The sequence below is a fragment of the Rhinolophus hipposideros genome (assembly GCF_964194185.1).
Source record: "Rhinolophus hipposideros genome assembly, chromosome: 1".
Lineage (NCBI taxonomy): Eukaryota > Metazoa > Chordata > Mammalia > Chiroptera > Rhinolophidae > Rhinolophus > Rhinolophus hipposideros.
In genome coordinates this window covers 105825215-105884328 of record NC_138047.1, presented here as the reverse complement: position 1 = coordinate 105884328, position 59114 = coordinate 105825215, and the positions used below count along the sequence as shown (strand labels likewise).

Genomic DNA, 59114 nt, shown 5'->3' with positions numbered 1-59114 from the left:
ACCTCGCCTAGAGATTTTCTGGTTATGTAGAACAAATAATGCTTTAATAGGCTGCCTGTTGGGGGTTGCATTGTGCCCCTCCCTCCCCCAGAGATGTGGTGAAGCCCTAACTGCTGGTACCTGCGAATGTGGCCATTTGGAAATGAGATCTTTGCAGATGGCTTGCTATGCAAGTTAAGACGCAGCCGTCCTGGAGTAGGGTGGGCCCCTAATCCAATCACTGGTGTTCTTAGAAGCAGAGACACAGAGGGAAGGTGGCCATGTGACCACAGAGCCAGAGACTGGAGTGGTGCAGCTGCAAGTCAGGAAGGCCAGGGCTTGCCAGCAGCACCCAGGAGCTGGAAGAGGCAGGCAGGACCTTCCCCTAAACCTTCTGAGGGAGCATGTCCCTGCCGACACCTTGATATCCAACTTCCAGGGCTTCAGAACCGTGAGGAGTCCATTGCTATTGTTCTAAGTCTCATTTGATGAGACTTTGTTATGGCCGCCCTGGGAAACTAATCCACTGCCCAGATCTTTTATTCTGAGACACACAGGGATTCTATAACCACCACCAAAGGTAACGAGGGACAAAGTCTAATTGCCACTTGGGTCCTACTGCCTGTCAGGGTAACCGTGCCTGTGTTATCTGTAGCATTTAAGCACTGCCAGTTGGTCTCTGTCCCTCTGGAATCCCATTATCCTCAATTGGGGAGCCCATGTTTGGGGGATAGCCTGTCTCACCATCATCCACATGGCAATGAATTGTCACTGGAAAGCAGCTGCCTGGGCTTGGTGTTTCTAGCCCCTGACACAGATGAGCCATGGAACCAGCTCTCACAGGGTAACGTCCTCCTACGGAGGTGACAGCAGCGGGCCTGGATGCCATCGGAGCCCACCATTTCTGATCCCCACATGTCTGAGCACCACTCAGCTGGGGTCAGTCAGAAGAAACTGAGGGTCCTGTGTGGCTCATACCTTTGAAAATAATCTCATCAGTGGAAAGCAGAAAGCAGCATGGGTAAATCTCTCAATCAGTTGTAGCATTGTCTTGAGTAGAAAATAAAGGGCTCAGACTTCGGTCTCTCTCTTTCGTGTCTACAAACTTACATTTCATTGCCTGTTGAACAGAATTGAGGTAGCCCAGAGAAGCGAGGGCCACCTGATTTTCAGATGGGGATTCGGTGTTATTTATCTTTGTTCTCTGAATGAATAAAGGTCGTGCCAGCTGATAAATTTCAAAGTGTGTGCCTTCGCACAATAGCTTATTTCTCACTCTTGTAAGACCCAGCTTCAGCAGGGAGAATCTGCTTCCCCACTCGCCAGGGGGACTTGGGCTGCCAGCCTCTGCCCTTTTCAGCACAAAGCTGCCAAGGTTGGTGTCCACATCCAGCTGCTAGGAGGGTAGGAGAGAAAATGGAGGACCACGCAGGAGGTTTTTATGGGCTGGGCCAGGGCATGCACACATCCCTTTGTGTGCACTGCACTGACCAGAACTTAGTCACCTGGCCCCAGGTGGCTGCAAGGAGCCCTGGAATTAGAGTCCCTGGGCAGCCTTGCCCCCTAGGGCTACTTGCTCTGTCTCCCCTCCTGGGCCATGAGCTCCTGGAAGGCAGGGCTGAGTGTCACATTGATGCTCTCCAGCTTCCCAGTGAGGTTTCAATAAATACTTGCCTACTGATTCATACCCGAATCCCCAGTGCCTAGAACAGAGCCTGGAAAATGATTCAGAGTGAAGTAAATAAATGTTGACCACATGAATGAATGAATTGAAAAAAATGAAGGCAAGGCAAGGTCCCAGGTGGACACCTTCCTGGCCCACAACACTCCCCCACCCCCCACAGCCAGGAGCCTCTGGCAGTCGGAACCAGCTGTGTAATTTGCTGGATCCACTGCAAAATGAAAATGTGGGTCCCCTGTTCAAAAATTAAGACTTTCCGGAGAGCTACAGCAGAGCGAAAGCCAAGGCAGGGAGCGTGTCTCCTGTGTGCTGGGCCAGACGTGACTGAACAGGTGGCTGGGGCCTGCCTGCCCTCTGCGAGGCTCCTTCCCCAGCAGCTCCTTCCCAGCCCCCTGCTTCAGCCCTTCTCTCAGCCTCACCCACCGGCTGGGACCTCCTCTTAGCCCCACCTGAGCGAGGTTAGCAGTCAAGGTGAGCTCCCGGAGCGCTGGGGGTCTGAGGGAGGCGCTTGGGCGCCAGCCTTCCCAGGGAGGACCCTGCCACTCCCACCCCTGCTCCCAGCGGTCCGGAAGCACCTCCCCACTCCCCTGGAGGAGGGAGAGAGATGCTCTCTTTCCTTGGAAAGTGGCTCCTGTCTTAGCATCTGGGCGTCTCCCAAAAGACACACAGGTACACCAGATGAACAAACAGACACAAAAAAATTTGCCCTCCTCCTATTCAGAGATCTAGGGACAAGCTCGGAGGCCTAAAGACAGCTGGCCAGACAGGGAGACGCGCAGAGAGAAAACAAATCTCAAACATACAGAGGCGAGGACAGACAGACAGACAACGCACACAGACACTTTCAGGCCCACCTGGTCCTCCGCGGTCCGCGACGCTCGCGCTCAGCGACAGCCAGAGGCCGGGGCGTCGGGCCAGGCCGCAGCCACGCCCCCAGCGCCCCGTCCCCCGGGCGGGCTCAGGGCAACGCCGGGTCCCCCACGCCCACACCAGGAGCGCGGGAGGCACCTGTCGCCAGCCAGGGTTTCCGGGGCTCCCGGGCCGGCGCCCCGGGACGGGAGCGGGAGCACGTGAGGGCGTCGGGGCAGCGCTGGCTCGGATCCCAGGCGTCAGGGGCGGGGAGCGGCCCGCGTGGGCCGCGGAGAGGGCGGGAGGGCTGTCCCCCGGCATTGTGGAGCGAAGGGAAGTGGGCAGTGAGCATAGGGAGCTCAGGGAAGCCGGGGTCAGCCCGGGTCAGCCGGGTCGGGGACGGTGGCAAGTGCACGGGTGGGAACCCCGACCGAGCGCGGAGGGGCAGAAGCCGGGAGAGCAGGCATCGGCGGGCGATCGGGCGAGGCAGGCTGCTTGGCAGAGGGTGTCAGGCCAGGGGCAGTCAGGGGCAGCAGGGGGGCCAGGACGAAGCCACCCCCGGGGGCACCAGCCTCGGTGCGCGTCACTCCATGATGCCCGAAGGCCAGCGGGCGCCTGGCTCCCCCCGGGCGGCCCCGAGCGCCCCGCACGCAGGGTCACCTGAGCCCACGGCCTGCCCGCCGCCCCAGCCCCCGACGCCCGGGTCCCCGGAGCCCCCCGCGCCCTGGCGGGGCTCCGCCCGCGCCAGTGTCCCGCAGAAGCTGGCGGAGGCGCTGAGCAGCCAGTACGGGCTGAACGTGTTCGTGGCGGGGCTGCTGCTCCTGCTGGCCTGGGCCGTGCACGCCTCGGGCGTGGGCAAGAGCGACCTGCTCTGCTTCCTCACGGCGCTCATGCTGCTGCAGCTGCTCTGGATGCTGTGGTACGTGGGCCGCAGCGCCGCGCACCGCCGCCTCATCCGCCCCAAGGACACGCAGGCCGGCGCGCGCTGGCTCCGCGGTGAGTCCCCCGCAGGCCCGGCGAGGGCGCCGCGAGCCCACCGTGCCCGCCGGCGCCCCCTGCGGCAGCTCCGTGCCCTCGTCCTCCTCTAACTCCTTCCCTTTCCTCTGTCTTGTCTCCGTCTTCCTGCACAGCTTTGTGACTTTTCCCTCCTGCCCTTCGCTCTTCCTCTTTCCTTGGTAAGCCCGAATTATCGCAGTCGTCTCCTCTCTCTACCGTCAGGCTCTGGCCTTGCGTTCCGTCGTTAGAGCTACAGTTACACAAACCCGTCTGAGTCTTTCCTTGGCTCAAAGCCCTGCCAGTGTTTCACTGACCCCCTGTTGGGGGGCCACCCTCCGTATCCTCCCCCTCCCCCGCAATCAAGGCCTTCTAAGTTCTAGCCTCAGGTGGCCTTTTCAGTGTCATCCCCTCAGTGTGCACTCTAGTCTCAACGGCTTTTAGTTCCCATAACAATATGTCACGTTCCTATAACTTTGCACATTCTGTTCCCTCCTCCTGGAATGCTTCTCACCTGCCCTGCTTTCCAAGACACGGCACAGCTCTCCACCCCCCCCCCCAAACACCCCCCCTCCCAGTGATGGTTTTCTGACCTACCCTCCACCTTTGAGGTTCTGACCACACTCCTCCACCCCTCACTATCCATTCTTGGAGAGACACTCTTCTTGTTGACACGTCTGTCCCCTCTATCACCCTGGGGGAGCTCTGTGACGCTCATCTCTTAGTCCTAGAGCCACCCAAGGGCCTGGCCTAGGGTAGGTGCTAAGAAAATGCAGTTGGGATGAACGAAGTAACGAATGAGCAGGTAAGTGTTCTGGAAGTGAGGGGTAGAAGTACTTGTTAGGTACGCACAACATACTGATTGAAACATTGTCAAGATAGGAACCCTCACCTCTTCAAGGAGCTTCCACTTTTGAAAGGGAGATAGATTTGATGCAAGTCAAAGGCAGGGGACGGTTGGGAGTCTGACTGTGAAGGCCACATCTGAGAAACCTTCCCGGGAGAGGCCAGGTACAGACACATTACACAACCCATTGGACTCTCAGGTTAGACCTGAGTGTAAATCTCACTTAGAGTGTGGCTTTCACTTTCCTGGCATGGCCTTGAGAAAACTCCTTAATCTCCCCCCGACACACACCCCTCAGGTTCAGCATGTGCAGAATGGGAATCACATACTTGGTAGGACCAGTGACTGCTGGGTACGGGTTGGGAGCCCAATACACATTTGTTCTCCTCCCCACCCACATTCCCTTAAAATATCTGTCCTCAGTGCCGCCTTCACTCACCTGGCAGGAATTACTGTTCATTCCCAGGGGTTGCCATGGCTCTGTGCATGGAGCGCTTTTGGTCCTTGTCAATTTCCGCCTTGTATCATAACTAGTTGGATAGGAGCCTTGTCATCCAGATGAGATTTTAGGTGTCTCAGGCTCAGGGACTTTGTCATTTTGCCTTTGGAAAAACTGGACACAACTCCAGGGTGAGCCAAATTCCTGTTCTGAAAATGGTTGTGTTGGGGGGGGGTCCCTGGTTTTGTGACTGTCAGTGAACGGCAGTGATCTAGTAGCACGTCAAATACATGGGAATGAAATGTTCTTTTGAGCATATTTGTTGATACAGGCTAAAGAACATTACACACACAGGCTTTTGACCTATGTTTTCCATAGTGGAAACATCCCTGCTTTCTTCCTCCTCCAATTCCTTCCTCCTCTACCCTTCTGTTCCTTCCTCTTCCCTTCTTCCTCCCCCTTCTTCCATTCCTTCCTTTCTCCTTCACCCTTTCCCATTCATGGCTTCCCTCTTTTGTCCTTTCTTTTTCCCTTCTCCCCCTCTCCCTCCATTCCTATTTTTTCTCTCTTCTTCTATCCTTGCTCCCTTCCTTCCTTTCTCCCTCTTCCCCCTGTTTTTCCTGTCTCTGTCTCTGTCTCTGTCTCTGTCTCTCTCTCGCTCTCGCTCTCTCGCTCTCTCGCTCTCTCGCTTTCCAGGAAGACTCCAAGCATTGGGGCCTGAGCAAGTGGGTGAAGGGTGGTGTCATTTCTGCGGACTGGGAATTTGGGGAGGAGCAGAAGTGGGGAGGCAGAATCACGGTGTCCCCTGTGGACGTGTCACACTAAGATGTCTGCTAGACACCAAGTAGTGATAAGAATACATAAAGCAATATACAGAGAGCACAGAGTAGATGTTTAATAAATGGTGGCTGTTTAGACTCTTAGCCATTGCCCTACAATAACATAACCATTCAAATGAGGCATGTGGATAATGGAAATGGTGCTGGCGGTGGAAGTCTTGGCTTGATGTCTCAGCTCTTTCACCCCCACCTTTCTGAATCCTGATTTCATCATCAGTAAAATAAGAATCCTGACTACCTCTCAGGGAGGAGCTTTCGAGTAAACACTGCTTGCAAAGCACTGTCCATCCCTGTAAATGAGCTATGGCTCATCAGAGAATCAAGAGGCAAAGGATCCCAAAAGAATGTTGGGAGGGAACGGTGCCAAGGGAAGTACCTGAAGCCCCAGTAGGACCTGAGGTTTTCCCTGGAGTCATAGCTGGAAAGACAGGTTTGACTTAACTCTTCCCTGGCTTCTGTGATAATCTTAGAAGTCTGGGGCTTTGAGAAAGAGCCAACCTGTGGAATTCTGGGCATCGAGATTTTCCAGAGGAAGTTTCTGGGTCTTGGTATGGTCCAGGAGGTTTTCTCTGAGCAGGAACCATTGTGTTCCACCTACTGGGTGTGAGAAAGTGAAGATTTCTGTGGACTGAGCACAAAAAGGCAGGAGGCTTTGGCTAGAAGTAAATGATAAAGATTTATGCAAGGGTCTTAGAGTTTGCAGACTTGGAACACAGCTAGGTAAAACCCCAGAAGTGTCCCAAAGAAGAAAGACAAGTTAGGAGTTTTTATAGTAAAAAGTACATTCTTGAGAATTATCAGCCCTGCATTTTTAGCCCCTGGATTGCTCCAGGATGGTTATCAGTCAGATGTCAGGTGGTCTGGATGATGGATGCCAGGAGGGCTGGAGGATGGGCACCAGAAGGGCTAGTCACGTCCTCAGTCCTTTCGGGGGTAGTCAGAGGGCAGGCTGCAGGTGTGTGGTGTGTCTTGGCATTGACACACAACAGACTGGTGTGTACCTAAGTAGTGATGCAGGACTAGGAAGTTCAAAAGTTTAGGTTCTCAGGCTAGTTAAGACAAGAAAAAGAATTGTTTCCTCATGCCTCAACCTTCCTAATGCTGATAATTTAGCAACTTGATTAAAATGACTCGATATTTTCCCCATTTTCACTCTTTCCTTACTTCCTTTGGAACAAAAAATATTGACCTATTTAGAAATATTCGGTAGAAATGATGGATCGTTAATCCAGCTCCTCTATTTGCTAAGAGATTGATGTCTTCTGGAAGAAATGAGAGCAGCCTGGATGTCTTGTGCCAGCCCAGCATGTGCAGCGACAAGAAAATCCAGCAAAGAGCTGTTTCACCTTGTTAATGACCAAGGTCCTATTTCTCTTCTGTTTCCAGTCTCTTAAAAGACTGCAGTGGTAAAGGTCATTTGTTTTTTCTTGTTTCTGTCCTGTCTCAAGTCCAGAGAAGTATTATTAACACAAAATTATGGGAATGACGACAATAAGAATAATAGCTACATTTATTGAGTGCATTCCGACCGCCGGCTCATTAGAAGCCTTGGCCTAGTTATTTGTCATAGTGATTCTTTTTCTCTCTGTGTGTGAATAATCACCCCCACATTTACTCCTTTTATGAGATCAACTTTTTAACATAGTGCTTTTTCTTAAAGTGAGGCACACCCACGTATAGGACACGTTGCGTCTCTGTCCAGCCTCCCTTCCCCCCCACCCCGGGAATGGGCTGCTGAGAGCCCTGTGCTCATTGTCCCCTGAGAGACACGGGGCAAATGTACACTGCTCATGTAAGATCAGCCCAGGGTGGTGGCTGGACGAGCTGTAGAGACAAAGGTCGGGGACACAATGATGGGTTTTGGAAACAGGCTGTCCCCATGCGTGAGACAGTGAAGGATGCTGGAAGACATGGGTGTGAAGAGGGGCAGGGAGTCATGGGGCATGGCGGCTGAGACAGAGGGTGGGGAGGAGAGGGACAAGGCTCAAAGACGTGCCAGGGAGCCTGCCGTCTGGCAGTGCGGCCAGGACTCACAGCAAACTACAAGGGTGATTGACGGGATTGCAAAACTGGGTGTGCAATCATGCAGTCTGGTGCCACAGAGGAAAGAGCAGTCAGGGTGGGTCCCTGTGGGATTCCAGCCCACCCTGCTGACTTTCCAAGCAGATGCAGCAAGTTCATGAACACTGGCCTGGGGTCCACTTTGTTCTCCCTCCTCAGAGTGCATGCGCACTTCATTCGACAGCCTCTCTCTTCTGCAGGCCCAGCCTCTCCCAGACACTCCTGTTTCCTTGGGCTTCTGTCCCTGCTTGGACGTAGCAAGCCCACGTCAGTGTATCCCAGCAATTCTTTTAAAAAATAGCTTCATTGCCACATAGTCTGTATGCTCATTTAAAGTGCACAATCAATGGCTTTTAGTGTATTCACAAATATGTGTAACCACCACACCAATCGATTTTAGAACATTTTTTATCATCTCAAAAAGAAACCCTGCACCCTTTTGCTATCACCCCCTATTCCTCTTATTCCCCCTAGCCCTAGGCAACCGCTAATCTACTTTTGGTCTCTAGAGTTGCCCAGTCTGGACATTTCCTGTAAATGGAATCATAGAATTGTCATTTTTGTGACTCGCTTCTTTCACTTAGTGTACGGTTTTCAACAGCACAGCAATTTCCTGATGCGAGTGTTATCACCCCTATTTACCAGACCAGGAAGCTGAAAGGGCTTCTGGGGGAGAATTGAGCACCCCGATTCCTGACAATATTCGAACAGAGTGAGAAGGAGAAGAGGCATAAGCTCCTTGCTTCCGGACAGATGGCATGATATTAACAGGTGACAGAGAAGGCAAAAGCCCTCACTTCCATTTTGCTTCTGTCGTCTCCATCGAGCAGAAGGATCTTTGGAACTTGCAGAGAGCAACAGAGAAGGGAGCCAAGCTCAACTTTGGTGGTGGCTGGGCAGAGCCCTTGGTCTGATTTGATTTAACTGCCTGCCTGTATCAGGCACTGGCTGGGCTCTGGGGATGGCAGGATGATCAGGCACGGCCCTGCACAGAAGGGTGCAGGGGAGGGTGAAGATGGCACAGGCAATGAGGGGCAGCAGAGCCCCGTGGCTGAGAGGACGGGCCCCAGACAAAGCGTGTAAGACCCATGGCTTCCTACTCCAAGATTCTCCCACTTCCTGTCTATTCCAGAGAGATGAGACATTTAGAATATGTTCACGTTCCTCTTTTTGCTCTTCTTGTCCTCTAGTACCCGTGTCTTTACCGGGAGACCTTTGAAAGGTTTTTCATCTCTGCTTCCCACCCAGTCTGATTCCAACTTTATTCTGTGTGATACATCTTTTTGGAGCATTTCATTACACATTTCCAGGCAGTTTATCTTCATCCATTTGGATTTAACATCTCTTATTTTTTTCCTTCTATTACTCTTATTTATCTATCTACCAGACTATTCACCCGTCTTTCCATCCCTTCCCACTTCCTTCCTTTTCTCCTTCCTTCCATTATATATCCATCTATATCTCCAATCTTTTGCCAAGTTTTTTGCACACTATTGTTCCCTCTTTTCTTCATCATCCTAATTATGAGGACTGGTCGTTGGGTTAAAGTCTTTTATCAGACGAGTATTGTGGGTGATGTTTTTCCCCCATCCTCTGTTCTCTGTCCACCTGTCACCTTCTCAGACAGTCCCTTTCTGACCATCTGCCATCAACCTCAATCCTCTCCTCTGCTTTACTTTTCTTCATGCATTTCCTGACATTTCTTCTGCGTTAATTTATTTGTTTATTTTCTGTCCTCTCCGCCAGAATGTTAAATCACCGAGGGCAGATACTGTCTTTTATTGACTTTTTTACATCCCAATGCTGTTACAATGCCTGGACCACAGCTGGTGTTCTATAAATAGTTGTTGAACAAACTATGTTTTTTCACATCTTCAAATATCTTTCTGTCTTTGGCCCTGACAAGCGAGCGGCATCTTGGCTGGGAATAGGGTTCCTGAGGAGCAGTCCATCCCTTGCCATGGACCCTAGCTACTCCTCCACCGGCTTCTGGTTTCCCAGGCTGCAGATGAAAAGTCTGGGACCAGCTCATTCATCTATATTTTGTGCACACCCCAATTTACGCAATATTATACCTCTGTATATTTGTTTCTCCAGCAATCTTGTTTGTTTACCGGGCAAAATGCTTCATGCATAGTAGGAGTCCCCAAAATATTTGTTGTACAAATATACAGATCAGTGAATCCATGGTTGGTGGATAGATGAAGGAAGAAGGGACTTCAAGAGGGTGCGAAGGTACATGATGTCTTTACCACAACTCTTGGAATGCCAGTGACAGAGATGTAGACCCATGGTTCTCAAGGTGGGATCTCAGGCCAGCAGAAGGGCGTCAGCCCCACCTGGGAACTTAATTGAGATGCAAACTTTGGGGCTCCACCCCAGACCTCGGGAATCAGAAACTCGGGGGGTGGAGGCCAGCAGACCGTTTTAACAAGCCCTCTGTGTGATTCTGATCAAGTTTGAGAAGCAGCTGTGGAGCAATCTCATTTTATAGATGGAAAAACTGAGGCTGGGAGTAGGAAAGCAACTGGTTCGAACTCACCTTTTTCGTTAGTGGCACAGCCAGGACGCATGCGCAGGTCCCCATAGCCCCAGCCTGCGCTCCTGCCACCCCAACCACCTGCCTCTCCTCGTCTTGCTCTTTATGTTTATAATCAAAGCAAACCATGCATTTGTGCAACTATTTCAAAGCACTGGATTGAATCTCCGCTCTTACAAAGTTTCTGGTTTCACCGGGGTTTTTCCAGGATTAAAAGAAAAAAAATGTGACTTAGAGTTGTTTCTATAAGGCTTTGGGCAATGGACAGGAGCCAGGCGATTGCATTACCTTGCACGGGAGGCCTCCCAGGCTGGGCTGTAACGTTATAGCTCACGGGGAAGGCCAGTGCGCTCTCTCACGCCACAATGCGTGTCACACACGATCCAGTTTCCTCCCCATCGATCGTGGGAGAGAACGTGTGAGTGGCGGTCAGCGTTGTCCCACAAGAGGGATTAAGAACTTTGACGTTGATCAAGTCCCCAGGATGACTAGGTTTTTCTTGCTAATTTCTTCATTTGTCACAGGTTTCTTTGTGATGTAGTTTGTATATTCCTTTCCAGTCTTTTTTGCTCATATGCATATTTTTTGTTTGTTTTAATTTTTCTGTTACGATATGCTGGATAACCATCCAAAAAATCTCCTCGGTTCACATCCTGTACCATAGGCCTACTCCATGTCATTGCTATAAATGATCATTTTTAAAAGATAATTTCTCGTTTAGAAAAGTTCCAGATTTACAGAAGAGATTGAAGGATAGCACAGTGAGTTCCTGTATACCTGTATACCCCTTGCCTTTATTCTTTAGAGAATCGGATTTTAGGATTAGAGAACTGAGATTTTCGAGCAGAACACCGACACTCTTCGATGGACCATTTCTTTGGAAAAGCTTCTAGAAGCTTTCTGTTGATTTCACCAACCTTTGTTGACAGTATATCATTTGTCAGACCTTGGGGTGGGTACAGTGAAGAACAGGACACAATGGTGTCTTCTAGTTTCAGCTTATCTGGCCCATAAGTAGAACTTGTTATATATAATATATATATATATATATATTATTTTTAATTGTAGTACTAGATGCATACCATAAAATTGGCCCACTGAATCATTTTTAAGTGTACAGTCCAATTGTGTTAAGTACATTCACACTGTGCAATTAATCTCCACAACTCTTTCATCTCGCAAAACTAAAACCCTGTACCCATTAAACAACTCCTTAACCCTCTCACGCCAGCCCCAACCACCATTCTACTTTCTTTTCTTTTGTTTTTTAATTAAAGTTTATTGGGGTCACAACTGTTAGTAAAGTTACATAGATTTCAGGTGTACAATTCTGTATTACATGATCTGTAAATCATATTGTGTGTTTTATAGAGTCAGTTCTCCTTCCATCACCATATATTTGACCCCCTTCACCCTCATCTACCACCCCCTCCCCCCTTACCCTCTGGTAACCACTAAACTATTGTCTGTGTCTATGAGTTTTTGTTTCTCATTTGTTTGTCTTGTTCCTTTGTTGTTTTTGGTTTATATACCACATATCAATGAAATCATATGGTTCTCTGCTTTTTCTGTCTGACTTATTTCGCTTAGCCATTCTACTTTCTGACTCTACGAATTTAAGTATTCTAAGGAACCTCATAAAAGTGGAATCATAGATATTTGTCTTTTGTGACTGGCTTATTTCACTTGGCATAATGTCCTCAAGCTTCATCCATATTGTAGCAGGTGTCAGGATTTCCTTCCTTTTTAAGGGACTGTATGGATGGACCACATTGTGTTATCCATTCATCTGCTGGTGGACACTCGGGTTGCTTCTACATTTGGCTACTGTGAATAATGCTGGCATGAACATGGGTGTACAAATATTCCTTTGTGTCCTTGCTTTCGATCCTTTTGGGTATATACCCAGAAGTGGGATTGCTGAATTCCCCAGAAATACTATTTTTACTTTATTTTTTTTCGAGAAACTGACGTACTGTTTTCCACAGTGGCTGCACCATTTTACATTCACATAAAAGTGCACTACACTCCGTTTTTCCACATCCTTGCCAACATTTGTTATTTTCTCTCTTCTATCCATTTTCCTCTCTCTTCTCTCTCTCTCTCTCTCTCTCTTTCTCATAGCAGCCACCCTAATGGATGTGAGTGGTTTTCATTTACATTTCTCCACTGATTAGTGATGTTCAGCATCTTTTCATGTGTTAATTAGCCACTTGTATATCTTCTTTGGGAAAATGTCTATTTGAGTCCTTTGCTCGGTTTTTAATTGGGTTGTATTTTTTTTTTGTTGCTGTATTTTTTGTTGTTGTTGTTGTTGCTGATTCTAATGCCATATCAGATACATGATTTGGAAATATTTGGTAGTGTCCTCTGATGTACGTTGTTTTTAATTTTGATGTACTGCAATTTATCTTTTTAACCTTTGTTCCCCATGCTTTTGGTGTTATATCCAACAAATCATTGCCAATCCAACATTGTAAAGAATTTTCCCTACACTTTCTTCTACGAGTTTTATAGTTTTAGGTTTTACATTTGTCTTTGATTCATTTTGAGTTAATCTTTGTATATAGGGTATAAGGTAAAGGTGCAGCTTCGTTCTTTTGCACGTGCATACCCAGTTTCCCTACCATCGTTTGTTGAAATGACTGTCCTTTCTCCATGGAATTGTCTTGTCAAAAATCATTTGACCACGTATGTGAGGATTTAATATAATTTATTTTCAAGTGCTCTCAGTGAATCTTAACACTTATATGTGTGTTTCTACCCCCCCTGCCCCTCCCAATTCAGGCAGTATCACATTGTTTGCAGTCATTACTATCATCCTGGGATGTCTCAAAATTGGGTACTTCATTGGATTTTCTGAATGTTTGTCAGCCGCTGAAGGAGTGTTCCCTGTCACACATGCAGTACATACTCTGCTGCAGGTAAACCATTTGATGTTTATTTATGTTGCTTTGCTTCCTGTTAAGTGTATGCCAGGGTGTATAAAATGGGATATGTGGGGACAGTATGAGGTGAGCCTGAGTCCATCTCTGAGGCTCTGTCCTTCAGCTGCCTCCATGTAAAATTGGACTCTGTGTCCCCTTGGCCATCTTTGTAGGAATCTTATGAGACAGACCTTGTAATGACAAAGAGTCAGGAAATTTTGCCACGCCAACATCCACCAGAAATGGCTGGAGGGGATTTAACATAACAGTTTTAGTGAGATATAATGCACATACCATACAACTCTCCCATTTAAAGTGTACAAGTCAGTGATGTTGTGTATTCATAGGGTTGTGCAAACATCGCCACAATCCATTCTAGAACATTTTCATATCCCCCAAAAGAAACCCTGTGCCATTACAGCCACACCTCTGGGTCATCGAAACACTTGTTTGTTTGCTTACTTCTGGATTAAAATCTTTTAGAAACATATGAGAAACTCTTTCTCAGCATTGGTCCACTTGGTGTGGCTAAGCAGTAAGGATTTCATGTCTATAGTTTAAATATATAGCTTAGAATCGGAAAAATCTTGTGTTGGAAAAGAATCTTAGATGGGCCTCCAGCGTGTCTTCCATCCTTAGCAGAAACCCCTGGCAACAACCATCAGAGCTGGGGTCCCTGTTAATCTAACACCAAAAGTGAAAATTAACATTTCTGTAGAACCTCAGAACATGCAAAGTGCTTTTCATTCCTCACTTCGCGGGACGCTCCCAAGGACTCCACGAGGCCGGGTGTTGGATTGTCACGCTCATTCCCAAGGAAGAGCCTGGACAGCAGAGAGGGCCAGTGCCACACCCAAAGTCACGGCTGAGACGTGATGATTCTTCTCCACACAAGTCACCCTGGAAGACCATGAACTTGATCCAGTGACACTGTCATTGCTCCAAGTATTTCTGGATTCCCAGTTTAAGAACGTCCTTCAGGACCAAAACTCCACCTCCAGGATACCAAGGACACCATTTTCAGACTCCATCTTTCACCCGAAGTGGTCTCCAGATTGCGTCCCCCGGCAACTTTAGGATGCTTCTTGAGATCAAACGCATCTGCACAGGTGAAGCTCCGAGAGGATGTGTCAGATGAGCTCACACCAATTGGGCTCTGTGGTAGCGTGGTGGAACGGGTCAGTAGCTGTCTGGGGACTAGTTTGAAAGGGTCACCTCACATTTGAGAGTTGTTATGGGCTGAATTGTGTATTTCCTAAATTCCTATGTAGAAATCCTAACCTCTAGGACCTCAGATGGTCTATGGAGAGAGAGTCTTTATAGAGATAATTAAGGCTGAATGAGGCCATGGCAGTGGGAGGGGGAAAGGGGGCTAATCCAATAGGACTGATGTCCTTATGAGAAGAGGAGATTAGGACACAGAAACACAGAGGGACGACCATGTGAGGACACTGCAGGAAGATGGTCATTTATAAGCCAAGGAGACCGGCTTCAGAAGCAATGAACCTGCTGACACCTTGATCTCAGACTTCTGGCCTCTAGAACTGTGAGAAAATAACCTTCTGTTGTTTTAAGCCACTCAGTCTATGATACTGTCTTATGGAGCCACCAGCAAACTAATACAAGAGATACCTGATTGTTTATTCCAGGGGAGTCAAATCCCATGGCGATACCAGTGATGATGTGAAAAGCCTTGGTGAGACCAGAAAGAACTAGCTCCTTCTTTCCTTCCTTCCTTCCTTCCTTCCTTCCTTCCTTCCTTCCTTCCTTCCTTCCTTCCTTCCTTCCTTTCTTCCTTCCTTCCTTCCTTCCCCTGCCTTCCAGACTGGGCAAACACTGTTCTCAGTACTGGGAATACAGGGTGAAAGCTGCAGTCTGTGTGCTATGGTGGTGTCAGTCACATGGGGAGACATTTACCAAAGAATGGGCGATGACAACACTAGGGCACGATGCTTTGACCAAACTTACCCAGTGACAAGAAACACCAGCTGCCTCTCGCCAGCTTTGGGGTGAGGGGTGTTTTCTGCCCGGGAAGAGCCCCAGAGTTGTCAGTGAAAGAGGGATGTAGTGTGTTAGAGACCATTGAACAAAGACGTCCTGGGGATGTGTGGCCTTTCCACGTGACAGGGAATAAAACGTGTGGGGCTTTGCGGGGAGGAGAGCTGTGGTGTGGGACAGACTAGAGCCATGGTTTAGTGTAGGGGTTGGAAGCACGTGCTCCTGTCAGACTCCCTGGCCTGGCACATACCAGCAGTGTGACCTCGGGAAATGACTTACCCTCTCCGGGCCTCAGGGATCTCATCGGCAAAGTACCCACTTCACGGGGTTCTTGTGAGGATTAAAAGTACGGATGTATGTAAAGAACTTTGCAGTGAGCACTTGGTCAAGGTGCGGGCACGTAGGAGCTCGGGCTTTATCTTGAGGGCAGTAGGGAGCCGTTGAAGGCTTTAGGCAGAGGAATGACCTGGACAGACGTAAGTTTTCACTCTGTTATTTGCTGGATTAGAGATCTCTCTCTTCCTAATTTAAGGCATTTTTATCAGTCACTAAATTAATTTATCAATCATTCTATACCTATTGGACACTTACTATGTGCCTTTGCTGCATTAGCTAACTAGAGAATGAAAACAATTATTTTAATATATATATATGTATTATATGTATTTAATATATATATATGTATATATATACATATATATATAGTGTTTATTTATATTTTTAAATTGTGGTAAAATACACATAACACAAAATTTGCCATTTTAGCCATTTTTAAGTGCAGTTAAGCAGTGTTAAGTATATTCACATGATTGTGCAATCAATCTTCAGAACTCTTTCATCTTACAAAAATGAAATCCAGTCTCCATTAAACACTAACTCCTGATTCCCCACTCCCCCTGCCCCTGGCAGCCGCCATTCCACTTCCTGTCTCTATGAATCTGACTGCTCTAGGGACGTCATAGAAGTGGAATCATACAGTATTTGTCCTTTTGTGTCTGGCTTATTTCACTGAGCATCATGTCCTCAAGGTTCACCCATGCTGCCGCAGGTGACAAAATGTCTTTCCTTTTTAAGACTGAGCAATATTCCATTGTATGGATGGACCACATTGTATTTATCCATTCATCATCCATTGATGGACACTTGGGTTGCTTCCACCTTTTGGCTACTGTGAATAACGCTGCTATGAACATTGGTGTGCAAATATCTTTTTGAGAACCTGTTTTCAATTCATTTGGATATGTACCCAGAAGTGGAATTGCTGGATTGCATAGTAATTAAAAATATTCATTAAAAAATATCGTATAACATTATTGAAAAAAAACTGGAAAAGAGAATAAAAATGTACCTATAAGCCCATTAACAGGAACATTTGTTGTTGTTTTTAGGTATTCCCTCTATTCCTTGTGCTTAAGTGTACATTCTGTTTTTTTTTTTAATTTATTGGGGGAAGTGTACATTCTTGTCAAATTTTACATACAAGGTGCAGAATTTTCTATTCTGAATTTTTTATTTAAAACCATAAACTTTTTTGTGCTGCTATATAGTCTTTATAAAAGCATCAGTTAAGTGCCCACCAATGTTTGGCACATGCTAGGTGCTCAATATGCATTTGTGTCTAACATAAGGCCCGGAATGTTTTAGGAGCTCAAAAATTGCCTGGTACACAGGAAGTGCTCAATCCATATCAACAAATGACTAAGTTGACAGTAGAGAAGCTTTGCTAAAATTGTACCCACTTCGGGCATTGTTCTAGTAGTTGGCATGGATTATCTTATTTAATTGCTCACAACACTCAAGATAGGTTCCGGTATCATCCCCATTTCACAGAAAACAGATGTAGAAAATTTCCCCGATTTGCCCATGGCCAAGCGAGCCCGGATTCTCCCACAGGTCGGATAGAGACCTCCCTGAGCCCAGCCCCCCTCCTGTATTCTACTAGTGATGTGCCCAGGGGACAGGGAAGCTTACGTAGTAGAGTGACAGCCTGAGTCAATTCTGTACTTCACTTAAAGCATTCACCATTTGGCTTCTGCCCACTGGCGTGGTAACTGTGAGTGGATGATAAAAACAGGTTAACAGGGGTGATGACAGGTAGCTGTCGCTCCCCAAACCCTGTCCCAAGCAGGAGGCCTCGCTCTGATTCTCACCGCCTTACTCTGAACTCGGTCCCCACTGGGGAACGGCACTGCCACCTGACATGAGGATAATGACGTGCTGTTCTTCTGGGGGAGATCACGAATGTCCCCAACATGCCCCACACCTTCTCCTTCAGTTTTTTATAGTTTTTAAAATATAGTAATGGTTTCCCACTGATGTGTCTTTCTTTTCTTCCTTTATTTTCATCTAGGTATATTTCCTTTGGGGGCACGCAAAGGATATCATCCAGTCTTTCAAAACACTGGAAAGGTAAAAATCGTGTGTGGGTCCTTACTTTACATGTTGAATTTCTTGTTTGGTTAGAACAAACGAAAATTGTCAATGCCATCTTGGTTGGGTTATAAATACGAGACCAACTCTCTGCTCCATCCCGACAGGCAAAGCCTTCACTTGTGGCTGGAGAGGAGGCCCTCTGTCTTCGGTCTCTTCCTGGGGACAGCACTGGAAGTAGCATGATGTGGGTTTGAACTTTCTCTCCACTCCACCATCTTAGACACTTCCCTTTTATGATCCTCAGTTTTCCTCATCTGTAAAATGGAGATAATAGCATAGCCAACCTCCAAGGGCTGAGTGAAGTAATGGACGTAGAGCTTGCAGGCACATACAAGTACTCAGCAAATGTCTAGTCTGTTATTATCTCTGTCCACCTCTCTCTCTCGAGGTAATTGTGAGGATCGAGGGAAAGAATCCGTAGGACAATGGGGTGGGTTACCTCAAAGCAAGGTATTCTTATTCTGCCAGAAAGCCCTGTATATACACATACTGATGGAAAAGGGATCAGTATTTGCTTATAAAAAGATCCCTCATCATCTACACTGTCAGTGAGGAACAGAAAACTCTGTTTTAATGTACCATTTAAAATGACAACTGATATGTAAAAGGTGGATGTACCTATGTCTGACCACTGGATAGAACTATTTTAATAGATTATTGAAATAGAAATAACTTTCACGGACCTCATTATGCAAAAAGCATCAGCTTCAACAAGCTGTCAGGCATCTATTGAGCTCCTACTCGGTGCAGGGCCTGCTACCAGGCAATGTGGGGGACATGCAGTGACTATGGGCTGAGATGTCCCACGCCTCTGCGTCATCCCTGGAGTTGTGCACTGGCAGCTGTGTTATCCCCTGTGCAGCCCCAAGCAGTGGCCTTGGCAGTGACCTTTAATCTTCATCTTAACACAAAAAGTCACTGCTCCTGAGGAAAGGGCCTCCTGCTGCAGGGGAGGGGAATGGACAGATGGGGTCAAATGGACAAATCAGGGATAAAGGAGGTCCAGGCCCCAAGGACCCAGCGAAGACAGTTTTAATGGTCCCTGAGAGCAGGACAAAGATTCCAACACCCATCCTCATGGTTAATCTGCCTGCGGCTCTGTGAGAGTAATGTAACTAGGTTGCTCTGCCTCACATGGCTAAGGTGCCAGCAGGTGAAGGAACTTACCCCAGGTCGCCAGAGTGCTGGTGGAAGGCCTGGGATTGCCTCCCAGTTTGTCCCATTTTGTATGCTGGATGGACAGGAGGTGTGCCTGTCACCAGCTCTTCCTTCCATCCACAGGCTGGCTGTGCTCACAACTTAAGGAGAACACTTGGGGTTTATGTTCTGAGGCAGGGTTTTGCTTCATCTACTCCACAGTGATTCTTTAAAAATTGTACTTTTTTTCCCTGATAAAACTTGTAAGGACACAGTAGAATTTAAAAATCACCACAATGCCACTGAATTATGGGGGGGATTGAATGTCTGTGTCCCTCCAGTTTCACAGGCTGAAGCCCTAACCCCCAATGTGATGCTATTTGGAGGCAGGGCCTTTTGGACAGAACTAGATTTAGATGAAGTCATGGAGGTGGGGTCCCCATAATGGAATTAGCATCCTTATGAGACAAAGAAGGGACACCAGAACTCTCTCTCCACATGCACCCAGAGGAAAGGCCTTGGAGGACACAGGAAGGTGGCCATCTGCATGCGAGAAATAGAGTCCTCACCAGGAGCCAGCCCTGCTGGCACCTTGATCTTGGACTTTGAGCATGTAGAACTGTGAGAAACAAGCGTCTGCTGTTTTGTTTTAGTAGTCGGAGCTGACAAAGGCAGCCACCACCCAGAGGTTACTACTGCTAATGGTTTGGTCCGCTGCCTTCTAGTCTTTTCCCCATGAACAGATACATTCTGTTTTCCTTTTTGCTGTTGTGGTCTTGCTTCTCTTGCTCTGCCTTTTCTTTTCAATTTGTTCTTAGCCCTTTCCCCTGTGAGTCTTTTTCTACACCCTGATCTTTATTGATTGCACAGTACCCCATAACCAGAGTGCATCTAACCAGTGCCCTGCTGCACTAGTCAGCTTGGGCCTTCACAACAGAATATCACAGACTGGGCGGCTTAAATAACAGAAATGTATCTTCTCGTGTTTCTGGAGTCCGGAAGTCCAACATCAAGGTGCCCGTAGGGTTCGTTTCTGGTGAGTCTTCTCTTCTTGGTCTGCAGAGGACTGCTTATTGCTGTGTCCTCACATGGCTTTCCTCTGGGCAGGAGAGAAAGAGAGAGAGAGAGACTCTTCCTCTTCTTCTAAGGACACAGTCCTGTTGGATTAGGGCTCCATACATATGACCTCACTTAACCCTAATGACCTCCTTGAAGGACTTACCTTCAAATACAGTCACACTAAGGGTTAGGGCTTCGGCATATACATTTTAAGGGGACACAATCCAGTCCATAACACCTACCGTGTTTCCCCGAAAATAAGACCTGGCCGGACCATCAGCTCTAATGCGTCTTTTGGAGCAAAAATTAACATAAGACCCAGTCTTATTTTAATATAAGACTGGGTATAATATAATATAACATAACATATACAATATAATATAATTAATACCAGGTATAATATAATATAATACCAGGTCTTATTTTAATATAACACTGGGTAAAATATAATATAATACCAGGCATAATATAATACAATACTGGATCTTATACTAATTTTTGCTCCAAAAGATGCGTTAGAGTTGATGGTCCACTAGGTCTTATTTTTGGGGAAACACGGTATTGTCGGGCAATTAATCTTTCTGAATGTTTGGTTGTTATTATAATAGTACTACAATGAACAATAGTCAAAAATATTTCTGAACATTGCTGATTATTTGCTTGGGTTAAACTCTTAGAAGTAGCATTGTTGGGATAAAGGGCGAGATGTTTTCCACAAACGAATATTGAGCAGCTTGTCTGTCCCCAGGAACTCCTGGCTGGATAGAACAAACTTTCCCACTTATAAAGCACTTTCCTTTACCTGTGTTCTGAGATCCTCATTCACAAAAGTCCTGTCAGTTACGGACAATAGGTATGATCATGATCCCATTCAGCAAATGAGGAAATGGAGGCTGAGAGAAATGAAGCAGAAGTCCAAGGTCAGGCAGCAACCCTGGGCAGAACTGGGCAGGACACGAATGTTGACTTTTTAAATCCATCGCATCACAGGACTTCATTTGCTGGGTGAAGTCATTCCTTTTGCTTTGGTCACTTATTTAATCACAGCCTCGGGACATTTGGGCCCATTTCAGTCCAAAGGGATCTTTGGCTTTGTTTTCTAGACCTGCCTGCTCAACACAGCAGCTGCCAGCCACCAGCCACACGTGGCCACGGACGACGTGAATTGTGGCGAGTTCAGCCCGAGATGTGCTGCAAGACCAAAATACACCCTGGGTTTCAGAGACTAGAGTGACAAACAGTGTTAAATAGCTCAGTAATAATTTGGGGCGGGGGGCATTGATTACATGTTGACATCATAGTATAGTAGATATATTGGGTTTCACAAAATAGTATCAAAATTATTTTCACCTGTTCCTTTTTACTGCTTTTAAAAATGTGGCTACCAGAAAATGTAAAATTAGACCTGTGGCTCACAGGTGTATCTTGCGCTATCTGGTTTTGGACCCCCTAGGCAGTCCACCCAGACATTTACCACCGGGATCTTCCATCTGAGGGAAGGCTGAGGGGCTGGCACAAGGTCCTGCCTTGGCCTTGTTTGTCGCATGATTGGACACAAGTCTCTCCCTGTCTCTGGGCTTCTTTCCTAAACTGGACAGTCAGTGGCTTGAACGAGATATGCACATAGCTTGATTTATCCTGTTTTGTTTGTAGGGCCAAGTATGAAGCATTTTTGAGTTACTGACCACCTTTAGGTTTTAGATTTAGATTTTTCTCGAAAAACTGGAGGATTTGGCAATCCCAAGTGTGCATGGTAACAAAGGGCGAGAGCTGAGCCTGGGTTGTACCCTCCAGATGGGGGCCATCCCCTCAGTGTGCTGTGGTCCCCACTCAACCCTGTTGCCACCCTAGGTCCATTTTGTCCATCACCATTTCCTACCAGGCCCTCAAGGCTCTGGAACTTGCCAGCTCTGGACTTATTGCTTTCGTCTGGTCTTTTGAGCCAATATCCCACCATCCCATGCTTTTAGTACATATAGGGATTTTTCTTCTGATACGAGAATTCCTCTTACCTGTTTGAGTCCTTTTCTTTGCCCAAGGGTGAGGTTTAGTGGAACAGTAGGTTCGAAAGCAGAGCTGGCAACCTAAGGGAAGATCAGAAATGGTTCATGGAAGCCTTCTCTTTATTGTGGTCTGGGGTTACCGGATCCAAGTATGAGCAATGACATGAGGAAATGACGTCTGCCCTGAATTCATAGGACAATTTCCACATCAAACCAACAGGAGGCTGCCAGCTTGCAGAGGGGAGCTCGCATGGCGGAACAGCCTGCATTCCCTCCTCTGGTTCAGTGCGCCTGGGCTCGGACAATTGCCATTTGGACCAGGAAAGAGGAGAAGAAAGGGGTGCTGTGTGCATTATAAGTAAAAGAAAAGCCAGTCAGCCTGAGGCAAATGGCATTGTCTGCCTTTGTCAAAGGCTCTATACAATGCCTCCCCTACGCCCTTGAGAAGGCTGGCGACAATCTATAGCAACTGGGCAAGTGTGAGGGGCCAGCAGATGGGCAAACATCTGACTTAGACACCCTGGGAGGCTGTTTCCTTCTCCGGGGGTGCCTGGACTTTATGCAGCTGCCAAAGGAAGCTAGGTTTTGCTCGCAGTTGCTCATGGGAGCCCCAGACGGGTCAGCTGGGGTTAAAACTCAGAGCAACCTTGTGGTTGAGAGGACGTGCTCCAACCAACTGAGCCATCTGGGAGCTCAGCGGCAGCTCAGCTCAAGGTTGCCGGTTCGACTCCCACAACGGAAGGTGGGCTGCGCCCCTGCAACTAGAAAACGGCAACTGGATCTGGAGCTGAGCTGCGCCCTCCACACCTAAGACTGAAGGGACAACAACTTGAAGCTGAACGGCACCCTCCACAACTAAGATTGAAAGGACAACAACTTGGCTTGGAAACAAACAAACAAAACAAAACTCAGAGCAGACGCAAGGTCAGGATGGAAGACCCAGTTGTGCTGTTTTTCCTGTAGGCTGACCATGGAGGAGCATGCTCTTGGTTAGACAGCGGGGAGGTGTGCTTCCCTGGGCCTCTTCTCTCCGACCGAGGAGACATCAGTTGCACACAAGTTTCTAGACATGCCTTTCAGACCGCAGTATCTGCTGCACCTGCTACACGCGAGGTCCTTGGTTTAAGTGCCCCGGAAGCTACTGCTGCAAACATGTCTTACAGCAGCAGGCAGGGGGAGACTTTGTGGGTTCTGAAACAGCCAGTGACCCTTCTGGAACTACATTCCTCACAGGTCTCTCCTCTGTTTCCCAAAATCCAGCATCCACCTTCTAGGTCATCTCTGTTCTTCTTCCTTAGGAGGTGGTATGGCACAGAGGCAAGGGCAGAACGCAGGGGTCAGACCTGCTGCTTCCTAACTCTGCAAACCCCGCTGTGGCTACTTACTCTATTTGTGACCATGACATACTTTCTGAACCCATCTGAGACTCTCGCAGCTCAACAATGTTGTCACAGAGTAGGCTTTTTTAATGTTTGCGCTCTGCCATCCTCAGTGATTTGGGGTGTCCTCCCTTGCTGGTTGCTTTGTAGTCACAAAATAGCTGCTGTACCTCCAGCCTTCATGTCTGCATTTGAGCCTGGAGAAAAGAGGAAGGGAGCGATTACTGGGCTTTTCTTATTCTTAAATCTTTCTTCCACAAAGTGCAAGTTGTTCAGTAGTGTCCAGAAGACTGCCTCGTAACGCACTAGCCACAACGGCCATGCCTAGGTGCCAGGGAGGCCAGCAAGCAAATTTCTGCCTTGTTTCGGTGTCTTCAGAAGTCAGTGCAAGGAAGGGGTGTAGATGATGGTCATTGGTTTGACCAACCAACAGTAAGAGTGTACCAACTCTCAAGATGTCCAAGGTAGCCCTTTCAGTCTTTCCTTTATTGTTCTTTCCTGTTCCCTTCTAGAGGAAAGAGTTTGGGGTATGATAGGGTTGGTTGCCTGCTTTTAGAAAAGTTCCATCCCTGTGTCCCTGCTCCCAAGACCCGGTTTCTTTTTGTCCCATAGACAATGAGTTGAGTACTGGTAGGTTCAAGATTAAGGCAAAATGCCAAGACTGTGGTTTTGGTAGTTCCCATGGAAACACCCCTCCCAGCCACACAGGGGACCCACCCAGAGCCTAAGCTGCCAGATGAAACCAGATTCATGGAAAAGAAAAAGCTGTGTGTGTGTGTGTGTGTGTGTGTGTGTGTGTCTGTGAGCGTACAATGTCTTTGTCTCACCCTATGGGGCTTGGGGTTTCCCAGGGCTGGTCAAGAACTGGTCTTTGTGTTTTCCAGGTTTGGGGTGATCCACTCGGTGTTCACCAACCTGCTTCTGTGGGCCAACAGTGTCCTGAATGAGTCAAAGCACCAACTTAATGAGCACAAGGAAAGGCTCATCACTTTGGGCTTTGGGAACATAACAATAGGTGAGTGGAAAGGGTTGCCCTGCTGCCATGTTGGAACATATTGGAAACCTGCAGAGACCAGGACATTCAGAAATGAAGAGACAGCTTCCAAAGAACTGCAGGGTCCACCTGACTCAGCATTGGCCAGACAGTCCTCTGCTGTTGTACAAAATCTTTCAGAATCTCCTGAGACTGTCATGCTGGTTTCGTAAGTAGAGTGTGCTGAGCATAATTAGAGGTTTCTGCAGTGACTCAGGGGCTTGTCAGACCCACGGGTGATCTTGTGGATTGCCATTTCTCATGGTCCATGCTGGTATGGAAATAAATGTCTTTGTTTACAACTGTGAGGGATTGGCGGTTGTTTCTGTGTGTGTGTGTGTTTAATTAAGCCTTAATTACCAGTTCTTTCCACTCAAGTATAGCATTTAAAAATCCATAGACATCTAATGGTAGGTTGTGGTTAATTGGTTTTAGTTCATTTGAAGTTTTCATTTAACTCTCCTTTGCTTATAATTTTGGTCCGTCTTTATTCCTCCTTGCTCCTATGTGAGAGCCTGTAACGCTAATCTTTCCATTTTCTTCCAAATTTCTTTAGTATTTATGATATATCACTTGTATAATGAGAACACTGAGATTAAAAGGAATGCGGGGTAGAGAAAAGTACGATGTCCTGGGCACTGGCTGTCTTGTTCTCATCACGTACTAGCTATATGACCTTTGGAAGCCATTGAACCTCTCTGAGTCTTCCTGTTCCATTCATAAATTGGGGGGACCTGAAGCACGTACTTTCAAGAGCTCTTCCAGGTTCACCACACTACATATCTGTACTAGCTGTACGACCCAGTCACGGAGAGCAACTTTAAACTCGTTTCCTCACCAGTGGGGTGGGGATGATGACATCTGGGGCACACACTACATTTTTTCAGCATTCCCAAACAGCAGCCCACGTTGGGGAATGTCCTGCTCTCTCTTTGGGTCTCATTTCCTCGTTGGTATTGATAACAGTAACAGCAGTGACAATACCAAAAACAAAGATTTGTTGGGTGTTTATTGAGTGCTTGGCACTGTTCTAGGCACTTGACATGGTTCATGGAATTCTTATCCCAACACTCTGAGGTAGGCACCATGGACCTTATTATACAGATGAAACTATGGAACCAGAGAAGTTAAGTAACCACCCCAAGGTCACACAGCAAGTAAATGATTGAGCCAGGATTTGAATCCCAGCAGTCTGGCTCCAGAGACCTGTGTGAAAGAGGGGATTAGATTAATGTTTTTCTGAAAAAAGGATTTCATCTGCTCTAGTATTCTTTCTATTAATATGAACCTTTCCTCCTGATTTCTTCCCCTGTCTTTTGCACAGTACTGTATTGAGTTGCAAGTGGTCGGAGAAACTCCTTGTGAATTGAAAATTACAGTGTTCTGCAAAAGTGAGGGTAATTAATGCTACCACAAAGCTTTTCCATCTGATTTGATAAGTAGTGCATGCATATCATAAATTAAAACAGTGACAAAGTGTAAAGAAATAAATCCATAATGACACACCTACCCAGAAATGCAGTTAAATGCTGTTAATTCTTGGTTATTTCTTTGTAGTGTGCTATTTATTTATTTATAGTTGAAACCATCCTGTATATATTTAATCTTTATTTTGACTACAAACTACGGTAAGAAACTAACTTTACATTGCAACATAAATACCACATACTTGTGTGTCTGCACGTATATAATGAAATAGTCATCTTAATGTATTGGAGACACTTTCAAATTTCTATTGCATTCATTTCCATTCATTCTATCCTATTCTATTCCATCACAATTCTATTCTGTTGAAAAAGTTAGTTGCTACCCTCTAAATTGATTTCACAACTGAACACTGGGTTGTGACATGCATTAAAAAACACTGAATAGACAATTTGTTCTTATGTTTTCCCATTGTTATTGAACATGATTATGTTCTTGTACCATTGAAACAACTTAGTTCTAGTTTTTAATGGCTGCTTGCTTACTATTCCATTGCATGGATGTATAAAAATTCACTTAACAATTTCTAAATTGTTGCACACCGAGGTGTTTTTCTCTCTCTCTCTCTCTCTCTCTCTCTCTCTCTCTCTCTCTCTCTCGCTTTCTCGCTCTCGCTCTCGCTTTCTGTCTCTCTCTCTTTCACACACACACACACACACAATTTTACCTAATGTTTTGATCATATTTTTGATTTGTCCCTTAGAATAGATTGGAATTACAGTTTAAAGACTATATCTATATCATCTTTAATGCTTTGTTATGTATTTCATCGTTTATTTACAGAATTTTCCCTTCTTGTCATGAAACGTTTCTTTACACCATTGCCAAGAGTCTTCCAGAAGGTGGTGCCAACTTGCCTTCCTGACGTCAGTGTTTGAGGACGCTCAGCTCATGTCATACTTGCGAGCATAGCATAGTCTCAAGAGCACTAAATTTGCTAATGAGGAAAGAGCATTTTTCCCTCACAAAGTCATTTGTAAAAAATATTTCTTAAATCACACATGTAAATCATATTCACGTTGAATGTTTAGAAAATACAGGGGAGCCAAATCTAGAAGTTAGCACACTGTGCGTCATAAACTTACACAATGTTATGTGTCAGTTGTTACTATATCTCAGTAAAGCTAGGGAAAAGGGACACTGTAAAAGTCTCTTTTACTGAAAAAAAGAAAAGAAAAATCACCTGCTATTTTTCCACCCAGCGATAACCATTGTTAACATTTTTGTTTATATCTTTCCAGATTTTTCTGTCTCTCTCTCTCTCTCTCTCTCTCTCTCTCTCTCTCTCTCTCCCTCTCATCTATATATCTATACAAAAAAGGTGTCACACTCTAGCCTCTTTGGCAAGCTGCTTTTGTTCAAAGACATCTTGTGAACCTCTTTTTATGTTGCTAATTTCTGCCATACCATTTGTAATGGCTGTATAATATTCCAATGTATGGATAAAATATGATTCGTGGAATTAATACTTTTGGGGCGATATTCATGGCTATCAGTTTAACTACGATATTAGACATGCTAAGAAGCCATGAAATGAAGCTTTTAATTCAATGAGGAGCCCCAAGCGTGACTCCACAGTGAAAACACTTCCGTGTGCCTTTCTGTCTCCCAGCGAACACACTAACGGCCCTCCCGTGGGATCTGCCTCTCTCCCCTAGAGCTAGATGACCACACACCTCCGTGTAACTGCAGCCCCCCGACGCTCTGCTCTGCCATCTCGCACGGGATCTACTATCTCTACCCTTTCAACATCGAGTACCAGATCCTGGCTTCCACGATGCTCTATGTCCTGTGGAAAAACGTCGGACGCAAAATGGACAGTCATCAGCACCAGAAGATACAGTTCAAGTTTCATGGGGTCGCAGTGGGCTCGGCCCTGGGCCTGACCGTGCTGGCCGCCACGATTGGGGTCGTGGTAGTGTATCTGATTCAGATCGGACGCTCCAAGTCCAAGAGCGAGTTGGCCCTCATCATGTTCTACCTGTACGCCACCTCCGTGCTCATACTCATGGGGGCTGGAGGGCTGCTTGGAATCCTGATTTATAGGCTTGATGAGCAATCGCTAGACGAATCCAAAAACCCAGCCCGCAAGCTGGACACGGACCTCTTGGTGGGCACTGCCTCCGGCTCCTGGCTCCTCTCCTGGGGCTCCATCCTGGCCATCCTCTGTGCCGAGGCCCGCCCCTCGTACACCTGGTACAACCTGCCCTACTCCATCCTGGTGATCGCCGAGAAATCCATCCAGAACCTCTTCATCATCGAGTCCACTCACCGACAGCCGGAGCTGTCCGAGGACATCAGAACCGTGCGGGTGGTCACGGTCTGCAACGGCTCGGCCACATCCCTCGCTTCTTCCTGCCTCAGGAGCAGAGCTGTGACCGGAGACGTGGCCCCCCAGGGCAGTGAGATGCCACCTGCAGTCAACGGAAATATGTGTCTGAGAGAAGGTGGCGACAAAGAGGAGAGGAGCAGGGAAGGGCCCCCTGGCCCGGCCGGCCACCCCCGTTTCTTGCAGAGCAACACCAAGGGGAGAGTCTTAAGGAATATCGCAGCCTTTTTGTTCCTGTGCAATATTTCGGTAAAGTGCATCAAGTTATTTATTTACTTTTAAAACCTATTTTCCCCGCCTTTTTCAAATAAGGAATGGAGGCAGCTTGTAATCAAACTAATTTCAGTGTATTAAAAACTGAGGCTGGAAGCTAGCTCTGTATCCTACAGATTCACTTACTGAGCACCTACTGTGTGCAGGGGCGGGGGTGGGAACTAAAGATGAAGAGACGACTCCGTACCTTTCCTCAGAAAGCCCATCTGGTATAGTGGGGGCGTGACACAAGGAAAAATATGATACAGCAAGTATGGCAAGTGCTGGGCCGGGTCTGTGCAAGGTGTAAAAGGAGCAGGGATCCAGGAAGGCACTTCAGTGAGTAGGGGCGGCTGGAGGGAAAGCCCAGTCTTAGGAGTGCTTCTGGCTGCAAATAATGGTAAGCTTGACCAGCAGTACCCTCAGCCTTAAAGACAAGAATTCTGGACGTTGGCTGCTCAGGGTTTGCCTGGCAGCAGAATCCTATAACCCAGGACACAGGCACTGTTCACCTTTCCACATGACCATGCTTGGTGTGGTACTTGCTGCCACATAGTCATAAAATGGCTGCTGCGGCACCAGGCATCATATCTGGTTTCAAGACAGGAGGAAGGAGGAAAGGACTGGTGCCGGGCAATGTCTTTCGTGCAGCCATATCTAGCTGCAAGGGAGGCTGGGGAAGTGCGTGGGTTGCTTTCCAACCTCTATGATGGAAGGTATCAACGCAGAGGAAGAGGTAGAGTCAGTCACTCCATCTGGCCTGCCTCAGCCTCAACGACTGGGTGGAACGTTACCAGGTGGTCAAGGCAAGGGAGAGCGTTTTGGACAGAGGCCACATAATGTGCAAAGACACAGAGGCAAATGGCACACGGCCTATCTGGGGAGCACCAAGTAGTTTAGTATGATTTCCATTTGCATTAAACAGAGCAGCCCAGTGGGAAATAGGACGGAGGGTCCAGTTAGATGGGTCCAGCTTGAGCAGAGCTTCATAAGCCTGTTGGAGCCTGGTCTTTAGAGGACTCTTTCCTTTTGTGTTTTGGAGTGCTCCCCTTAGCAGCGGTGCGCAGGCAGTTTGGAGATAGGTAAGACCAGAGGCAGAGAGCCTGGAGCAGAAGCCTGGCAGCTGCCCAGATAAAAAGTGATGAGGGCGTGAAGTAGGCCAGTGGTGGTGGAGATGGAGAGAAGAAAAAGAAATAAAAAGCACCGCGTACTGCTGGGATTTCTTCTGGAGGACGTGGAAGGAGGGCAGGGCTTGGTGAAAAGGAGGGGAAGCCGCCCTTGGCACCACACAGGCCTCTGCAGGGACTGTGCCTGGTGGCATGATGGGGACTCATGCCAGGAGCCCGCCAAGGTCATAGTCAGCTCTGCACTGCGGCCTCCATGTGTCATCAGGGCAACCCTGTGTTTCTTCGTCAGCCCACTGGCTTTTGAGCTTCCTCCCGTATTTTAAGCTGGTGCATGCCCCGCCCCAGGGCTGCAACTTTTGATATTACTCTAAGGCCACAAAGTGAGAGGGTCCATCAGAGGCCAAAAATGACTGTGTATCTGCCACTCAAATCTGATTCTTGCTTTGGGTCACCTGGGCCTTGGACCCTCCAGGTGGGTAGACAGTTATGAGGCGCTTTGAAGGGTGAAGGGGCCCAGAAGAGTTTGGTTCTGGGCGAGCCCTCTTCTTTCATCGCAGAGACACTTATTGAACACCTTCTGTGTGCCAGGAACCATGTCAGGACCTGTGGGCACAGCAGTGAACAACGGAGTGAAACAGGGAAGTAAGAGCAGCAGGTATCAGTGACCAGAGCGGGGCTGCATTTTATGTGAGGCTTATCTCCCAGAGACGGGTGTGACAGCTCAGATTCTGTGAAAGTCAGAGTTGGTTCTAGAATTCCCCTAACGCAGTTTGTTTTTCTACACAAAATGGGGATGAATAGATCTCTCTGCGGTTCAGAAAAGCCACTTTCCCGGCTGGGTCTTTGCTTGACCACCAGGTGAAACACTGGTGCATTTTGGGGCTTGCTTGAACAAGAGTAGCCCTGCCTGCAAGACTAGAATCAAGTGGCAACTGATGGTCTGTTGGGACGACTTCATCCCAGGAGGACGCTTTTATTTTGTCTCTTCATCTCTGTGTTCTGCCCCTGTTGGCCCCAGACACTGCCAATGTGCATTGGAGGGCGAGCCAGAGGATGACCAGCATGGCAGGGTGATGTCTTAGGTTGTCCGAGCCAAGTGGAGGGGCAGCGCTTTGAACCCCTGCAGGTGATTCCATCTTGTGCCAAAGGCCTCTGCCTGAGGGTGGAGTTACCATCTTCCAGGACCAGGAGTGGGCACAGAGGCTTCCGCTGGAGGTGCTGCTGTGGTCCATGGGGGGAAGTCAGGGGGAAGTCCACAGGGGGATATCGCTGACTTCACCATATCCGATAAGTGATTATCATCCACTTATCGCTGGAGTGGACGATAAAGGGGGGTGGGTGTGATGATGGAGGAGGCTGTGTGCAGCAGGAAAACTGGGGGTCAGGGAAGGCCTCTGCTGGTGGGGGCGGGGCGATCCGGGCAGAATGACAGGTGGCATTAGAGCTAAGAGCTGAATGGCAGGAAAGAGTGTTCCAGGCAGAGGGAACAGTCCGTGCAAAACCTCAGGTGGGAGTGAGCCTGTCTCATTTGAGGAAGAGAAAGACGGGCCATGTGACTGGGGCTGAGTGGGTGGTGGACAATCTGGGGAGAGAGGTTGGGGATGGTAAAGGATCTGCTAAGAGAGGGCTTTATAATCGCACGTAGGAGGTAGGTTTTATTTTAAGTAAGCCATGGAGACTTTCGGGGTTTAATCAGGGAAGGGACACAATCTTATATACATACAAAATTAATCTTGCAGAGGGCGAATAGATTGCAGGGGCAAGAGTGTAAGCAGAGAGACCAGTCAGGGCGCCACTGCAGTAGTCTGGGCAAGAGGTGAAGGTGGTGGTCTTAAAACCAGGGTGGAGAGAAATGGTGAGTGAGAATGTTGTTTTGGAGGCACAGTTGTCAAGATTTGCTGATGGGCTGAGCAGCGGGCAGATGGTCATGAGAGTCAGAGGGAAAATGAGGAGATGCCTGGAGTTTTGATTGAGCAACTGGATGGAGATGTTGCTAATGAGATAGGGGAAATGGAGCAGGTATGTTGAGTTTGAGATGCATTTAGTCCCCCAAATAGCCTTGGACAAGCCTGGGATTCGTAAGGGTGGACCAGGCTGGTGATTTAGATTGGGAGGTCACAGACATAGCTGGCACTTGTAACCAGAGACTAGGTGAGGTCATCCAGGGGTCATGGGTATAGAGCAGAGAAGGGGACCAGGAATGAACCCCAGGAACAACCAATCTTGAGACGTTAAACAAAGGAGGAGGAGCCAGCTAAGGAGACCGGAAGAACCAGCTGGGGTGCGAGGCGTACACCTTCATATCACAGAACACAGAGGACACAGTGGCACAGAGATATCAACTAGAGAGTGTTCTAGATGGACATGTTAAAGAAAGCCGTGTGTACCAGTTATCTACCCCACACTTAGCCACTCAAAACCACAAACAGTGATTATTTCAAGGCTTCTCTTGGGTCAGGAATCCAAGAGTGGCTGAGGGGTGGTGCCACTGCTCAGAGTGGCTTACTGGCTGCAGTCAAAGGGCCCATCTCCGGCTCTGCCATCATTTCATTGTGTGGGGGGCAGGGGATGTTTCCAAGCCTGCGGATGTGGCTGCAGGCAGGATTCCCTTGCTTGTCTGACCTTCCTTCAGCTCCTGGCCACATGGCCTCTCCACAGCCAGCTCACAATGTGGTGGCAGCTTCCTCTTGCAAGAGGGGGTGAGTAAGACAGATTTCATAGTCCCTTGTAACCTAATCTCAGAAATGCCATCCCATGACTTTTATCATATTCTGTTTGTTGGAAACAAGATGCTAGGTTCAGCCTGACTCAAGGAAAGGGGTCTCCATGAGGATGTGACTCCCAGGAGGTAGGACAAGGGGGGGTGTCACAGCGTGGGGTGGAGAAAATCCCAGAGGTGTACAGTGTGAAAGAGAAGCAGGCCAGGGAGCCTGACAATTTAGGGCGAGGTGAAGGAGGAGGAATGGGGACAGGGAGACTGAAAAGGAGGGACCAGTGTGCAGGTTCCATGAGCAACAAAAATAATAGGTTATTGCTTTACATTTTGCAAACTTAGTTGCCATTTCATTCTGATCTGAGCCCTCTGAGATAGGTGTTTTCATCTTACAGATGAAGAAACTGAGGCTTGAAGAGGTTAAATTACAGTCTTACAGCTCCATAAACCTGGGTCTGGCTCCAATGCATGTGCTCCTCCCCCTGATGGGGGGATGTGGGCAGGGTCTGGGCTGCCTCTCAAAGCCAAGGACTAGACAGAGAGGAGACCCCAGAACTCACAGCCCAGACTCCTGTGGCTGGGATCTCTAAGCACCAATGTTGAATAAGTAAAGGCAAGTGTGGTAGACAGGTGCCCTCTATTGTCTGTTGTAGGTAAACACTAGGGGCTGTGGGAACACAGAGGGATTTTCTGCCCACACTGGTTAGATCAAGGAGGGCTTCCTGGAAGAGGTAGTATCTCAGGACAGAGGAAGGTAGGATTTATCAGCGAGAACACAGGGAGTCTCTGATAGAGGAAGCGGCAGGAGCAAAGCCCTGAAGACTTGAGAGAGAAAGGCACATTTGGGGACTGTGCACAGCCTGGGGAGGCTGGAATAAGGGGTGTGACAAAGAACATGGAGACGTGGATGGGTCCCCAATCACTGAGGGAATTTGGAAGGTGACTGGAGCCACTGGTGAGTGACAATCAGTGGAGTGACAAGGTCAGATGTGTGCTTTCTCTAGATCACTCACACAGACGTGTGTGTGGGGGGGATGAAGATCCCCACTGGAGTGGGGTGATCTTCTGGAAGCTTGCAGCCGTTCATGAGGGGGAAAGTGAGGACCTGGCCAAGGTGAGGGCTGCAGGGCTGGAGAGAATCATGGGTTTGAAAAGCCTTCCTTCAGGAGGGGGCGCTGCGGGAGAGGGAAGGATCAGGTGGGCTGGTGGCTTTCGATGGACTCCCTGGGGGTGAGACATGCGGTATAGAGACTGCTTATTGCAGTCCCAGGTGTGACTCAGTGTGGGGCCTCTGAGGCAGCAGCAGGGCTGGTCTCCCTTCTCTTGCAGCTTTGGATCCCTCCTGCCTTCGGCTGCCGCCCTGAGTACGACAACGGATTGGAGGAAATTGTCTTTGGCTTTGAACCCTGGATAATTGTGGTCAACCTGGCCATGCCGTTTTCCATTTTCTACCGAATGCATGCAGCTGCCTCCCTCTTTGAGGTCTACTGTAAGATATAATCTGTGTCCACATGAAAGACTGAGGCGTGAGCGAACAAGAGAGTTCCCTGGAGCCACCCGAGAATGGCGCATTTGGCAAATATTGACTTACAAATGCAAGGTCTGCCCAGAAGGTCTGCCTTTTGTCTGTAGGGATTGTGTTTCCTGTGGACTGCAAATGTCCATCACGCTGGATGGACGTAAACAAGTTAAGATCAAATGAAGGAGGTAGCTGAAACCTGTCCTGGGTTAGTTAATTCAAATCAAACTCAAATTATTTTATCTCCTTCTAAGTGAGACCCTCTGTTTTAGAAAAATATGATCCCAGGTTAGGACAAAGGTTTATCCAGCTTGTTTTCCCTAAAAATCATCTTTAGTCTGCAATTTATCATGTTACTACATACAACCTTTTATTGACTATCTGTGCAGTAGAGTTACCCTTAAATTTTATCCTTCCCGGAGCTCATGCGTATAGATACAATCACTTTTAGTTTATATTGCACTTTCGGGATGTGCTTAATTTTTGAACAAAGTTACTTTTACCCTTTGGATGGAAATTTGTGAATAGATCAATATACAGTTATTTCTTACCTGAAATTTTGGCACATTTTTTGTTTGTGATCATCTTGAAGTTTTTTAAAAATATATATATTTTACTGTTTTCTCTCTCTCACCATAAATTCATACATGCTTTTTATAGAAAATTTGGACATTTCAGAAGAGTAGGAAGAAACAAATCACCTAGGATTCCATTGTTCAATCGACAATCACTTTTTAACATCGTACTGTATTTCTTTCAACCTTGTGGATTCATAGGATTTTTTTCATTGTTAGTTTTATTCTACTTGCCAGTGATGATGAGATATCTTCAACTTTGTATCCATTTTTTTCCACTTAACAATCTGACATAAAGTAACCCCCCTGCATTGTTATAAATTCTTTGTAAATGTCATTTAATACTATATTATAGTCTACCAAGTGAATGTGCTATGATTAGTTTTCTATTGTTGGTTTTAGTAATCACAACTTTTTGTTTTGATAAGTGACTGCAAAAATCAACCATATTTGTAAAGCACTCTCTATAGAATTGCTTCTTTAAGATATATACTTAAGATCAGAATGCCTATTCCAAAGGTTATAAGGAATACTGACATTTGGGAGGCCTTTGTTTATGTTTTTCCATAATTATTTTAAATTCATAATAAAGTTAGTTAAATTACTGTAAATACAAATGTGAATATCTTTTCATCTGAGTGGTTTTTTTGTGTGTGTGTGTTTTGTGTGGGTTTTTTTTTGACAGCATGAGACATTAAGAAACTGAATTTTTTTACATGGCTAACGTACTTGATGTTCATTTTAGAAAAATAACCTAAAAAAATGGGCAGATAGACTAAAAAACACGGTAAAACATCTATCGTACCTCCCATCTAGCATGGTGGTTTTCAGCGTGGGGGGATCTTGTCCCCCAGGGACATACGGCCAGGTCTGCAGAGACTTTGGATTGTTATCACTAGGGAGTGTTACTGGCATTTAGTGGGTAGAGGCCTGGGATACTGCTGAACATTCTAGAGTGCACAGGTAGGCCCCCACCACAAACAATTATCCAGCCACAAATGTTAATAGTGCTGAGATTGAGAAATCATTGCTGTTCATTTTTAGTACCTAGGTACCTATCAGTACACACACACACACACACACACATAAACACATACACACAGATTTTTAAATACATATATATATATAATTTTCACGCAATTTGCTTCTTTTCACTTAACACACCAGCATGCTCCTTAACTATTTTAGAGTCCCTGTGGCCTTCATTCTCACACTTGAGTGTCCATAAGACTCATCTAGGGCGTTCTTATGATTCCTGCCCTTCCAGCTGGAAGTTCAGCTTCCACTGGGCTGCAGTGAGGCCCAGGACCTTGCTCATCAGGAAACCTGACATCGATTTGCTTTCCCACGTGTACTTCTTTACGGTGTGGACCGATGCCCTGGGCACTCGGGTTATCAGGACATCTCTTACTCAGCTCTTGCCACCTTATCCAGAAGGAACCTGTACATTTAGTAGCTTGAGCTCATTCATCCCTCACCCATGTCAAACCAGGACTTAAACTCATGTCTGTTGGGTCCCATAGCCCTTGGTGAGGCAGAGTGGGAGGGCCAGGGCTTTGGAGCTGGACACCCGGGGTCACAACTAGCCCCCGTGGCACCTTGGCCTACATGAGAAAAGGCACCTCTTCCACCAGACAGTCTACAAACTCTTGGACTAAACCCCACCAGTTTCCACCTAGTGGCTCTTGCCTGGAGGTTAAATGAGATTCCTTTGTCTCTCCACAGCAACCATCAGTCATGAAATCCAGCTGGAGTAATTACTGTGGCCTCTGACCCCACTGCATAACTCTTGCAGTTAACAAAGCACCTCAGTATTTGTCTCAATCTGTGGAGTCCGCTCTGTGTCGACCTGGTTAAGTACGCATTGCTACTCTGTCTGAAAGGAGGGAACTTTTGACCTCACCTACACAGCTAGTAAGTTGTAGTGTGTGGACTATTTTGCCCTTTAAAAACTCATTGCCTTTCCTCTCTGTTATCATCTTAAAAAGAAAGTCAATTCGGTGAAAATATCCGTCAAATAATTGCTTGAGGATGTGTGTATAGCAGAATCCATCCACGGGTAGACTATTTCACGTTTCACCCAGTTATGAAATGCTCCCCTTGGCTTAAAATGGTGCAGGATAGAAACTACCAGAAAACAGCTGGTTCCTCTGTCCTGAACGCCCAAAGCTTTGCCGTTGAGGAGCGTGACCAGCAGGGGCCGCTGGGGTCTTTCCTGCTGAATCCTCACCGGCACTTTCAGGTCAAGTGAGAGAAGGGACAGGGTGACAAAAGTGACTATGGGCGCGTATCAGAGATGGCTGTCACCACTCCCGGGTTCGGAGTTCTCATGGGGAAGCTGAGACCTCGTTACAGTTTCAACAAGCATGTTCCCTCCACCTGCCCCACCACTTCCTGCTCCCTATGGGGCATCCTTGTCCCAGCGGAGAGGCTTTAGGGAAACATGGTGGTTGCTGGCTGTTCCTATGTGAGGAGCGTCCCCAGCTTGGGGATGGGGCGGAATGTGTGCTAGGAAGAGGCTGGGGCAGCTGGCCGGGAGGGCACGTCCGTGGGGTCTGATGGGGAGTGACCGAGACATTAGTTCCTCCACAGAGAAGGCCCCAGGGAACCATGGAGACGGGACGGAAGGATGAGCACTGTTTTCATGCTCAAACGGCATGGGAATTCCGGTATGGTGTGTCAGCCCTGTTAATAACACAGGAAACACCACACCAATGATAGTAATGTTGTCTACAACTTGTAAATCAAATCCAGTCACCTGCTAAAAACCCTTCAGTGGCTCTTAGAAGAAGGTACGAATTCCTAACCATGGTGTATTGGGATCTTCATGGTCTGGCCCCAGCTGCTTCACCTTCCCATGCCAGTCCCTTCCTCTGCCTCCCCCGGCCCGGCAGCCCCGCCACTGCAGCCACACGTCTCCCTTCACTTTCTTGAATATCCTCCATTTTCTGTGCCCCAGGACCTCTCTTGGGAGTGTGTTTCTCTGGCTCTTTGAAATGGGTCCCTCTCTTTCTCATCCTTCAGGCTGTGTGTGGGGTGGGCCCTGGTCGTCTACATAAACGAACCCTCCGTTATGCTTCTCCGTGGCACCCTTTGCCATGAATGGCTTATTTATTTATTTGTGCCTGTCTCTCCTGGTGGGCCCGTGCCTGCCCTGTGGGGGGAGGGGCTTTGCCCCTTCCTTGCTGGGGCCTCACACAGTTTGCATGAACACGTGCGCTGCCCTCCCAACACCAGACTATTGCAGGGTGTGGGGAAGTGCCGGGAACACGGTGCAAGCTCCTCATCGGTGTGTGTCCTCCAACAGTTTCTAAGACTTTGGCGGAGATTCTCTGACTGCCTCTAGTGCACACCTGCAGCCCTGCATTCGCCTGTAAGGCACACGGTGGCGCTTTAAGCCTGGTTGGTAAGAACCAGTTCAGAAGAGCCGCTCTGCATTGTGAAGGGAGCAGTGGGACCCATCTCCACAGAGGCTTGCAGGTGGATTCTGCTCTCCTCCTCAGACAGAAAAGAACAGCAGCCAATGTCTTCTTCCCGCTGGGGCAGGAAGTGGAGATTGGGCTGTCTTCCTGACAACCCAAAGAGCCACCTATGTGTCTCTGGAACACTATTTTTGGGTGATTGGTCTAAGCCAAGCATAATAAATCCACTCTACCTGTGCTGGAGATTGGTATACAGGTGGGCCCGTGAATAGTTCTACACCAGGTGTGGGGACAGAATCCCAGAGAGCAGTTTCCAGGCTCTCGGCCTCACGTGGAAAGGTGCTGGCTCGGTTATTAGATGGTCATCAGCTGTAACTAGTTGGCCATTAGCCACTGGTATAACTGTCATGGCTGAGCTAGCAAGCACGGGTTGCAGTTAGCAAGGGGTTTGTTTGTTCATTAGTTGGTTTGGGTGGCAGAGAAGCGGACAGCAGATTGTGGCTAGCAAGTGTGGTTAGCCAAGCGGATTGCGGCTGGCAAGTGGGGTTAGCAAGCACGAATGGCAATTGCAGATTGTGTGGATCCCACTTCCTGTGTCTCCCCCAGCCGCCATCAAGAATATAGTGGTATGACTCCCCTATCTATGGCTCTGTTGGTGTTCCGTTTTGGCCCAAGCTGTGTAATCTCTAGCAAGCTGTAGTTCCCAACTTCAGCTACCGTCTCCCACCCTGTCATGCAGGGACTCAGCTCCCACTCCCCACACCAGAATGCAGGATATGGTGAGGTCAAAACGGAACACCCACGGAGCTATAGATAGGGGAGTCACACCACTATAGTCTCGCTGGCGGCTGGGTTGGAGACAGACACAGGAAGCAGGAGCCGCCATCCACCATCCACACTTGCTAACCCCACTTGCTAGCTGTAAGCTGCCGTCCGCTTCTTTGCCAACCAACCAACCAACCAACCAACCAAACAAACAAACAAACAAACAAACAACCCCTTGCTAACTGCAATGAACCGTCCGCTTCTCTGCCCACCAACCCCTTGCTAGCTACAATCCGCACTTGCTAGCTCAGCCACGGCAGTTATATCAGTGTCCAATGGCTAACTGCTTACAGCTGACGGCCAACTAGTCACAGCTGATGGCCATCTACCACCTGAGTCAGCACCTTTCCACATGAGGCCGAGAGCCTGGAAACTGCTCTCTGGGACTCTGTCCCCACACTAGGTGTTGGCAAACTATGGCCCTTGAGCTAGGAATGGTTTTTACAATTTTGAAAAGTTTTATATACACATATGCGGCAGAGATCATACGTGGCCCTATATTCTTTATTATCTGGCCTTTTTTTTGAAAACGTTTGCTGCCTCTTGCTCTTGAGAGGTAAGGGCCTCTGCTGGATAGCTCTGGAAGGATTTGGAAAGCGATGAGGAAGAGGTCTGCCTTTCTTCCTGCCTGAATGTGGTTGTGGGAGGAAGTCAAGCCCAGAGAGCCTGTGGGAGGGCAAACAGTGTCCCCCAAAGATGCCCATGTCCTAATCCCCAGAACCTGTGAATAGATCATTTTACAAAAGGGACCTTGCAGATGGAATGAAGTCAAGGATCTTGAGAGGGGGAGGTTATCCTGGGTTATCTATGGGCCCAATGTATTTACGAGTGTCCTTCTAAGAGGAAGGCAGAGGGAGATTTGACTATAGAGAGGAGGAGGCAATGTGACCACAAGCCGGGGAATGCCGGCAGCCCCCGGCAGCCAGAAGAGCTCAGGGTCACGTTCTCCTCTTGGGCCTCTGCTGCTCGGCCTGCTGACACTGATGTTAGTGCAGTACAACTCATTTTGGACTTCTGCCTCCAGAACTGTAAGATACTAAACTTGTGTGGTTTTCAGCCATTGAAACAAAGACAAACTTAATCAAGTCCCAGCTTTCTTGGCTCCACCTGCTTCTCCCCACCTCCATCCCCAAGTCACCATCATCTTCCAATGGGTCTTCGGAAGTAGCTTTCTCACTCGTTTCTGCAATCCATCCCTTGCCCCTACCAGTCTGTTCTTCTTGCTGTGGCTGGAGTGGAGTTTGAGAAAGGCTAATACCAGTATGCTCATATCTTTCCCTGTTCAATATCCTCCAATGGTTGGTTTCTCATTGCTGTTGAGATAGAGGACAAAATCCTCACCTGGGTCCCTAGGGTCCCATATGATCTTTCTTGCCCACCACATCTCTCTTTCCTGGTGCTCCACTTTTCCTCTGTGCACCATCACACCAACCGGCTTCTTAGTTCTTCAAATGTGCCATGTTGTCTCCTGCCTCAGGACCTTTGCACTTGCTGCTTCCGCTTCCTTTCACTTAGTTAATTCTACTCATCTTTCAGATCTCCATGCAAACAACAGTTTCTCAGGGAAGTCGCACTCACCCTTAGACCAGGTTTCCTGTTCTCATTATGAACGCATGCAACACGTCTAGCTTTCTTTCACTGAGGCTACGGTACTTTTTAATCACACAAGTATGTGTTGGATTGCTTGAATAGCAGTCTTTTAATTTTTTAAAATTATTTTTACCACTGAACTATAAGCCTCAAGAGGGAGAGGCGATGTCTGTTTTATTCCCCAGCTGTATCTCCATTGCCAGCCGAGGAAGAGCTCCAGAATCACTCATGAGGGAACAAATAAATGGAGGGATGCTTCAAGATCTTTTGAGATGAAGAATGGGAACTGGGGAATACTTTCAATAATGGAGGGCTTGGTTAAAAACCGTGTATTCCTTTGATGCTTGCCAGTTTAAAAAGTTATTTATTTATTTATTTGCTTTTGGAAAAACTCAGCTCGGTGAGGTTACCTTTTCCTGGCACTCCATCCTATAAGCTCGGAAGGTGCTTCCCGACCCAGATGGAGGGCGGTGATGGCAGAGTTACAGGGAACACAGACTGGCAGCTCCCGGGAATGGGGACTGGGTCTGCATCTCCAGGCTTCCGATTTTCAGCACTGTGTCAACCTGAGCAGGTGGTTCATAAATACTAATTATGGCACACACTGTTAATTACCTTCCTGGTAGCAATTCCTTGGCTTGCTAAGAAACCCCTGACTTTGGTTGGGGACATAAAACGCCCAGTCTCAGGTGATTGCTTTCTGTTCCCTTTTGCTTAATAGTTGAAACAGTCTGCGTGTAGCAAGGAGCGTCCATGTGGCTCACTTATGGCTAATGAGACAAAAGGTCCTTTTAAGATTTTTGTTACTGATGACAGGACTCATCAAGAAAATTCCCCCGATAGTTTCTCCACACTTTGCTCCTGGAGTCTAAACGTGGCCGTGGTGCCTGAAGCTGCAACAGCCAACCTGTGACCACGAGGCTCCCAGGGCATGAAGCCACAGTGTTGAGAAAGGTGGAGCATTTGGATGGAAAGAGGAAAAGATGAAAAGAATGTGAGCCCACAGTTACATCACTGAGTTTTCTCACTGTCCGCTGCCTGCTTCCTCTTAATTTCCTGTTACGTTAGAGAATTCAATGTCTTTGTTGCATAAGCCACGAGTAGTCAGACTTTCTGTTAGTCAAGCGGGAAGCATTCCTAATCAATATATTTATTTAAAATTTCTTGTATTTTGAAATAATTTCAAACCTACAGAAGAGTTGTAAGACGGAGAACTTTCATTACCCTTCACCCAGATTCGCCAATTTGGCCACATTTGCTGTGTGTCTTCTCCATGTATATGATATGAGATTACAGGACACTGACCTTTCCCTGAAGCCTTTGAAATTTAGTTGCAGGCCCTTTGCTCCTTCTCCCTTAAACATTTTAGCATGTACTGTATTCTCTAAGAACAAGGAGGGTCTAATGATCGAGCTCAGGAAGTTTATGATGGATGCCATAGAATGGTCAGTAATTGCTAATGGTGGAAATTGTCAATAATTGTCTAATAGACAGTCCACGTGACCATTTTGCCAACTGTCCCAATTGTATCCTTTAAAGGAACTTTCCCCCAAATCTCCAGTTGGCACGCCTCCTTAGTCTCCTTTCATCTGGAAAAGTCCCTTGACTTTTCTTTGTCGGTTGTGACCCTGAAACTTTTGAAGAGTTCCGGTCAATAGTTGACAGCCCCTCCATTGGGGCTTGTCTGACGTTTCCTCTTCAGCATACTACGGAAGGATGTTGAGTCCTTGGTGTGTCACATCAAGAGGTCTTGGTGTCTGTTAGTCCCATTCCTGGAGGTGTCAACTTGGTTCACTCACCAATGGGTGGATGAGGGGGGGCTGCCAGGTTTCTCAACTGTGAAGTTTGCATTTTTCTCTTTGTAACTGATAAATGATAAGAGTGCAGGTGCTTTGGGACCATGCAAATATCCTGTTTCTCTCCAAGCTTTTACTTGGTGATGATTCTTGTCTAAAGGACTTATTGCTATTATGGTTGTGAATGTGATTTTTCTAACTCATTCCTTTGACATATATTGATTCACATTCTACGTAAAGAAGGCTCCTTTCTCCCTCCTTCCTTTCTTCCCTCCCTCTCTCCCCCTTCCGCCTCCCCCCTTCCTTTTTCTTTTTATCACAATGGATTCATGGATTCTCACTTTATTCAATAGATTACAATCCATTGTTACTATTAATTCTGATGCTTACATCGTCCTGGATTTGGCAAGTGGGAGCCTCTTCACGTTGGCTGCCATGTCCTTTGGATGCGTCTGCTTCTTTCTTTGAGTATTTTCTTGCTTTCAGGCCCTCAAGATGTTCCAGGCTCATCCTGTACTTTCCCTGCCCCAGGCCTGGCCTCAGCCATTTCTCTGAGACACTCTGAGTGGGTGTTAAGCAGCATTAATTCAGAAGGCATGAGAAATGAAGCAACATTTACGCGTATGCGTATTAGTCAATGCTAATTAATGCTAGACTGAACTGCAGTGAGAAGTAACCCTCAAGTCTCAGTGCCGGGGGAAAAAGAAGCATGCATCTTACTCATGCAAAGTCTGATGCAGGCCAGTGGGGCCTTCTCCATCCAGTAGTGCAGGCATCTGGGCAGATTCCATTTTTGCACCCTTGCACGAGGTCGTCACTGAAGAGAAAAGAGGCCCAGAGTCGTGCCAGTTCTTAGGTGCTCTGACAAGGAGAGCTGCACCACTTCTGCTCACGCTCCCATTTGCCAGAAGCTCAAAGGGAGTTTGAGTGGCACAGAGAGCACATGGACGGCTGGCACCCTCGCCTCCCTACCAAAACATGTTCATCTGTGCCACAAATATTGATTGGTTCCTCCTCGCCAGGCTGACTCCCAGAGGCCGAGAGGACCTCACCCCAGGTAGCTTGCAGTTGCAGGGAGAAAGGTGAGTAAGCAGTAAGTGAACAGACCGTCACTGTACAGAGGACTTACAAGCTGCCGTTGCGATGGGTGCCGTGCATAACGGGAGCTCAGGAACAGAAGGGTTGCCTCCCTGCATCTTGAGGAAGACCGGCCGAGGTGGTCCATTGGCGCTCGGTTTGAAAGGCAAACGAGGGTTCACCCCATGCAGCAAAGAGTGGGAAGGACATTTCAGGCAGAAGGGAAAGCGAGAACAGGGGCACAAGACCTGAAAGCATTCGGCTTGCTGGGAGGAGAGGGAACCACTGCGGGTGAGTAGAAGATGGGGTCTGCTGGGGAAGGCTTGGGAGGCAAGAGGCGAGGCTAGGAACCAGGTGGGTACCCAGGTACATAGGCGATGACCAGACTGTGAAGGGCTAAGGAGTTTGGAGTTAACAAATTAATTTTTATTGGTTGGGTTAATAATTACTAGTGTGGATCATGAGGAATCAGGGGCCATATGGAAGCTGATGAAGGGCATCGCATCTTTAGGAGAACTATTGTGGTGGCAGGGCATCAGATGGAGAGGCAAGAAGACACCACGACGGAGAGACCTGTCAGGAGGCTCTGGCCATCACACGGGCACAAAGCAATGAGGACCTGAACTAGGGGCGCAGAGGGGATGGATAGAGGGCGTTGGCCATTGAAGCCATTTTGGAACTATGACCCAACAATAGATTCTGTTTATCGCAGACTGTTTGGATGGTATTATTTGCTCACAGTTCACCCTGGTCTCCTCACCTCGCTGTGGGCATATTTCTTACTTGTCCACGTGGCCTGCTTTAGTCAGAGAGCACGAGCTGAGTTCACACATGCTCCATCTCACCAGAGGCTCTAAATACCGGGGGTGCCAAAAAAATGGATACAAGTGGACACTTTGGTCGACGTTGCTTAAGCAGTACTTTGCTGTAATTAGAAGCGTCTGGACACTGATGGTCACCACTTTGAGCACCTCTTGTCATTGCAGAAGTCAAACGTGACTTGTATTCATCTTTTGTTATCGGTATATATTGAGTATTGCAATTTTAATAGTGTTTTCCTTTCTTAAAATGTGCACACATCTTTTTGGCACCCTCTGTATGTACCTGGTTGGCTCCCACCCTGTCTTCCAAGAAGAGCAAGCCCTAGGGGAACCACTGGCCTGGGAATGAAAGACACGAGGAACCTGACCCACAGTTCGGAGCAAAGCTCTCCCCGCTGACTGCAGACCATTAGTGAGAAATAAATGTTTATTGTTTTAAGCCACTGAGATACGAGGGCTGGTATGCAGCATTATGTTGGCAAAAGCTGACTAATACAGAGACTTACCATTTCCTAAGTACAGCGTGTCATTTATTCATACCATCTCCGCATAGTAAGTCTTAATGTTACCATTTTAAAAACGAGGAAACTGAGGCCCAGAGAGGTTAAGTAACTGCTCAAGGTCCCAGAGCTAGTAAGTCAGAGAGGAGCGATTTGAACCCAGAACTCTCTGACTTGCAAGCCCATCTTCCTTCCTCTGTCCACACGAATGTGCTAACTTCTGGGATAGCCAATTTAACCTGCCCGAAATAGCTGCTTTCAGCTTTCCTGTGTTTCTGAGCTGGGGAGGGTGTCGGGACCCAGGGACTGACCTTTGGGTTTGAAGAAGCTTGCAGGTCATTATCAATGAATGTGTGTTTGAGGTGACTTTTGCAGTGACAGGATGGATGCTGCTGATGGGTCATCTCTACCTTTCTTCCCTGACCTCTGCTGAGCCAAGCTGAGCATGTTGGCAGGACTGGTGCCTGGGGAGCTCAGGTGTATTGTGTTGCCAAGGAACCAAGCCTGTCTTGGCATAAAACATTCGTGGCAGCAGCAGCAGCAGCAAATCCTGGCTGTGGTCCTATTGGTTTGGCCATTTGTCCCAGTGAAACAAATCCAACTTAAAATATATCTTCAGAAAAAGGAAGATCAATGCGTCCAAATAAAAGAACATTTGCCGACTGGATAAGGAAAACCCCAGTGCGCTAAAACATTCTAAGAAAATCCTCTCAGTACAATTTTGCAGCAACCAAACATGTGAGAAGATCACTTCCTTGCTGTTGTCCTCTGAGGGCGGGGCTCTGGCTGGGATAAGATAAGAGATAAAGAGCTTATTGTTACAGTCCATGCTGATGAGCCTGGGTTCTGAGGCTGACCAGAGAGACTTCTTGGTTTTCATTTGTTTATGTTGTCCAGTTCTTCCGAAAAATGTGGAAAAGAGCCTCGGTGAGAAAGGGCAGCCACTGCTTACACAAAGCCATCATCTCCATCAGACACACTGCTCCAGGAGCCCTCTGCAGGAAGACGGGAGAGACATGTGCTGCAGCAACCAGGCTACACATTGTCACTTTATAAGCATAAGGTCTTATTGATAGAGAGAAAACTGGGTAACGGAGGGAAAAGTCCTAGAGATCTATCCTTTCACACAGGAAGCTTCGTGCCTCTGAGCTTTTGCACATGCTGTTCCCTTCGTTAGCAATGCTCTTCCACCCAGAATGCTGGTGGACTCCGTTTCACCTTCCAGCTTGAGTGTGTCCTCTCTTCTGTGCGGCCCTCCCAGTGCTGCCCACCCAGACGGCCAGTCTGTTCCCTTGTTCTCATGCCACCAACGAGCCATGTTTGTTCCTTGCTCTAGGCAGGGCCTTTTCAGTTGCAGGTGACAATTGGAACTCAACTCAGGTATGTGACTCAGGTATGTGATAGCAAAGGGTAATTCACTGGCTTTTGTAACTGCAATGACCAGGGTAGGACTGGATCTAGAAGCTCAAAGATATCATTGTGTCTCTGATTATGGCACAGTTCCTTGATTTAATAAGTTCAGAGTCTAGAGGATAGAACAGCCATGAATGCTAATGAGTGGTAACAAAGCAGTGCAAAAGGAGCCAACACAGGGTGTCCTGGGGCGCAGGACACTGCTCAGTCCCGAGAGGCACGTGGATTTCTGGGGCAGTGTGGCTTAACTGCGACCTCACAGGAGGGAGAGGCACTGACTGTTAAGTGCTCCGTACAACTTACGAAGCCATGGTCCACGTAATCCAGACTCCAAACAGGGTTGTGTCAAGAAGGGAATTTCCCAACGCACATTGTTTTCTTGCATTTCCTAAGTTCTGTGAAGGCACCAGGAAATCCTTTTCTAAAATTCCCTTTTCCTTTCCTATCCACTTTCCTACAGACCCCAGTCCCCTCATTTCTTTCACGTCACTTCCCTGGAAACCCCTACCCCGCGTGGTTGGTTAGCCTCTCCTCCCACTTCTCTCCTTCTGCGCTTTATTATGAAACCGAACACAGCCCCTTTCTCTGGGACCACGCCTTCCTCCTCCAGCCTCTCAGGTCTAGTAATGCACCCAGTTTCTGACTCTCCACTACAAAAGGTAGGATAGAAGCCTGCACAGGTACAGCCAGAGAAAGAAGGAGGGCTCAGAGCTACTCATACAGGAGCTATTTGGGTCTCATCACACTTACCTTTTAGACTACTATGATGAACCCATTTAGAAGATGGGGAAACTGAGGCTCAGAGATAGCAAGTATCTTGCTCAAGACCCCACAGCTAGTAAACGCCGGTTCCTGCTCACCATGGCTTTCCTTCTCTTGGTCTTCCCTTTGGTCCACTGAAGTGTGATTTCATCCCAAAGAGGGACTTCCTCAGGGTGCCTGCCCTAAATAGCTCATGTAGGTCAACCCCTTCCATCGTACACTTTCATAATGCTGTGTACCTTTCCTTCCTAGCCCTTGGCACAGTCGTAAATACACAGTTCTTTGGATGACTCTCTGGTTAAAGTCTATCTCCAATACTAGACTATAACCTGGAAGAGGGAAAGATTACATATATATATATATATATATATATATATAGATAGATAGATAGATAGATAGATAGATAGATATAAAGTATATATATAGATATATATTCTCAGTGAATAAAACAGCACTTGGGACATAATAGGTGCTCAATAAATGTTTGCTGAATAAAAGAATAAGGAACTGAAACTCAAAGCCCAAGTTCTTTTCTGACATCATAAGCTGGTGTTCTGCAGGAGGAGAAGATGAGATGAAGGTCATTTCCTTATGACCCATTAGGGAAATGACAAGGAGTGTGTGTGTGTGTTGGTGGCAGTGGCTTGAATGGAGGAGGAGGAGTAACAGGAGAAGAAATAGGAGCCGTGATCAAGGGCAGGATGTTGAAAAGACTTAAAAGAACTCCCATGACTGTCTAAAGATTGGGGACCACAGGGAATCCCTGGGGGTTCTCCACGTGGGGAATGACACGGTCATAGTTACACGTGAGGAAGATCACTCTGCCTGCCGTGGAATGGAGGGTGCAGAGAGGATCACAGCAGAACCTGGAGTGCAATAACCTGGGACAGTGTCTCCATAAAACAGGCTGAGGAAGACACAAGTCCTGGACAGGGACGTCACTCGTGGAGAGCAGTGGTCCAGCTGCTAGGAGATGGGGAGACACAGCTGGTATGTGTGACTCTCCAGTTTTAGGCACAGGCACCTGCACAGATGGTCTTGTCTCCAGCAAAGCACAGCCTGGGGAGAAAGTTTGAGGGGGAAGGGCTGTTTAAGGCTGAGCTGGCTGAGTGTGAGAAGCGGGGACACCTAGGTGTTATTCAGGGTACAGGTGGGGCCAGAGTGAAGGGGGTGGGTGGGCCTGAGCGGAGAGACAAGGACGGGGTTGAGGGTCCAGCCCGTTTCTAGACTTCATAGCAGGTCTCAGATGGAAGCACGTTGACGCTTCATTCGTCTCTCTCCAGCTGAGGTTAACACTCGCAGTCTTGGCGGTTCCCAAACGGAACTTGTCCACTAGGGAGGCGTGGTGAGATCCTGGAACGCTGCTCTCCCTCCCCAGTGTTTCCCCACCATTCTCCTCCCTCCTCCTCCTCTTTTTTTATTTTTTTATTTTTTGGACTTTGACCACCCATTCAAGCCTCAGTTTCCTCTTTTGTTAAGCACTGAGATATTAATCCATCCCTCTCAAGGCTAAAAAAGAGAAAGTGTGACAGTGTCCTGCAGGGAGGAGGCTCCCATCTGCTGGGGGGCTCCCTTCCTCCTCCTCATCTTTTGGGTTCACCCAAAATTATTCCCCCAAGTGCAAATCTCCCCAGGTTTGGGGTGGGAGGGGGAAGAGCACTCTCCCAGAGGTCAGCTGACGCCCCAATCTTAGGAGAGTGCTTGTGTGTGGGGGGGGAGGGAGAGGGGGGTGGACGACGATGTCAAATTGTTTCTAGGTGACACCATTTCCTGTACGTCTTCCCTAGTTGGCTTCCCTGAACCCTGACCCCACAGGGCAGAGAAGGCATCATTACCCCCATCTGTGGATAAGGAAACCAAGGCCCAGAGAAGTCAAGAAGCGCGCTGCAGATCACACAGCCAGGAATAGAGTCCGGATTGGGACTCAGGTCTGTGAACCATCCAAAGTCACCCTCTTTACCCTACAAGCTCTGCTTCCCAGACTCGGAGCCAGGGCTCCCCATCCCCCGCCCTTACCCCACCTTCCTGTCCCCCAAACGTGGCCAAGGCCGGGGCATCCAGGCTGGGCCAGGCACCTCTCCGTCTTCCTGGGGAGCGTTCTTTCCCGCACTAGGCGAGAGTCTGGCCCCGGGGCGCCTCTCCCACCTGCAGGTTCTCCCCCAGACTTCGGCGGGCGGGGCGCGGAGAAGGTGCTAGGGCACCGGGGAGGCCAGTGCGCGGGGGAGAGCGCTCCCGCACTCGTGGGGAGGGTGAGCGAGAAAGCGCAGCGCGCGGGGGCGCGGGGGCGTGAGCGCGGGCCCCGAGAGCAGCCGGACGGAGCAGCGCGGCGGCGCTCGCCAGGCGCTGGCCGCTCCCGCCCCCGCCCCCTCGGTGGCGGCTCGCTGTTTGCTTCTCCGGCTGCGAACCAGACACAGCGTCCGCCGCTCCCGGGAACAGCCCCGTGGGCCCCGGTCGCTTCCTGTCCCCAGCGCCAGCACGACAGGGACGCAACGCGGCTACCGACCCAGAGCCACTCGAGGCGAAAGGGGCCCCGGGGCCCCGGCGCAGCGCACGGTGAGCGCCCCCGGGGCTTGGGGATCGCTTAGCCGCGGGTCCCGGCGTGCCACCCCGTTCCGGGTGCCCGATGGGGCCGCCCGGGGGCTGCAGGGCTGAAGTTGGGAGCACACGCCGACCGCCCCTGGCTCCAAGCCCGACATGCTGCCGCCCGGGCGCAATGGCACCGCGTACCGGGCGCGGTTCGGGCAGCAGCAGCTCGCGCACGGAGGCGCCGTGGGGGGCTCGGCGGGGGCAGCGCCTGTGGGGCCGGCGCAGGTGGTCACCGCCGGCCTCCTGACGCTGCTCGTCGTGTGGACCCTGCTGGGCAACGTGCTGGTGTGCGCGGCCATCGTGCGAAACCGCCACTTGCGCGCCAGAATGACCAACGTCTTCATCGTGTCTCTGGCGGTGTCCGATCTCTTGGTGGCACTGCTGGTCATGCCCTGGAAGGCGGTCGCTGAGGTGGCCGGGTACTGGCCGTTTGGGGCCTTCTGCGACGTCTGGGTGGCCTTCGACATCATGTGCTCCACAGCCTCCATCCTGAACCTGTGCGTCATCAGCGTGGACCGCTACTGGGCCATCTCTCGGCCTTTCTGCTACCAGCGCAAGATGACCCAGCGCGTGGCCTGGGTCATGGTGGGCTTGACCTGGACCCTGTCCGTCCTCATCTCTTTCATCCCGGTCCAGCTCCACTGGCACAGGGACAAGGGAGCCTCCTGGGGCGGGCTGGACCCACCATCCAACCTGGCCAACGGGACGCCTTGGGATGAGCCGGCAGAGCCGGAGGTGAGGGCAGACAACTGTGACTCCAGCCTGAACCGAACCTACGCCATCTCCTCCTCGCTCATCAGCTTCTACATCCCCGTGGCCATCATGATCGTGACGTACACGCGCATCTACCGCATCGCCCAGGTGCAGGTCCGCAGGATTTCCTCCCTGGAGAGGGCCGTGGAGCGCCGGGGCCGCGCGGCCTGCGCCACACACACCAGCCTGCGAGCGTCCATCAAGAAGGAGACCAAGGTGCTCAAGACCCTGTCGGTGATCATGGGGGTCTTCGTGTGCTGCTGGCTGCCCTTCTTCCTCCTTAACTGCATGGTCCCCTTCTGCAGCAGACACCCCGAGGGCCCGAGGGTGGGCTTCCCTTGCATCAGCGAGACCACCTTCGACGTCTTCGTCTGGTTCGGCTGGGCCAACTCCTCCCTCAACCCCATCATCTATGCCTTCAACACGGACTTCCGGAAGGTGTTTGCCCAGCTGCTGGGGTGCAGCCACCTCTGCTCCCGCACCCCGGTGGAGACCGTGAACATCAGCAATGAGCTCATCTCTTACAATCAGGACACCGTCTTCCACAAGGAGATGGCGGCTACCTACGTCCACGAGATGCCCAGCGCGGTGACCCTGGGGGACAGGGAGATGCACGAAGAGGAGGAGGGCCCTTTAGCTCCTAGGTCCCAGGTCTCTCAGACGCCCCCAGATGGTGACCATGCTGCCGAGTCTCTCTGGGAGCTGGACTGTGAGGGGGAAATTTTATTAGGCAAAGTCATGCCTTTCCCCACAAGTGGATTCCATTAAACTGCATAAGAAATGTTCCTCCTGGATTTATATAACATCAGACATTAACAAGCATGCAGAACACACATGCATACGCACCCCCACACCCCCCACATGTGCACACACGCACGCACACACACGTGTGCACATGCACACGCACACGTGCACACCCATGTGCACACACATGCATACACCCACATGCACACACATGTATGTGCACATGCACATGCACACACATGCACATGCACGCACATGCACATGCACACACGTGCACCCACGTGCACACACACACATACACACACCCACATGCACACACCCACATGCACACACATGTGAGTGCACATGCACATGCACATGCACACACATGCGCACACACATGCATACATGCACACACATGCACACGTGCACACCCACGTGCACACACATGCGCGCACACATGCACACATTTTCAGTGCTGCTCAGTTTATCACTTTTACTCTGTCTCTGTGTAGTAGCCACTGTACTTAGAACCCTTTCCTGACTGGTTTGTTGTTGAAAGAGTGGGCAGAGGGGGTTGGAACAAAACCGATCAGATATACCTCTGTCTGGCAGAGGTGGACCAATGGTCCTTTTAGAGAAGAGGAAGGAGGTGGTGTTTGGTCCTTTAAAAAAAGTGGGATTTGGTGTTTAAAAAATATCCTCTCCCCTCCCATTTTAAGCAAATAGATTGCTCAGTGACTTGAGCTTGGGTTGATTTTTAAATGACAGGTTCAGTGTGTGTGTGTAGTGCTGATGGGACCATGTGGCTCTCCTGTATCTTGCTTCCTGTGGCCTCGTGTTCATGCAGCTTTTGCTCTCTTTGTGTCTTTACTACAGCTGAGGACTTCTTCCTGACTCGTTCTGATGTCTAATAAACACAAATTATGTGTGTTACGGGGTGATTATCTTTGCTTTGCCGCATTGGCTTTGAGGAGGGCTCCTGGAAAAACCACAAAAGCATCTTTTAAAAACAGGGAAGAATTTTGCTGGGTGTAGAAGCACACGTTTATTTTCTTTACAGACCGTTTGGCCTTAAAGATGCACACAGGGCAAGGGACAGTGATGAGCTTCCAATTTCTCAGATTTTTAAAAAATTAGATACATCTACCTTGAGTCTGTGCTGAAAGCTAGCTTTTAATGCCATGACATCATATATGAAGGTCAAGCCTGGAATTCTGATTTATTTTTTTCTGATTTAGAATCTTCTTGTTAAAATAACGTAACATAAAACAATTCTTCCGATTCCTAGACAGAAGTCTATCAGTTCAGTGAGACCATCATACAGAAGAATAACTAGATCTTTCTCAACTTCAAATCTATAGTGTTTTCAAGTTACGTGACTTTTGATCAAACAAACTTTCTGGAGGGCTTTGAAATGCGTGAGTTGATATGCTGTAAAAAACAAATCCCACTTTTACATAGGCATTTTAATTTGCAGACAGTAGGAAATGAAAGAATGCATTTTAACTAAGATGTAGGAGCCAGAGATGAAATTTGAATGAACTTGAAATTGGAAAATCTGTTGACTGAGAAGCTCCACAAAAAAGTCCACGAATCCAAATCTGTTTGCTTGTCTTCTGCAGTTTGGAAGGTGTGAAGGGGAGAATTTTATTTCAGAACAATTCCAGCTAGAGCGGATTCTTACCATTAGATCTAACTGGGAGCATTATTAATGGGAAGCAAATGAAATGTGAGTATGTAATTTCTCACAGTCAGTTCCTACTTTGAAGCTTATCAAGGACACTTCAATCAATGTTGGCCTCTATTGGGATAATTTTATTGTCAGTCTACTGAACAGCCATGTGTCATTCACTGCAAAAGGTGCAGTACCTGGCACATAATGCTTAACAAATATTTGTTGAATGAAGGACTATTTCTGCGTGAGATTGAAAGCAAATCTGATCTGGTACATTCATTTTCATTTATGATTTAGACCAAGCAATGTTGGAATCTGAGGTCTGCGTCCAGTATTTGACCTCTTGTGATCCGATAGCTAAGTGGACAATTAGGGAACATCAGTGAAGAGCTCCCTGCCCTGTTCCAGGAGATGGCTGGCCGTGTGACCTTGAATGAGTCAACTAACCTCCCTGGGCTTCACCTTTTGTCTGCAACTGTAAATTGAAAGACTTGCACTAGAGCAGTTTTCCAAATTGTGCTTCATGATGCCGGTGTGGATGGGTGGGGTCTAGGGTGAAGTGAGTTCAGCAAACCCAGGCACAGTTTCTATTTTCTCTACAGGACTTCTTGGAACTTTTCTTAGACACGGTGAATCCCCAAGCAGGAGAGAATTCTGCATTGTTTTCCAATGTCTTTGACCTTGTGAATCCTTGTTTGGTGGAATTGCTTCTTAACTGGATCTCCGGACACTGGCAGGGAACACAGTTTGAGAAACTCCAATTGACCTGGAAGTCTCTAAAGTGCAGCTGTTCTATTCTGAAGGACAGGTTGTTAGAAGCAGAATCTTTCCTGGCAAATGTTATTCTAGGCCCCAGATCAAATGATTTCTGTGTCAGGAAAAAATGGGTTATGTGAGGACTTTGGAAACCCCTTCTGCAAAATATCATTCATTATAATTATTTACACCTATCGTGTACTAGGCACTGTCCTAGAAATATAGTTGCCAGTCAAATGCTCTGAAGTCTTGAAACTTCTGTTTTAATGGGAGGGAGACAAGCAGACAAACACACTGCTCTGCAGTGAGTTGTGCTGTATAGACTCCGATTTGTCCTATCAGGCAGTGGTTACTGATCTGATGCAAAGGAAAAAGGGAGTCATGCTGCTGCTGCTTATTTAAGGTGGTCCGGGAAGGCCTCTCCGAAGAGGCACGAAGAAGAGAGACCCAGATGAAGAAGGAAGGGTCGGAGCGATGGTGGTGTCCAGGAGGAAGAGTGCTCCGGCTGGAGGGAATGGCAAGTGCCAAGGCCAGGAAATGGGACTGTGCTGGACACCCTGGGAGAAGAGGAGGTGGCCCGTGCGGCTGAGGGCTATGAAGGGTCAATGCTAACAACACTGACAGCGGTAACAGCAGGCACTCCAGAGACCTGTCCTGTGCAGGGTGCTACTCACATGCCACCTCAGGAAATGCTCTTTTAAGGCACGAGGAGGTTAAATAACTAGCCCCTCACGAGGGGCCGAGCTGCACTTGAACCTGGGCAGCCTGGCCATGGAGTCTTTAATCTAAACTGCCCTGTGGTGGGGAGAGGCGCTGCCAGGGTATCCCCAGTCAGCAAATGCATAAGGCCTGCACCAGAATATTCCTCGTTCATTTTTTAATGAACTGCAGCATTCCTATATCCATTCGTAAGCCCACCCTCCCTGTGCACCTGCTCTGAGTACTCCTTTGTGCTTGTAGAGTAAATAGCAGAGGGCAGTAGGAAAAAGAAAGGCCATATCCTGAGCTCTTTCGTGGATGGCCAAGTGCTTTCCTGATTCCTGTTTGATCCTCACATTAATCTCACATACTATTATTTTTCCATTTTACAGATGAGGACACTGAGGCACAGAGAGGTTAAGTGGCCTCTCCATGGTCATATGACTAGTAAGTGGTGGAGCCAGGGTTTACCCCTAGGCCAGTGGTTCTCAATTGGGGTGATATTTGGCCATGTCTGGAGACATTTTTGGTTGTCACAACAGGGTGTGGGGTGCTCCTGCCAGTTAGTGGGGGGTGGCCAGGGATGCTGTCAAACATCCTGCAATGCAGAGGACGCCCCACAACAATGGATTATCCCTCCTGGGAGACCCGACCTAGGCTGATGGACTCCACATCCCAGCTGCCCGTCCACAAAGCCACGCTGCCCACACTTTGAAACTCCACAGCCCGGAGTTCAAATTTTAGCTGTCCCCGTTTATTAGTTGTGTGATTTGGGGCACCTGTCCTTGCTTCTGTTTCTGTATTTGAGAAATGGGTACATCAACCCCAAAGGTTTTGGGATGACAGTTAAGTGAGTGTGTATAGCACTGAGGTTATTTTTGTGTCATTCTCTTCTTTTCTTTTTTTTCTCTTTTCTTTTTTCTTTTCTCTCCCCTCCCCTCCCCTCCCCTCCCCTCCATTCTCCTCTCCTCCTCTCCCCTCTCCTCTCCTGTCTCCTTGTCTCCCTTCCCCTCCCCTTCTCTCCTTTCCTCTTCTTTTTTTCTCATTTTTAAAAGAACTCTATGGCTGGATACATTTAAGACTTTGAGGTCCCTAGCTTGGGTAGAAGTTCATCATCCTAGAAGCTGACGGCCGTGGGAGCTGAGACTCGGTCTGCTTTGCCCCCACTGTCTTCTCAGCCTAGAGCAGTGTCTGGCACAGAGTAGGTGCTCACTAAATGTCCATGTGTCTCTCCACCTTGGTGTCCTATACACACACACACGCACACACGCACACCCACATGCACCAGTCTTGGGTGCTGCAATTGAGTGAGTAACTAGGTGTTTACACAGAGAATCCCATGGTGGGGGTGGTCCTCACATTTTGGGCTGATCAAAGGCCTGCAGGGCTGCAAGCTCAGCAGGAAGTGTGATCATCACACAACACACCCGAATGCAGCTTGAATGTTCCTTTATAACCAGTGTACTGGGTCCACAATGTTCCCCTCAGAGCTCACAAACACCTGGTGAAGTCCTCCCAGCCTGCCCATTAAAGAGAAGAGCCAGTTGACCTGGGGAGAGGTCGAGAGACTCGCTGAAGGTCATCTGGCCAGAGAAACTCACACTGAATTTGACAGGGACCTTCATTCCTGTGCCTTATCCACCATACTAGGAACAGAAGGAACATGTGACAACAGATGAGCAGAGAGCACTTCTTTTAACTTTGCATCTCACTCTTCTTACCCTATTCCTGGTGGCTCTGTGTGATAATAGGAGTGACCTGTCCCCAATGTTGCAGAACTTCAGTGGCCTGGGTGGTAAGACAGGACATGGCAACTGACAAAAGTGCCCTTTGTCTCTAGGGAACAGTTGGGGCTTTGCAGGCATGTCTACCTCTCTGAGGTCTTGTATGCGGCCTCTCCAGCACGCTGGCTTCAGGGAGGGTGGGCTTCTTACACAGTGGCTCGGCGCTCACAGTTGTGTGCCGTGAGATGGAGAGAGCCAGGTGGACGCCAGATCTCCTCAGTGACCTGGCTTCCAGTAACCATAGAAGCAAGTCCCTGAGGCTAGACCTTGTTCAAGGAAAGGACATTAGATTTTACCTCTTGATGAGAAGAGTGTCAAGGAATTTGCAGAAGAGCTGTTTTACATTTTATGTTTTATTTAAAAAAATTATTCTGACAATTTCAGATTTACAGAAAAGTTGCAAAATATTACAAAAGAATTCCTAAATACCCTTGATCTCGGTCCCTCACATATTATTTTACGATGTTACTTGCTTTGTTCCCTCCCCACCTCTTTTCTGAACCATTTGGACCATGTAAGACATGATGCTTCTTTATCCCTGAATACTTCAGAGCACGTTTCCTAAAGCAAAAAATTTTCGTATCTAATCTACAGACCGTAGTCAGATTCCATGACGATGTCCTTTATCACAAAATAATCCATGACCATGTGTCGCATTTGGTTGTTATATCTCTTTAGACCTTCTTTATTCTGCAATAGTTCCTCCCCGTCTCTCATGACGTTGACTTTTGTGAAGGACACCCAGCCAGGCACTAGGTATCATGTCCCTTAATCTGGATTTGTCCGGTGCTTCCTCCTGAGGAGATGCTGACGTGCCCTTCAGGCATGAATACCACACTTGTGAAGCTGGCTTCCTTTGAGAGCGTTGTACCAGGGGGCGCGGGCTGGCAATGAACCCACTCCTAGCAATGCTCATGTTGGTCATGGGAGTGTCCACCGGAAAGACACTATTTTACTCTGTGTAAGTAGTAAGTGTCCTTTGGAGAGACACGTTGAGGCTATGAAAATACCCTTTTATTCCTCAAACGTCCTCCCACGGGTTTTAACATCTATTGATGATCGTTGTCCGAATCAATTATTATTGTGCTGGTGAAATGGTGTTTTTAAAAAAGAAAACAAAAATTTCATCATCTTTTTATTGTTGGTTTTTTACTGAGGAAGGGTATTTATTTATTCACAGAGGTGCAGACTCTTGGATTCCTAATTAATAATCCTTTACTCCCCATATTTATTATGATGTCTAAATTGTGCCAGATTTGGCCAGTGGGAGTCCTTTCACATGGGCTCCTGTGTCCTTTTGATATTCTCTCATTTTTCTTTGAGCAGTTTGCTGCGATATTTTTTGCATAAGACTCATCCTGGATATTCCCTGGAACCAGCCAGGAATGTTGATTCCTTTTAGTAGAGAATGGCATGTAAAAATCTGGATCTGGGCAATAGGGTGTTATTGCTACTGAAGTGACATTGCTTCCAGCCCCTCAGAAAGGACAGAGGGAAAAGAGATCTATGTACAAGCATTCACACATATATTCTTCACATGTGCATATATGCACACATCCATAAGCAACTACATATATGTCTATGCCTAATGATGTACATATATTAAGTCCCATGGGTTCATTCTGATACTTTATGGACATATTTTAAAATAATTACACCTGATTCAAATCCCGATTCCCTTAACTTTTTAGTTCATAAGACCCGGAAGTTAGATGGAATTAAGTTACTTGCCAAGTTTTTTTTCCCCCATGTTAAAATGGGGGTAATAACTGTACTTACCTTGTAGTTTATTGGCAGATATGTAGTTTTTTTGGCAGTTTATTGGTAGATATGACGCCTGTGGAATGTGTAGGGTCATGCACACAGTGAGAGTTTGAAAACGATCAGCTCTGCGATCGTGTCCCTAAAACCCAAGAGCACAGGGTAGGACTTCTCTGTATCCCTGTAGCAGAGGAACCAAGAGCTCAGGGGCCATGATCCAGGAAGAGATGGAATGAATCAACAGCAAACCAGACTTGGCCACACCTGGAACAGGAAGAAACAGGACAAGATGTCAAGCTTGATAAAGAGATAAATGGTTGGGAGCAGGGGAAGGTAAGAGATAATGTTCTTGAGGTCATACAGAACCTTCTGGAACTCTAGACCAATTTGAGAAGAATGTAAGGGAACATGAGTACCCCAGCACACACTCACAAGTGGGGACAGAATCATTGGACTTTTTGCTTTGACACTATTAGTGCCCTCTGACACTCCCAGTGTGGGGCCTGGGCATGCATGTGTCCCATTGGTTGGATACTCACAATGCTGGGCATAGGGGATGCACTTAGAACATTGTTTTCTATTCTCTTCTAAGACTGACCCTGCTCTCAAAACTCTCACGGTACTGGGGGAGCTGGCCCTCTGCAGTGTCTTCCAAAAGAAAGGTGACAGCCAGCATTCATTCGTTGACCCGACACTTTGGGCTAGATGCCCCTTATTCATCTCCTCACGCCATCATTGCAACACTTTTGTGAAATAGGCACCATTATCTTCACTTGAAAGAAGAGGAAAAGGAAGCTCAGAGAGGTTTGATGATTGGTGTAAGGCCATTTGTGTCAGTGACAGAGGTGGGGTTTGCAGACAGGGCTGTGCCCGGAGAAGGTCTCCCACAGACTGAGTCAGACTGTACCTCCCGAGGAGTCCCCCTTTGGGGCCTTACACAACTCTTTGGAGGATTCAGACAGAGGGTCACCCCTTTATATATATATTGCTCCATGGGTCTTCTCTGAGCTAAACATCTTGGGGTTCTGAAACCACTTCTCATGAGGTCTGGTTGTCAATGCTCTCCCAATTTTGGCCCCTCTTCTGTGCTCTTCCAATGCCCTTTCACAAGAGGCCATTAGACCTCAGTTGTCAACATTGGTTGGGGTCTACTCAGCATGGAGGGGACCCTATCTTTCCATACCCCTGATAACTTCCAGAACTGGGAAAGTATGTCTCATCTGGCTTGTCAGGGATAGAAAATATGTCCCAGTTCATATGTCAACTTGAATTTACCGCTAGTGCCAAGTCAAAGCCCTGTGATGAGAAAGACTAAAGCTGCATCCCAGCCAACGGAAATGAGGGGCCTGATTGCTGAATGATGTCCACTACGGGCTCGGGAGGTGGAGGACGTGAGACAAGTGCTAAGCGTTTCCCATTCTGCCTGCCAGCAGTCCTCAATTCTTTCTACCTTGTGGAACCACGTGAGGATTAAACTATGAATGTCTGAGACTCACTCCAAACGAGTTGAATCAGAATTTCTGAGGGATAAGGCCTAAGCTTTGATATTTAAAAAAATTTTAAACATCTTTGAATGTGCAGCCACAACTGAGAAACACCACTGAGCTGCACCATCATTAGCGGCATGTGTCAAATTGATCTGCTCTGATTCCTAAAGTTAAACTTTTACTACAAGAGTCAGTGGGCTCTTCTTAGCGATGGTTATATCTAACAGTACTCTAGACCTCTTATTAGCTTGCATTATTCTTAGATATTCTGCCACATAAACGAATTTGAATGGCTAGTCTTTGTGGAAGATGACCTAAATAATTCAACAAACTCAAAGCTTACTGCCCATGCAGCTGGAAAGTTCTCATTGATCAGGAACCCAGGGGGTCCTTTTACTGAAGGGAAAGTGATCGAGTGGGCCAAGCTGTGATATTTTGACTCTGATTCTCAGATTCCTCATTGATAAAATGGAATGAGGAGTACA

The 59114-nt window shown here is 47.9% G+C and overlaps 2 protein-coding genes across 2 annotated transcripts; both read left to right on the top strand.

Annotated features, from left to right (window-relative positions):
- Positions 1-2435: 2435 nt before the first annotated feature.
- On the top strand, positions 2436-34803 carry OTOP1 (otopetrin 1). The gene is made up of 6 exons (XM_081058323.1): positions 2436-3505; positions 13015-13151; positions 17503-17561; positions 24048-24178; positions 27340-28259; positions 33432-34803. Exons 1-6 carry the CDS (start codon positions 3100-3102, stop codon positions 33600-33602), a joined length of 1824 nt encoding a protein of 607 aa, XP_080914449.1. The 5' UTR covers positions 2436-3099; the 3' UTR covers positions 33603-34803.
- Positions 34804-48906: 14103 nt separating this feature from the next.
- DRD5 (dopamine receptor D5) lies at positions 48907-51167 on the top strand. Its single transcript, XM_081048999.1, has one exon. It carries the CDS (start codon positions 49097-49099, stop codon positions 50507-50509), a length of 1413 nt encoding a protein of 470 aa, XP_080905125.1. The 5' UTR covers positions 48907-49096; the 3' UTR covers positions 50510-51167.
- The last annotated feature ends 7947 nt before the right edge of the window (positions 51168-59114 follow it).

What these genes read in the sequence shown, in the direction of transcription:
- OTOP1 (XM_081058323.1), top strand. Translation starts at nt 3,100, where the DNA reads ATGATGCCCGAAGGCCAGCGGGCGCCTGGCTCCCCCCGGGCGGCCCCG. An exon ending in CAGTACATACTCTGCTGCAG is followed by an intron (nt 13,152 to 17,502) that starts GTAAACCATTTG and finishes ATTTTCATCTAG; the next exon opens with GTATATTTCCTTTGGGGGCA. An exon ending in TGTTCCTGTGCAATATTTCG is followed by an intron (nt 28,260 to 33,431) that starts GTAAAGTGCATC and finishes CTTCTCTTGCAG; the next exon opens with CTTTGGATCCCTCCTGCCTT.
- DRD5 (XM_081048999.1), top strand. Translation starts at nt 49,097, where the DNA reads ATGCTGCCGCCCGGGCGCAATGGCACCGCGTACCGGGCGCGGTTCGGG.